This window comes from Anabrus simplex, chromosome 3, assembly GCF_040414725.1.
Source record: "Anabrus simplex isolate iqAnaSimp1 chromosome 3, ASM4041472v1, whole genome shotgun sequence".
Classification (NCBI taxonomy): Eukaryota; Metazoa; Arthropoda; class Insecta; order Orthoptera; family Tettigoniidae; genus Anabrus; species Anabrus simplex.
In genome coordinates, this window is record NC_090267.1 from 176,870,770 (window position 1) to 176,942,858 (window position 72,089).

Genomic DNA, 72,089 nt, shown 5'->3' on the forward strand with positions numbered 1-72,089 from the left:
TTTTCACAGCTGGATCTCTGGGACGCAATCTTAATGGACTCGATATTGACTGCCTGACATTCGCAAACGACCAGGCACTTCTGTGTAATTCAGTACAAACTTCAGTGAAACAGCTCAATGTTCTCAGACAACAAAAAGGACATCACATTTCCCCCATGGAAAGCTGAACCACCACCAATAATATTAGATTTAAGTGAATTAATTAAAGAGATAACAGACAGTGCCGTATTTAAAATGCTATCTGAAAAGTGTGAAAGTATGCCCAGACACATTCCTATATACACTGATGGTTCTAAAACCGAATATAGTAGCGGCTGTGCTGTTGTTCACCCCTATCACACAATGAAGTATGCACTACCAGCTACATGCTCCAAATTCACATGTGAACTGTATGCTATCCTTACCGCTATGGAATCCATAAAGATTTCCCCCCAAAAAAATCCTTTTTTAATCCTTAGTGATACTGTATCAACAGTAAAACTCACTCAAAATGCATCATACTCAAATACCCTCGTTCAAGACATACTGCAGACTTACAATACTGTGACAAAGGACAGCAAGTTAGCATAATATTTATTTCATCATATGAGGGAATAAAAGGTAATGAACAAGCTGACATATCAACTAAAGAAGCAAGTCGTCTTCCTGTACATGATCCAAATTTTCTAATTCCCCACACAGATGCAGCTCCTTCTCTCACTACAATGATCCGAAAACAATAGTTAACTGACTGGACACGGAAACAACCCACAAGACTCCATGATATCAGACGTGGATCTACAGATAAATTTGATGTTTCATTCCTCCAGCGTCAAGAACAAGTGCTCAATACGTATAGACCATAGCAAACTGACTCATGCACATATCTTCTCGAAGAAACCTCCACCAATATGTGACACCTGTCAGAAAAGAAAAACTGCTGACCACGTTTCACTAGAATGCCATCTATACGATCAACAAAGACAATTGTGTAACTTAAACCAGAATAATAGTGTATCTTGAACAAAGATACTCAGTGTAAAAAGTCATTAAGTGTTATAGACAAACAAATCAATTCACGGGCATATAATCACTATCTGATCAATATGTACAATTGTTATATTTGCAACTGTAACTCTATGTAATCAATGTAAATATTCCTTTATGTATAAATATGAATGTCGCAATATGACTTACTAAGTTAAAGCGACAATAATTAAACTTTAAAAAATGTACGAAGAACATTCTGATGTCAAAATAGCAAAGAGTTTAAAAAATTGACACGTTAGTATAAAATTAAACATTCTAGAGGAGTGATGTCTACTCTGCGCTATAATTACTGCAGTAATATTTAAAATGTTATTGCTGTGAAAATTGGATTTGTGTGTATGCACAAATGATTTTAAGTATTTTTAAATGGATTTTCCGTTGTACCTTGGAAGAATTTTAATTTACGTTTCTTGTCATCCGTACTAAACTAGACTCTGTGTTTGTTACAAGCACTTCCAGACTTTCGCTCCATTGCTTACTGAGTAAGTTACCTTCACCGTATGGTCCATGGTAGCTGTAAATAGCTGTAAACTTGCATTCAGGAGGTGGCTGGTTTCAAGCTAGCAGCCTTAAAGATGTTTTCTTACAGGTTCTCCTCATCACACCAGGTCGTTGTCATCGGCTGATACTCGTATCTGAGTATCTGAGGGGTAGAATACATCCACGGTATTCGCTGCTTCTCGTAGGAGGCAACTAAAAGAGGCCCCATGGGTTGGGCCTTTAACTGAGTTCTGGCATTGCTGCCACTAACTTGTGCCAGGCTCCTCACTTTCTTCTACCCTATGTGACCTCTCTTGGTCAACACTTGTTCTTTTCTAACTCCGAGGCTATTAGGTTCAGAGGGCTAGAGAGTCCATTTCCACGCCCTTCGTGACTCTTATCTTTCTTTGGCCGATACCTTCATTTTTGAAGTGTCAAGTCCCTTCCATTGTTCCTCTCTGATTAGTGTAATATAGAGGATAGTTGCTTAGTTGTATTCCTCTTAAAGTAATAATCACCACCACCCCCATCACCACCTCTTGTGCGTAAACGTTGTGCTTGAGTTACTTTGCATGGTCTAAAACGTGATATGAAATATCAACTCTGCAAATTTCGTTATAGATTTTCTAGGAGATTATCTATTTACTTTCCCCAAGCATTTCGTCTGTTTATACTGCCAACTGTGTTAGATGACTATTAATTTATCAATAAACCCAATTTTTGAAATTTTATAACCATTATTCCAACTTTCGTTGACAATGACGGACTGAAAAATGCTCATGAAATTCATTTCTAAATATTTCAGCAGATTAATACGCTGATATTATTTAAAATTTAAGTTTTACGATTTGCTTTACGTCCACACAGATACGCCTTATGGTGACGATGTAATAGGAAAGGGTTGGGAACGGGAAGGATGCGACCGTGGTTATAATTTAGGTACAGCCTGGTGTGAAAAGGGAAACCACGGAAGTCCGTCTAGAGGGCTGCCGACGTGGGGTCCGAAGCCACTAACTCCCGAATACAAGCTGTTACCTACCTGATCCAAATTGGATAGCTACTTACTCGGTACGCTGTTTTACATTTAACCGATAAGTTATTACTCTTGTACGCACGAAACCAGTCACATAGTACGGTATAAAACACAACTATTTTCGGAATGTTATCTCAGGCCAAGGAATGTGGCTGCTCCGAGATGACATCATCAGGAGAGCTGTATCAGGCATGTAGAGCTTAAATCAGCGCTTCAGTGGAGTAACGAACAGTTATCCCGTCGTATACAAAATAATTTGTTTCCATCGATTTTCAAATCTCGCATTTGAGATAAGATAATGCCCATCCCCCACAATCTTACTTTGTGATACATGCAGTTAACAAAATTTAATATTCTATAGCATAACTAAAAATATTCAGAAAAACTACAGGTAATGCGTAAGGTGTACGGAAAGGATCATTAATCAAAATTTAACATTTGTAAGTGATTTAAAAATTAAACAGAGAAAGAATGTCCTTAAAGGAGTGTTAGAAACATTATTGTAATAAATTAAATTTCTCGGATATATTGTAAAGATCCTGCGGATACTCCGGAAACATGACCCCTAAAGAGGTCATCACAGTAGTCATTCTCAGTCCCTCCATACCATGCCCGATTCCTGTAATGAAGATGAATATTGACTCCCGAAAGTAAAACAAAAAAGTGCAGACTAATAATACTACAACGATAGATTATATGTTATAACTACAGTATAATCTACGTACCCAACTGCTCTAGATTTCAACGGAGTTATATTGTATATGTTGCCTTAAGCACAATTCTTTTTCTGACTAGTACCTATCACTTCGCTTCCTTCCCCCAAATTTACCTCCTCACATTCCCCTAATAATGATGAATAGTTTCACGATTCTTCCCGGGTACATCCACTCTCTGTTCAATAACTTTACAAACGTATACAGCTGATATTCATTACAAATTTTTCTCATATTCTCCTCATCTCTTAAATTTTTATCCTATTTGGTCTGTAAACAGTCTTTTATAAAGTGTGCCCATCTCATTTCTTAAGAACACAGTAAACATTTATTATCATCTCTATTTTGTGTGTATGCTTTAAAATCTGGCATTTATATCCAAACTAAAGTCACTGCTTAGGAGGACTGTTTTGTTTATGGCCGATACCTCGTACTTAATGCACTACAATGACTTCGAATCCACCGTGGCAGTATTTGCTAGTTATCTGCCACCGGTGTCCTGCAAAAATAGATGGGTATTCCAACACAGTGACTTAGGTTCCAATGACTATCAGTACAATGATAAATTTTTCCGACTTTTCATAGACAGGGAAGTTTGACGTTCTCAAAGTATTCACTCTCTATGAAAAGCTCGAAAGAAGTTGTTCGTCGAACGTCCAACTTTTCGAATCCACTGAACCTCGATCAATAAGTCCAGAAGATCCCCTTCATAGAGACTATTCAAAGCTCCTTATCTGAAGTCCATCACTGATGTGAATGGATTATATTATTGGTCTTGCCTGTGACTATACCTCATGTGGGTAATAATCTCACGCTTGGAACTGGCAGGATCACTCCGATGAAGCATTCCAGCCCCTATGTACGTAGCCGATATGTAGCCTCAACAGAGCGATGGGACGTGGTTACTACGTGAACGCCCGGCTACTGTTATGATTCGCAAATACAGGCTACCGAAGTGATGCGAGTGCGTATGTGTGTATGATAAGCTAAACCAACATAAAACGATTGTTTCAGCATGTTCTCAGGTTGATGCACTAAATTCCTATGAATTACGGCGTGAAATCAAAACAACAATTTCAGCTATATCTGGTGAGAAACAGTGTTAAGAGTGAACTGTATCTTCTAGTGTAAGTTCAATATACTTTCACAAATACGTATGTTTCAGTTTCATTCTTGGACCTGAGAACAAAAAAGTTAAAAAGTATGTGTGAAGTTTTACTCATACGGATGGTTGGCAGCATGGCGAATAGAAAGAGGAAGTGAGAGCCCTTCGACTCGCTTCCCATTACACCAATGGAGAAACTAGTGTCTACAGTGCGTAGATTTCCCACTGCAGCGCAACGATCACTTTGGGTGAACAGATGGCATTGTTTATCTACTTGTAGCGGGAGTGATTTTCTTGAGTGTAATAACTATATTTTGGAATATAGATAGTTCGAAAATGCCGTCGTGCTTTGTGCCGGAGTGTCGATCTGCTCACAGGTCAGGTGAAGTGAAGGTAATCATTTTTTCTCTCCACCTGAAAATGCAGATTATTTCACTCAGTGGTTTAGAGCGATCCCTAGAAAAGACATGTAGCTTACGTGTAAGACTAGGATTTGTGAGTGTCATTTATCGGAGATCTTATTATAAAGGTAGATTCGTTTATTATTGATGGGGAAAAAGTTGAAATTCCGAGAATAAGGTGGAGCTTAAAGCCAGGAGCTGTCCCTCACATTTTTCCTAACTTATCGTCCTATTTAAGCAAGTCACTGAAAATACGAAAACCCCCATTAAAACGAGAGTTACTCAACGGACATGTTGGGAAATGACTGTATTAAGAGTAGTAGTTTACAATTTTTTTTTTTTTTTTTTTGCTATTTGCTTAACGTTGCACCGACACAGATATGTCTTATGGCGACGATGGGATAGGAAAGACCTAGGAATTAGAAGGAAACGGCCGTGGCCTTAATTAAGGTACAGCCCCGGCATTTGCCTGGTGTGAAAATGGGAAACCACGGAAAACCATCTTCAGGGCTGGCTCGAACCCACTATCTCCCGATTACCGGATACTGGCCGCACTTAAGCGACTGCAGCTATCGAGCTCGGTAGCTTAGAATGTAATGAACTAAATTTTCCCTCGACATCTAAAATAATAGTGACGATAATGTTAAAATAAAAGAACCTGGTCACAGTTTGCCCTGTAAAGTATCAGATAGTGACGTTGATGTTCTAGAACTATTCTAAATTTGAGAAGACAAGCTAAAAACCTTGGCAGGAATTTAATTAGAACCAAAAAGAAATTAGTTGCATGCAGAGCTAAATTAAAGCAGATTGCAAATAAAGTCACCGTGTCAAGTGAAGCTGACGACAGTCTTAAGTTTCTTAGCAAGAAACAAAAGATAATTGTGAACAATGATCAAAAATGTAGCACCAGCCGAAAATATATGCGCTATTCTAATTAATTTATATTAGATATTTTGCTTTTGAAAATCAAATCCCCTAAGCGTTACAGACATTGTTTGAAACATGAGTTACTTCCTCTCCCTGCCAAAGCTCATTTGAGGCGACTGTGCAAAGGATTCAAATGTAATTATGGTATTAATGGAAATGCCGTGAATGCAATTAAAGATTTTTATTTAAACGAGCAAGACGAAAACAAGCGACTAGGTATAATGATTTTTGATGAAGTGAAATTGAGAGAAGACATTAGATTTAATACAACTACACTGACAGTTGACGGATTTGTTGATTTAGGAGATGAAACTTCCTACGGCAAAAAGAACGTCTTTGCCAATCACGCGCTTGTATTTATGGTTGTCCCTTTGTTGCACAGCTGGACCCAGCCTGTAGCAGTGTATGCTAGCAAGAATGCAACTCCTGGAGATCAATTGTCAAAAATAATAATTGAGGTCATAATTCAATTGGAACAAGCTGGGGTGAAAGAAGCTGGTTTTACGTGTGATGGAAGTCAGGGTAATAAAAGGGCGTGGATGAATTTGGGAATTGCAGGGAAGAATGGTAAAATAAAATGCTCCATTGAAAACCCGACAGATCATCAAAGGCAAGTGTGGGCGTTTTCTGATCCCGTGCATATTTTGAAGTGCATTCGTTATTATTTCCACGATAAGGTTATTTTGCAGCATAAAGGCAAAGAGGTGATTTACAACTTTTATAAACAGATATATCAAACTGACACTTCTCCTGAGTTCGCTGATCTTCGAAGTTATCCTAAGATAACATCCTCTCACATAGACCCAACCTCATTTCAGAGGATGAACTCCAGGTTAGCTTTTCAGTTATTCAGTAATAGTGTAGCTGACGCAAGCTGTTTAGAGAAATCAAGCCTAATGAATTCATTGATAGTGAGCACATAAAAATTTTCACACCAGGAATCAATAATCTTGCAGATGAACTTAACTCCACATTTCCATTGCCCGTAAAAGGGTTTTATAAAGGTTCTCCGTCAAGCAAAATATTACTTGAATTTTCAGAAAATATCACATCTCAGAAACCACATATTTGCATCTTCAAGAACTTTGTAAGCATTAAGAGTAACCTTGAAAAGTACTCTGGAAATTGCGTACTACTTGTGGAGCAGAGGATTTAGATATGTCCTGACAGCAAAATTTGATCAAGATCCTTTGGAGCTCCGTTTCGGTATTTTGCGTTCCCTTAGTTGTGACGATCACCTTTCCACTGTGGACTTTTTACATTTACACATGCTGCAGTCTGTGTATATACATGCCAAAATCGCCTTAAATTCGACCGCAAATTGCGAGTCAGTGATAGATAGCTATCAATAGCTCAAGAAAGTGAACATAACAATAAAGAAATTAAAGATTCCGTAGAGGTAAAAATTAAAGAAAAAAGTAGTACTCACGGACTGGGAAAATGAAATCATTCTTCCTTATGAGGGAAACCTCACAAAACAGAATTCAGTGCCTCACTTGGCAGGCTACATAGTAAGAAAAAGTGACAAATATGCTGACTGCTTATATTGTGCTCGCCCTCTTCGTAGTGAACAGCTTCCTCTGGCAAGATTATGGCACGAAGAAAGGCTTGCGATGCTTAACATATCCTTCACCGTGATTAGGTTGCTATTGCAATTAGAAGAGGTCGTCTCAGAAACATTGCCTGTTTGGACAGCATAGACTCTAAAGTTGTCCGACCCACAGACTTTGGATGCAGCAGTGATCACAGATATGACCTTGTATGAAAATTAGTATTTCGCTACATTACGTGTCGATTCTTCTTCCGTACGAAGGAAATAAGGAAATAGCTGCTATCGTCCAAATCAGCGAAATCGTCCCGGAAGTTCTCAACGGTTTCGGTCAACTAACGCTTTCGAGGGTGAGTTAAAACTTTTGTATGTCTTAGATAATGTGAAATGCATAATAGTTTCAACTATATCTCAATACTATGTAAGTCATTTCAGAATTACTGGTGTTCAAATCATTTCGGAGGATAACATTAAGCCATTAAATTAGTGTGTTTACTAGCTTCGTCTATTCAAATATTCCTGGACAGCACACACATGGCACATGAAAGGGAATAATTCAAAGGTCATTCTGGGAACCGGAAGTCGTAGAGAAAGTATTTTGTGTACGTTTTGTATAGTGCCGCGCTCGCTTATTGTATTAACGCGAGCAGCGCTGTTTACCCATAGCTGCACTAGCGCAGTCTGCCGCCACCGCCTATTAACTACGAGAGAGCACTCACTTCTTCTTCCAATACGCTATGTTGGCAGTATAGATATCCGTGACCGTGGAACATCAGAACTCTTGGAGGGAGTAATGATTGAGAAATGTGAGTAGGGAAAGTGACTCATGTAAACTAGACATTCTAGGACTGAGTGGAATCAAATAGGAATATTCAAATAACTTATTCAGTCATCCGAATTATATTTGTATGGTTATATACGTGGAGTTAAATAGCAGAGCAAGCTTAAACTTGGCTTGCCTCGCTTCTCCATTGTATATAGTACAGGAAGTCGACGGGTGACTCGCAGACTACACGCGCGCGTTTGCTTTCACAGGACTGTTTACAACACGTCCACTTGTATGTACTGTACGATGTGGCTAAGTTCATTATTTGTTTTCAAACTGCATTTAGTGTATAACGGTCTAAAAAGCTAACTTAGCATCCTTTCACTAGTATTCCCTGAGCTTGCCTTGCAATATTTCACGGACACTTCGGATATATATGCACAGTATCTAGTACGCCAAATCCCTTCTAAATTATAAGGATCTTGCTTGAAGTTTCTAACTGTGTGTTCAACGACACAGACGACAGTTTATGCCGATATACATAGCAAATACACTTTGGGAGGACTGAAGGAAATGACCCATTCAGCGACGAATTGGCATGATTGCGTTATCAAAGCTTATCTCAGAAAATGATGGAGTATTCAATGACGGGAAGACTTGGGAGGAAATACAGAAGCAGATCACAGGCTGAGATTGTTGTGAAATTTTCGTGGATGTCCTGTGCTTGCTTAGAAATGAAAAGAAATAAGTGAACTGTTTTGAGAGATTTTATAGCTCAGTCTGTACAAACTGATTTCTATTTTCTGGCAAATATCACGAAACGTTCAAATAATATAACTTACGGAATGTATTCGACTTTCAAATAGCGACTTAGGTGAAAATATTCAATATTTGTTTTCATGTCATATGAAAGCCTCACGCTTCTACTGTCCAAATATGTAAGTAACATTGAACTGAGACATGTAGAGAGGCCATTAATGTCATTTAATGACTATTGCGCACAAAATTCCTTATTTCCGGGGCGAGGCTCCATTTTCCACAGGGTGAATTTCTCGACAGATATTTAGTTGAAAAATCGTAGTGCCCTCAACTTTTAAGTCATATAATCCTTTGATATCTCAAATTAAAACTTATTAAACGAGGAATGGTGTGAACTAAACACATTAATAAATAAGACTACGATAAAGGGTCCCATAAGAGAAAATATTATATTCAGACTAATTTAAGGATTATTAGGATCAATTCTGTGCAAACATAATTTGAATTGAACTATTTTATATAACATTATGATTTTTGTAAATTAATGCAAAGTGTTGAAATTTTTGTCAATTATTTAAGAAACAATAGACTATTGTGGACATTTTACAGTGCAATGTCTTCCCTAAATGCAAGTGCTTCACTGTAAACATTTCAAAGAAATTGGTTGACTAGTACAGATTTTGGTCCGAAACTTGAAATCCTGTTTAAATCCACTATAGGATTACCAGAAATCTATACATATTTCATGTCTATGACTGTTAACGATCTTAAGAGAGTTGCAAGTACTGACATCACTCTTTAGAGGGACTCACCAATGTTTCAGTTTAACTGTAAAAACAGTTGCCCCTTATTTAAATAAACTTAAATGTCAACTGACAGCGCAGTTATGTCTCTCTAAGTAACGAGCGCAACGAGTGAGTTCCTACTGAACTGTGTAACACAACCGGACTATAGAAAGATTACACATTGGCATAACCACTTATAATCACATCAGCTATTCGAACTGATGAGTAAATACCTGCTGTATCTATCACTAACTGTTCCGGCGAGTGTCCAGAATACGTGGTGATATCTTAACGAAGCCACATGAGACTCCTCCTCAATGGTCCAAGGGAGGTTTGGTAAGGAAGAAGATGAGATGAAGAGAAGGAAGGTCCTCCGTCTCCTCTCCTCATTTCCAGCATTTCTATGCATGCTTCACTGGCACCATAATTTCAGTTTGATTTTCAGGCTACAGTATCTATAGATCTTTCAAGACATATAATTTTTCTTCGGGGGCCTGATTCATGTGTCGTTAAATTATGGACTACTAATACAAACCGTTATGTAGTGCCCCAGATCTACATCCTCCGCCACTCTCACCCAGTTATGGATAGATACGTCACTTTTTGTTTAAACAAACCCAAATATCGTGCAGGAACTCTCACACGATCCCTTCAGTCCTCAATCTTGCCCAGTAGGAGAATTTTTTCTAGGCAATTTCCCCCGACGGTGTAACCATAGGATCTACGTATTCGCAGTGTTACTGTAGGTTGACCTTCAGTTCATTTAATACTGACATTAAATTCCTTGAATGTCCAAAGGATTTTAAGCATGCTCCTCCAACAGAACGTTTCAAAGGCATCGATATGCTGTCGGTCAGATCTTTAGCCTCCAACATTAGGACGCTTAGAGAAATATGGAGAGCACTAAAGTGTTATTGGGGCTAGTTTCGTTTATCACCTCGTTGATAAATATAAAGGAAGCATTTCCGGAATATGTTTACAAAATACTACAGGGAGCAGTTAAAAAAATTGCTTTACGCCAAGAACGTCCCAATAGCTGGTATATGCACCTAAGGAATTTTTTGGGTTTAGGCTGATGAAAGCAAGATGGGAAACCTATATACATCACTATCTCATAAGTATAAAACAAGCCCAGATCAAATACGTACACCTCCATCAATTTCGAGATAAACTGAGAGGCATATTGCTTTATCGGCTTTGAATACTTCACCTAACGATGAGGACAGTCTAACTGGTCGTCAAGTAAGGAAACTTCTCACAAACCGAGAGTTTCAAACCTGGACTTCCCACAAGGTAAGAAGTAGAGGTATTTGATGAACATCCAAAATTTGAGCATATGGACATGTCTTTCATTTTAAGAATGGTCGAACACTCTGAAGATGTCCAGCAATGCAACAGGTGTATGAGCTGTTCCATGTGAAAGCCTCAGCACAAACCACTACCGTTATGAAGTCAGCAGAGAGACTGAAACCCTTGGTCATGTACTGGGGTTTCTACACCAAGGGTGAACGTAATAGAAGCCGTCATCGTGCACGAACAGCGTTAGCCTCTTTACGACGATCTAGAAACTTGCAAGTCTTTGAGGATATACTCTTCGTGTGATCGTGTGGCTCCAACAGGAGAGCTTAAATAACTAGAAGTATTGTGTGGCTTACGTTTTGGATCCAACTGATCGGTTTGAGGTCATCCTAAAGCAAACAAAATAGGTAGATGCAAAGAAAAATTTGATTTACGAGCCACATCTTCCATACCTCAGTGAGCACTACAACATCCTGTTAAAAAGGAAACTGTTCGGTCTACATTTCGGAGCTTGAGGTGGCATGTCGAAGTTCGTGTCTCACACCCAGGTAGAACTGTGTTCCTCAATGAACTTTCGGTACGACATTGCCCTATCCTTTATGAAGGACTCTGTTACCATTTTCGTCATCATTGCCATTATGTTATAAAAGTTTAACATCAAACATTTTTCACAACCAGTTCTTTCTGTAACTTAAAATTATTGAAATAACATGTTCATAATTCTGAATCCATGTGGACAGCTGTATCTACAGTTAGATAAATATAGTATTTCTCTCTCTGAAGGAGGACTAAAATATTAACTAGTTATAAAGAATGAGTAATAAGGATCTGCTTAAATGAACAGAGGGAATGAAGGAGGCTTCTGCAAGCCATTGAATACTCGGTGAGACGAGAATCCTTCGTAGTTGTTGCTCTCGATGTGACGGAATGAGGGAGCTTACAGCCAAGAGAAGGTGGGTTCGAACCACGCTGTCGTTAGCCTTGAATATGGTTTTCCATAGCTTTCAATTTCCATACTAGGCAAATTCTGGCATTGTACCGTAATTAAGCCACGGTTACTTATTTTCCAGTCACATTCTCTCCTGTCCCATCGTCGCCAGAAAATCTGTCTCTGTCGGTTCGATATAAAACAAATAGCAAAAAACGAAGACAGGTAGTAGCTGTTTACAAATGAGCAGAGCATTTATTTATTTATCGTATGACATATATACATGTGCAAATATAAATTATAACAACATAATACAAAATAAAGGTATGACCGGGCGAGTTGGCCGTGCGCGTAGAGGCGCGCGGCTGTGAGCTTGCATCCGGGAGATAGTAGGTTCGAATCCCACTATCGGCAGCTCTGAAAATGGTTTTCCGTGGTTTCCCATTTTCACACCAGGCAAATGCTGAGGCTGTACCTTAATTAAGGCCACGGACGCTTCCTTCCAACTCCTAGGCCTTTCCTATCCCATCGTCGCCATAAGACCTAACTGTGTCGGTGCGACGTAAAGCCCCTAGCAAAAAAAAAATAATAATAAAGGTATGAGTACTACAAAGATAAGTCCATATGGCTTACGTAACGTAGAGCTTCTGGCGGAGCGTTCAGGAAGTCACGGAAATCTCCAATGTAGGCTCTCTTGGTGCACTCCAGCACCATGTGCCGAACAGATTGCGTTTCAGCCCCACAGTCGCATCTTGGGGATTTTATTTTCCCCCATTTGAAGAGGGCATCAGCACGTCTACCATGGCTCGTACGGATGCGATTCAGAGTGGACCAAATCGAGCGTGGCTGACCGAATCTTGTCAAGTATGGTGAAGTTCTGCATTGTGGGGGAAAACTATCTAGCCACTTTTGTTTCCATGAGTTGCTCATGCTGAAGCCATAATCGTGTACTGTGAGAATGGCTGGGTGTCTGGATCTAAGCCTGTTTCGTTCGATGTTCGGAACGTTACTAAGAACAGGCAGTTGTAGGTCAACGATCTTCCGATATTCCCGAACAAGGGCGCTCTTTCTTCTATCTTGTGGAGGTGGTATATGACTCAAAAGAAGCAGCCGATAAGTGGGGGTAGATCGTATTGTTCTACTAACGATGTGCATTGTTTCATTCCAAACAGCATTGACTATTGTTGTATGAGCACTGTTGATCCATACTGGGGTATAGTATTCGGCTGCAGAGTAAACCAGGCCAAGTGCTGACACTCGTAATGTGTCTGCTGATGACCACCAGCTTGTACCACAAAGCTTATGCAAGATGTTATTTCTGCTTCTGCTTCTATAAGACAGTATTATATCTGGTGTGATTCTGAGGTATTTTGGATGCATGTTATGTATGAGTATAGTTCCTTCAAAGTTGACATTCATATTTCAATTGCCTGATCTATTACGAGGTTTGCCCGGAAAATACGTATAAATCCGTCGGGGTGACAGCGAATGTGTTCATCAGTATCCTTTACACACTGACATAAGCGGGAATCGAATCGTGAGTATACGCTGCCACGCTAATCACCATTGCTGGAAATATAATAATAATAATAATAATAATAATAATAATAATAATAATAATAATAATAATAATAATAATAATAATAATAATAATTGTTACCGTGTTTTGGTGGTAGTTATGCATGAAAGAAGGTGCTGGGTGGTGAATAGGTCTCAAGCTACTAAAGTGAAATTAATTTTAAAATTTAACAAGGTTATATTTTCTTTGCAAAATTAGGTAACAACAAATAGAACAGGTACTTAGTAGCCGAAACACGACTGAAAAATACATTTACATAGGTACCCCATTTGGGGCTTCAAAAGTCAGAAACATAATTCTTGAGCAAAGAGCCCAACCTTACAATGAACACCATACAACAAAGGGGCCGAAAACCCCCAAGCATGCCAGAAACATTTGCTTCCAATTACACCCAAAAGCCTCCTTGAGGCAGAGACACAATTTTCAATAAAGGGCAACTTCCCCTTAAAATACAAGCCTATCATAGGCCACTCCGAACTCCACCTTTAAGCTGTCCTCAAAGGCCATATACACAGGGGTAAAATACCCAACCTACTGAGGTCTGTTAAATGACAAGAAAGTTAATACATGACCTCTAAAATACAATTTGAGAGGAGGCGAATTTGCACTCCTAATACACTTTGCTTAAGACCTACTTGGCACTAGGCCATTAATACAAGGGCTAATCCCATACTACAGAGGTGACTTAATAACAATTTACATTACATTACGGAAGAATTGGTTGAGAAAAATAAGTTCACCTCAAGACGATGTGAGTGGGAGCTCGAGAGGGTTAAGCACTCTCTATCCCGATATGTCGTTTGAAAGATAGAATAGATACCAGTAGTTTTTACATTTTAAAGGAAAGTTACATGGTGGAAGGCCTAGAACCCGCCCCGAGAGTTAAACTGCTGATCTAGCAACGAAAGAAGTTATTAATTGGCCATTACCTTGTGTTGAACGGCTGGAGAAGAAAGAGGCGCTTCCCGCCCCCTGCTGTGTACCTTACGCACTGAAAGATGGAACAGAAGTGGCCCGGAGACCCGAAAATCAGCAGTTTATATCCTCTCGCGGAAGGTTCTAGGCGTTAGGGGAAAGAAAACACCCTCCCACAAACTCTTTATTGGGTAGGACCCCGCAACAGATTCAAGTTGGGGGAAGATACACCAGATTGGTCAGAAATTAATAGAAGAAATTCGGGATTGGATACATTCATAACAAGGGGAAGAAAGGGGTAAATATTGCCAACTTAAACAATGACAGAAAGAAATTTAACAAAGAACAAACTCTTGAAATTAAATTTTCTCCAAAAAAATAGTTCTTTGACTCCGCACTAGGTTGCACTATTGTAGATCTTCAGTAGTGTCCTCTAGAAGAGAAAGTTCACACTTCTTACTTCAAGCGAAACAAAAACACATCAAAAGTGACACAGTTCTAAAACTCCAAAATTTACAGGTAGTGACATCTTCTGAGAAGGTAGAAAATTAATACCGTCAATAAAGTTCAGACTTCCTCCAGCAGAGGAGTTTTAACTGGCGCGCATTTAAATTAGCGGCGTGGAGGTGTACCACCCGGTACAATAATAATAATAATAATAATAATAATAATAATAATAATAATAATAATAATAATAATAATAATAATAGTCTTATTTTCTGTCCTTCTTCCAATTACTTGGGCTCGACATTATATCGTGGCTTTAGCCTGGTTCTACGATCGGTGCCGTTACTGATGCCAACCATTTGTGAAGGGATGTAATCACTATTCCAAGTGGTGTGCTGTGTGTAAATGAGTTGTGTTTAAGACGAGTGCAAACACTCAGTTCGCCATGAAGAGAAATTAACCATACGCCCTTAAAAAACCCCAGCTCTCTGAGAAACGAAATGAGGACCCTTTGAGTTGAAGGTCGCCAAGTTGACCATTCACCTAAGAAGCCAAGAAATAACAATATTAATAATAATAATATAACCAAAAGCCCATTATGATGCCAGGTTCTGGTGAAAATTCCAGCTTGAGAATCCATCCAGATTCGAACGTCAGTCATCCAAGACGATGCAGTTAAGTTTCTGCAATGATGACGAATTAACTAATGACATTTTCCTTAGGTTATCTTATGAATTTCTGGGGTCGCCAGAGAGATCTCGGTTTATTTTATATTTGGCTGTTGATTTAAGACTAAAATAACCTTCTGGCTTCACGTGATTTCTCAAGTAAAAATCAACCTTTTACTCCACCGACATTCGAAACTTTTGTCTTCTACTTCTAAAATCAGCAACTGATCCACAGCGATAATCACAAATAATAAATGGGGGATGAACGTGTGATTTGTGCGGGAAGCAGTATGATCGCTATCACGTACTAAGGTGTGCAGGAAGGAAAATTCCTCTAATTAGGTTCTGCATTGAATTACTTTTTTTATTCTTTGTATATGACAACTAGCTGCAATAAATATATTATTATTATTAATAATAGTAAAGGAAATAAATAAAAGTACAAAAAACCTATAGAATCACCTGGAACTGATGTAAAAAAGTGAACGCCCCGAAACGTAGAAGATACTACAACGCAATAATCAAACCTCACTCTTTGGAGATAGATATAAGATACAGAAAAGCATAAAAATGAATGTATTAAGGATAACATTCTGCCAGTCTGCATAGACGAAATCTTAACGAAAAGGAGTTTTCATCAGCTATATCGGTATTCTAAAAATATCTCAGATAATTTCGGAAAAAATATTATTGAAATTCTAGTCACATTCTCAGAATTAATAACGATATACTAACCGAAATAATTCTCAACCTTGCCCCGTCACTGAAAGTCTTCTTCATTTATCATCCTCTCTATCGAGGATATCTTCACTATTCTCCCTCAGCACCACATCTCAAAAACCTCACGTTTTACCTATCTAATTATTTTGATATTCAGGTCTCTGGAGCATAAGTTCTAAGAGGAATAATAATATTATCATGAAACGCATATTTATTTCGGCATACGTTATTTGTAATTGTGAAGAATTGTCATCCCCTGTATCTCACTCCACTATCGTCATTCAGACACCCTTATAAACATATTTACTGTCAAAGCAGATAATAACTGTTATTAGTGTTCTGCGCTATAACGACATAAACTTTAGGGGTAGCTCAAATTTCCGTGCATCATACGCTCGTAACAAGTCAACCCCTCGTAAGCTAGCCGCGGTTGGCGTCGGTCTGAGAATAGCCTTCGTTGTTCATCTGACAGGAGATGGTGTGAGGCGTCCTAATAGGCTCCCATAATTGGAGATTTCGTTCCAAGAACTATGACAGTTCGATGAAGTCCTAATGAACGGTCAGTTGAGTTATATTTAGAATCATGTTCGCCAGTAATTTGGTCTTGATTTACAGGTCCACTGCAGTCTAATTACGATACATTTCTCTTCATCGACACAATTAATTCAATGGTTAGGGCCTGAAAATCTTTCTAGAAGCTGCATTATTACATGGAGAAGCACGTAGTACCACACTGCAGGGAACTTCTTATTAACACACACAGTATTGAAAAAAAATTATAATATATCTGCAAAATGCAAGTATTTAACTCATACTGATAGGACATAGAAAAACAGAAAGTTTGTTCATTCATTTTTGTCTGTGTCGACTTCACGGGAACAGTTTAAATAATATCGCGAAGCTCAGTATTTACGTTCAGGGATATATTTTATATATATTGACTGGCTATTGTTGTTAGTTATGGTGTGCTTTGTCTCTTCTGCACCCACTCATCTCCGTTAAATCTTATAACTGGTCCGATACAAAAACTAATAACGATATAAATCATCATCATCATCATCTGTTTACCCTCCAGGTTCGGTTTTTCCCTCGGACTCAGCGAGGGATCCCACCTCTACCGCCTCAAGGGCAGTGTCCTGGAGCTTCAGACTCTTGTTCGGGGTATACAACTGGGGAGTATGACCAGTACCTCGCCCAGGCGGCCTCACCTGCTATGCTGAACAGGGGCCTTGTGGAGGGATGGGAAGATTGGAAGGGGTAGGCAAGGAAGAGGGAAGGAAGCGGCCGTGGCCTTTAGTTAGGTACCATCCCGGCATTTGCCTGGAGGAGAAGTGGGAAACCATGGAAAACCACTTCCAGGATGGCTGAAATGGGAATAGTACCCACCTCTACTCAGTTGACCTCCTGAGGCTGAGTGGACCCCGTTCCAGCCCTCGTACCACTTTTCAAATTTCGTGGCAGAGCCTGGAATCGAACCCGGGCCTCCGGGGGTGGCAGCTAATCACGCTAACCACTACACCACAGAGGCAGACAACGATATAAATAATGATGGAAAGTTTAATTTGGTTATTTTAACTTTCTTGATTAATACCTACCGTGAAGATCAAAAGGCGTCGAATCAGGTTTTAAAAAGTTTACAATGTGAATATGAAGGGATGTTTAACACATTGAACTGCTATCAGATTGACTTTGCAGTAAGGGAGTGGACAATGGGTGGACTTGGAGTATCTTAATCGTATGCTGGAAGTAGCTGATATGAAAGCATATTATCAAGCCTGGAGTTCTTTACGAGGAGCTGCCTGGCCGAGGCGGTAAAGGCGTACTCGGTTCGCCCGGAAGGACGTGGGTTCGAATCCCCGTCAGGAAGTCGTCGAATTTAAGAAACGAGATTTTCACTTATGGAGGTGCATATGGCCCTGAGGTTCACTCAGCCTACACCAAAAGTGAGTACCGGGTTAATTCCTGGGGACAAAGGCGGCCTGGAGTAGAGCTAACCACTCTGCTCCATCATGTGCCGAGGTTAACAATGGTGGAAGCTTTTACCTTCCACTCCTCCAAGGGCCTTCATGGCCTGAACGGAGGTAACTTTGCTTTGCTTTGCTTTTCTTGGAGTTCTTTACGTTGTAAGCTTGCATCCGGGAGATACTGGGTTCGAACGCCTCTGTAGGCAGCTCTGAAGATGATTTTCCGTAGTTTCCAATTTTCACACCAGGAAAATGCTGGGGTTGTACCTTAATTAAGGCCACGGCCACTTCCTTCCCACTCCTAGGCCTTTCCTATCCCATCGTCGCCATAAGACATATCTGTGTCAGTGCGATTTAGAACAAATTCTAAAAAAAAGAAAAAGTTATTTACGTGCCTATTAATATCGTGATGATAGCCACGGGGCCTCCTGAATTACCTGGATTCTTAAACTCAAGGATAGAACTTATTACTTCATGGATCTCTCATACTTTGGCCGGGTTAGTGGCTCTAACAAATAGGAGAAAATTATGACAGGAGGCTACTTGCAATGGGGAGGTTGAGGCTAAGCTGGGAATGGACTTGTTGAATGAAACTGTGAGTATGAACCAGCTTCGGTAAAGGGATTAATTTAAATTAATGGAATAGAATAATTTACTTATGAAAATAATAGATTAGGTTACAAGTTAGCTTCAAAAATATAAGGGAACAAGATCTCGAGCGGAGAAACTTTATTTTACAGGTACATACAAGCATGCACAGTGATAGGGTATTGATACGCATTACTACTCAACATAGTCACTACGTCCAACCACTTATTCCAACGGTACACTAAGGCGTCGATGTCGGCATGGAAGAAATATGTGTCCAGTCCTTGAAGTAATGTCATGGTGGCATACCGAATAGCCGTACCGACACTGAATCGCTTACCGCCGAGACGCTTCTTAAACGGTTAGACGAGATGGAAATCAATGGATTCCAGGACGGGGAATTAAAGAGGATGGTCGAGTACCTGCCACCGGAAGCGCCGTAATATTTCACGCGTGCTGCTGACTGCGCAGGGTCTGGCATTGTCATGCAACAACACCTCAACAAGTTGCCGATGATGTTCCGCTGATGAGGTGGCCTTCAGACGCAAAAACAGGATCTCACTATGTACTTTGACATTTGACCATGTTTCCGTGCGCGCAGGCATCGTTCAACTGATATTGAGACACATGCAGCACACTCACCATCTATCGGCTGTATGATAAAACTGTCGTCTCCCACTTCGGCCCTGGTGGAATATAAATGTCATCCATGATTTAGATATATATATTTTTTTACAATTTGTTTTACGTCGCACCGACACAGGTAGGTATTATGGCGACGATGGGATCGGCCTAGGAACGGGAAGGAAGCGGCAGTGGCCTTAATTAAGGTGCAGCTCCAGCATTTCCCTGGTGTGAAAATGGGAAACCACTGAAAACCATCTTCAGGGCTGCCGAGCGTGGGGATCGAACCGACTATATCCCGGAGGCAAGTTCACAGCTGCGCGCCCCTAACCGCACGTCCAACTCACCAGTTTTTCGATCTTTAACATTGCATCGACACAGATCTTATAGCTGGGAAGGAAGTGAGGTAAGGTAAGGGTTATTCTGCCCGAAGGCAGGTCCGAACCTCCGCAGAGGTGTGCCTGAGCCGGAGTTTACGTACGGTAGGGTGGCCAGTTCCTTTCCGCTCCTCCATTCCCTTACCCCCCACCAACAGCGCGTGGCAACCCATCCAAATCTCGACCACGTCCAATGTTGCTTAACTTCGGAGATCTCACGGGATCCGGTGTTTCAACACGGCTACGGCCGTTGGCGGAAGAAAGTGACCGTGGCCTTAATTATGGTACTGCCTCCGCATTTGCCTGGTGTGAAAATGGTAAACCATGGAAAACCATATTCGGGGCTGACGAGAGTGAGGTTCAAACACACTATCTCCCGAATGCAAGTTGACACCTACGTAACCCGAAATTCATAGCCACTTTCTCAGTCCACGTATAATTGTAAAGTGGAAGAACATTGATTTAATGTATTGATTACGTCATCGAATTTATTCGTATCTTGGATACCACTACACGTTCATGTTTCCTATTTCTGGACGAAGTAGTCAATGCATCAATGGATACTGCTTCACGCTGCTAGTTCAATGTTAGAAAAAGATTAATATCATTTTCATATGACATTTAAATCAAATATTTCTTTTATAAGTTGCTTTACGTCTCACCGACACGGGTAGGTCTTATGGCGACGATAATTAGACTTACCTGCCCAGTTGACCGAGTGAATTGGCTGCATGCTACATGTCACATGCTACGTTCGCGAGATCGTGAGCTCAGCAGCCCTGAATATGGTATTCCTTGGTTTTCAATGCTAGCCGCTTAATGCTTGATGACGGTTATGATCGCTGTCTTCCCAGTCATCGGTCTGTTCTATCCCATCGCCCCCATGAGAACTGTCTTAGCCGGTGCGAAGTAAAAGCAATAACCAGCGGAAGAATAAGCAATCAAGACCTTTAAATAAGTCTGATATAAACAAAATAAATTCACCGCAGTAGGATTTGTCTCACTCTTTACTATTGGAGGATTAACACGTGTAGTACACGTCAACTAACCACTCCATACTTTAGGAAGGAATGTATTTTGATCAATTCCCCCTTATTATTTGAGCAGTAACTACGTGCAGATTTAGCAACACCGCCTCTCAAAGCCCACCTGAAGTCGCCCGCGAAGCGATCTGATTAGATAATTTCAGCAGCTGGTAAAATAACGGCGCGAGGTATCTAAATATTTTTAAAAAAATTATGTATCACGTAGAGCCCGGATTTTGATGCATTAATAGTTTAGAATGCAAACTTACTGATGCGAGTAGCAAGTATAGTCTACCTTCACAACGATTAAGCTATGGGGATTGCATAAACACTAGGGGTACGGCCCATCATGACCGCTAAAATTTATGTTACTCTTACTACATTGTAGAAGACCGGGTGGCTGAAACTTTTTACTAACCAAATTAGTTTGCAATCTAACCTGTTACTGCATAAAAATCCGGGCTGTATGTATCAGTATGACTTACAGTCCAACGCCCATAAACACGGTTCACATTGTTCGGATCACCCTATATATATATTTAATTCACCCATCAACGTTAAAAGTTCATCAGAAACCTAATAAATAGACCTACTCATTACCTTCTCCTTTAAATATCTGACACCCGCAGTGCAGTATTCTTTAACCTCCTTACGTTAATAAGAGTCTATCCTTCATTACACTCTATGGCTAAAAATGAAGACATTTCGCGGACCTGAAACTTACCTAGTAACCACAAACTGCTAACTTTCAAGTTCGAAGTTACTGGAAGTTCATCGGGCAGCGACCTCCTAAGAGGAAATATGATGACCTCTCCCGCACGTCCATCAAGTAGTGTAACGATCCACGTCTAGCCTAGAACCCTGTTGATTAGAGTGCACGTCTGGCGGAGTTGGAGTGTAATATAACACTTCCCTCTCTCAAGTGGGCTATGATGCCAGTATTTATCTTATATTACAGGCAGATCCCACTGTATATCAAGAAAGGTATTTTATATTATTATTATTAGTAGTAGTAATAGTAGTAGCAAGAAATAATAATAACATAATTCTTTAGCTAGTGGCCTATCATCACACTAACACATCAAATATTTTCGGTGACGTGAGGATGGGAAAGGGATAGGAATGGGAAGGTACTGGTCATAACCTTAAATAAAGTTCAGCCTAGTGTGAAAATAGGAAACCACGGAAACCATATCCAAGGCTTCCGATGGTAGGATTTGAACCCACCATCTCCCGAATGCAAGCTCACAGCAATGCGATCCTAACTGCACACTTGGTAATAATAGTAGTAATAATAATAAAATACATAGTATGAGTAAATATTGAATCGTTAGGCAGAAGAATGGTTCGATCCTCAACAATTCCATCATCAGTTGACGTAGATAGCTAAGCGTCACCGAAGAGGAGTGCCGTACAAGGGAAAAGATGAGAGGTAGTTTCCCGTTGCTTTCACCTCTAAAATAAATAAATAAATAAATAAAATAAAATAAAAAAATAAATAAATAAATAAATAAATATACCAGCCCACCTTAGGAGCGACACATTCACACCACATACCGTAACGACTGCATGCAGTACAGATGGTGTTTTCAGCATCGGTCACACCTCAGTCACTTCCGTATTTTAAAAACCGAGAATGAGACTGAAACAGATAAAGGAAAGTAATACATTTATTATAGGTCGTGCCATAAAAGATAGTATTTGTAAATACTGTATCTCACCAGAAATGTATCTCGGCATAATAATAATAATAATAATAATAATAATAATAATAATAATAATAATATAATGACCTTCTAATCACTAAAATTTTATTGGAGGTGCTGCCCAACTGAGACAGTAAAAGCAAATTTGGTTCACCCAGATGGATATGAATTCGATACCCCGTGAGGAAGTTGAAAAACATAGAAACGACACACTCATAATTCTAGAGAGGTGCGCGGTCCTGGGGTTCAATCAACCTATGCCATAAATGAATACCCAGTTAATTCTGGGGAAAAGGAGAAGCCAAGGCACAGCGATCTTGGTACTGTGGTAGTAGTCATGGTAGTCGTAGTGATGTTTATTTTAAGAAGTGCAATTAGCAACCATTCCCACTTAATTTCAATAGGAGGAAAGAAAAAAACGTTTCATGCAAACGGAAGGGAAAGACCACGAATGTTGTGACATTAAAAGACTCCCTAGATCTCAGTAATTTCACACTATCGTTGTAAGAAGAGAACAAAAGATGACCAAGGGAGATCAGGTAGGAAAAGTGGCATGAGGATCCCAGAACAAGTAAATGTGAGCAATATCACACTCAGCTAGGGGCCTCGTGATCACCAGCCTATGCTGGCAAATAGGACACTCCTTGCAACTACCCTTTCTGGTCGCCTCTTACGGCAGCTATGATATACCGTGGATGTATTCTGTACCCCTATCCACAGGATGAGTCTTCGTCTTCAGTACATGCCAACTTTTGACAGCTGGAATAGTTGACGAAATCTGGTCATCCTACTACTTATAAATGTTACTGGGCGATTATCTCTCACGTAGTGATGGGGATGCTTATTAATTTCAGCTATGCCCATGGAGGAGACCTCTGTCCTCAGTGGTTCAGTCGATTAGTCGTTGTCCTTGCGATGTGTCAATATAGGATTCGATCTGAGCTGAGGCTGGTGGAATCTGTGGGTATTTAAATGCGACAAATCCATATGTGGCCTTAATGCAATTTAATGAACTTCTGTAGTAGAAAATTTTGACATTGCGGTGTCTCCTAAACGCTATAGTAATTTTCTATAGTTTGTTTTAGGTCGCACCGACAAGTCAGATCATATGGCGACCATGAAATAGAAAAGGGCTATAAGTGAGAAGGAAGCAGTCATGGCTTTAATTAAAGTATATCCCCCAGCATTTTCCGGTGTAAAAATTGGAAACAACGGAAAACCATCTTCTGGGGTGCCGACAATGGGGATAGAACTCACTATCTCCCGAGTGCAAGCACAAGCTCACAGCTGCGCGACCCTAACCAACTCGCTCCGTAAAACGCTATGGCAATGTAAGGTCTGTCTATTATTATTATTATTATTATTATTATTATTATTATTATTATTATTATTATTATTATTATTATTATTATTATTATTATTATTATTATTACAATTTGCTCTACGTCGCATTGACACAGAAAGGTCTTATGCTGACGTTCAGATTCCACTGGCCGCAGCTGGGATCGAATCCTGTATGTGTGGGGAGATCACAAGGACAACGATTAATCACTGAACCACTGACGACTGAGTGTCCTCCATGGGCATTGATGAACTTGTTAATAAGCATCGGGACAGGAGATGGCTAGGAATGGGAAGGAATCGACCGAGGCTTTCATTAACGTACATTTGCCTGGTGTGAAAACAGGAAATCACAATAGACCATCTTCAGAGCTGCCGACAGTGGGGTCCGAACCCACTATCTCCCGAATGCAAGCTGGCAGCCACTCACTTTGTATTCTTCTTCTTCTTCTTCTTCTTCTTCTTCTTATTATTATTATTATTATTGTTGTTGTTGTTGTTGTTGTTGTTGTTGTTGTTGTTGTTGTTGTTGTTGTTGTTGTTGTTGTTGTAGAAGAATGAACTTGAATAAGATTTTGGAGCCGCCGTTCTCACCATCACTTTAATACGATCATGATCAACCACGGGATAGCCAAGCTGGTCTACTTCTAATATGAATGGACTCAAAATTATTTATCTTGTGCCAGAGAGAATTCCATGAATATTAGCCATGTGATTACGTATTTGGTTGTTATGATGTGGAGCACGTGGAATACACCAAGTTACTCCCTCCACGCTACCTCTGCTTTCGCCGTAAATATTGCTTTGTTTATTCTGATTTTCAGAAGTCCATCATGTTAGTACGTGTTTATACCCTTCTGATATGCGTTCTCGACGTTTAAGGTATAGCCCCAGCATTTGTCCGGTGTGAAAATTGGAAACCACGGAAAACCATCTTCGGGAGTGCCGATAGTGGGGATCGAACCCACTATCTCCCGACTGGCAGTTCGCAGCTGTCATAACTATCATTCTTTCAAGTGGAAGTTGGATAGTCTATAAGAAAACCCATACTCTGAGATTACCAAAGCTTAGCTGAAAATGCTGAGTAATCCGGGCCCCATTTCCAGTGAGAGGTAGAATTTTCTGGAAGCACTGGCTGTTGATTTGTCAACTAAACGTTAGTTAGCTTTTAACAGTCGTTACCTCATGGGAACGTTCCCCACTATTCATTCTTTTTTTTTTTCTTTCCATTACATTATGAAGTAAATCGGAAATGCTCGACCAGTTAGAGAAAACATTCATATTAGAATAAAGTTCATTAGAATAAAGTTGTATATGTACAATCAAACGAACGAATACCCCTTGTAATTACTTACGGGCTGCGGGTGGGCGTGGAGAAGGGTTAATGCTGCATACCACAAGATGTTCTTATCCTTATCCTAAACATTTTTGTAGCTACTGTGAAAAAATTCAAGTTTGGCCAGAAGGACTAGGCTCAGTGTCCTTCAAGACACCACTGAAATTTTTCCAAGGCAAATTCTAACCACCAACTATGGATAAGATAACCGAGACCATCCGGAAAAGACGTACTTTTCATGGACAGGTGACACAAATGAACCCACCAGAACTTGCCAATAGTATCAGTATCTACTTTCAGAAGAAGAATAGCAAACGGTCCTAGTTCACTGAGGAAAGAAATCTCGCAGAAATGGAATGCAGACATAATGAAATCCTTGAGTGTGTCCTGCTCAAGAAGAAACTTTAAGCATTCTGAGATTTCCTAGAAAAACTGATCAAAAAACAGGAATGACATGGACACAGGCGATAAAGGAAAATTACCAGCGACGAATGCGGGTGTACTGGGAAAATACCAAAGCCCGCAAGAGACAGTTGACTCGTCGTGGTTCATAGTTGACCGAAAAGAAAACCTACAACCTACAACCTGCTTTCTAGTCAATGACCGGGTCAGAGCGAGGATAGGAATTTTGCCGGCTGCCGAAGCCTGTCGCATTCCTCTGGGGCAATGATTAATGACTGACAGATGAAATGAAATGATAGTGGAGAGTGTTGCTGGAATGAAAGATGACAGGGAAAACCGGAGTACGGTATCCGGAGGAAAACCTGCCCCGCCTCCGCTTTGTCCAGCACAAATCACACATGGAGTGACCGGAATTTGAACCACGGAACCCAGCGCTGAGAGGCCGACGTACTGCCGTCTGATTCACGCAGGCTACAGCCGAAAAGACATAAGTTTATTATTATTATTATTATTATTATTATTATTATTATTATTATTATTATTATTATTATTATTATTATTATTATTATTATTATTATTATTATTATTATTATTATTATTATTTACGACATGGTGGGTTACTGGGTGTGAACTATTCAATACACGTGGACTTGGGCCTATTTTACGACTAGATGCCCTTCCTAACGTTAACTTGAGTGAAGGGATGCATTCACTACAGCGTATCACTGCGGTGGTTAATAGTGTAGCATGTTGTGTGTTTCATGAAGGTGAGTGTGTTGGGATATACACGAACATCCAGTACACAAATAAGGGAAATCCAGAACGTAGGATCCTATGAATTGAAGGCCTCTACGCTGATCATTCAGCCAAGAAGCCAAATAATATTAACAGTAATTTAATAATTTTAATGCTGGAATTTTGTCCAGTAGGAGAATTTTTCGTATTCATAAATCTATCGACTCGGGGCATTTGAACATTTTCAAATACCATCGGACAGAGTCGGGATCCAACGCGCAAGTTTAATTTTTGCAAACGTTTTCACGTGGTGCTTTCTCATGTAGGTCTATGTTTGCAGAGATGACAGAGCATAAAAGGGCTAGGATGGGGAAGGGAAGCGATCGTGTCCTTAATTAAGGAGCAGCCTGGTGTTAAAATGGTGAGACAACGCAAAATAGTGCATAGCTACCGATGGTGGGGATCGAACCCACCATCTCTTACGTGGCTTGTACCGTAACAACCCGCTAGCTTAAACTCAGAAGGCCAGCGCTTTATCGTCTTAGACATTCATCTCAATGACACGTAATTCATAAAGTGCAGAAGAGGAAGAAGGAGAAGTTTTTCTCACTTTCATAAGAGACGTTTGACCTTGTGGAGTTAGAAGTCAGAAGGATCGCATTTCCATATTCGTTCACATGAACGCGTAAACATAAATCTTCAGTGCGTATTTCCTGTGTACGCACTTCGTCAATGTCAGTAATTCATAAAGCAATGCTGAAGAAAGCATTAAGAAGTGGGGTGACCTCGTTTGTAGAAGCCCAGTAATTATGTGTTACAGCCTGGCTTCTTCTCGCCTCCTTTAGATTAGCTCTATTATTTATGGCTCCTCGTGTTCGTCGCTGTCTTGTAAGCTTATTTGCCGGCGGAACCTCTCACTGCGCCTTGCTTCTGGTCACAAGTCAGCTTCTCTCAGTTACAAGTGGTTCACGTCTTACTGGTCTCATGCAGCGAATGATAGTGGTGATTATTGCGTCACGAGAAAGTACAAAAGGATAAACACTCCCCTGAATTCTAATCAGAGGAAAAGAAGGTCGAGAGCCCGGTCAACTGTAAAGTTGCATTTGGTAGCTGTTGGGTTTGAGCCCCACCATCGGAATCCTGAAGATCCGCGAAAATTATGGGGCTATACCTTAATTAATACCACGGACGCTTCCTTCCCAGTCCTAGCACACATCTGTCGCAGAAAACCTGAGTTGCACCAATTGTTTTCATGAAATATAGTGAGTAGAATGCAGTTTTAATAACAACGAAACGACACCAACACGAATGTTTTTATTTATTGCTGGGCTGAGTGGCTCAGGAGGTTGAGGCACTGCCCTTCTGACCCCAACTTGGCAGGTTCGATCCAGGCTCAGTCCGGCGGTATTTGTAGCTGCTCAAATACGTCAGCCTCGTGTTGATAGATTTACTGGCATGTGAAAGAACTCTTGAGGGACAAAATTCTGGCACCTCAGCGTCTCTCCGAAAACCGTACAAGTAGTTAGTGGGACGTTAAACAAATATATATATATATATATTTATTTATTTATTTATTTATTTATTTATTTATTTATTTATTTATTTATTTATTTATTTATTTATTTATTTATTTATTTATTTATTTATTTATTTATTTATTTATTTATTTTTGCTCACTTCTTTTAAGAGAATCTTTCACTTATCCCAGGCATCTAATTAAATGGGATTAAGCTCAAAATGGGTATTTGCCATTGAAAACTGGAAAAATGTTTGCCAGGAATTTGACTGAAAGATCTTTTCGAAACACTGAAATCAGGTGCGAGATCCCACAACGGTGTTAGCACAACTTGCGATCGCAATTGCAAAAACTTTCTGGTTTGTATTTAAGTGTTTTACATGTAGATTACAAATATGCGCACAATATTTGCCATCGACACTTACACTGCACTTTACAATCATGCGCATGTTCAGGCATCGAGTTCAAGATATGCTTTGTTGGTAGCTCTTGGCAAAAGATTACGAGGACGAGCATGTCCACAGAGTATAAAGTGCCAAAAACAGAGTTGCTTATTACAGTAGGAGCACTTCATGAATTATTGCAATAAGCATTCTTCCGAGTCACAAGACTTTTGAACATCATAAATACGTTCGGGTGGTGATTGAAACCTCTCTGGTCTGAAGTCATCATATCCAGCTACAGTCCAGGAGTACCAAACAAAGTCAGCGAAGACTGGAGAACAGAACTTATTGTGTAGAATGCACAGCAGCAATGAAATAGAATCCCTCGACGATGGTGTGAACTGATAGTCGTTAAGGACAATGTGATCTTCAATCCGCTTCAGCACCGCCTTGAACTGTCGGAAGACCGGGCGAGTTGGCCGTGCGCGTAGAGGCGCGCGGCTGTGAGCTTGCATCCGGGAGATAGTAGGTTCGAATCCCATTATCGGCAGCCCTGAAAATGGTTTTCCGTGTTTTCCCATTTTCACACCAGGCAAATGCTGGGGCTGTACCTTAATGAAGGCCACGGCCGCTTCCTTCCAACTCCTAGGCCTTTCCTATCCCATCGTCGCCATAAGACCTATCTGTGTCGGCGCGACGTAAAGCCCCTAGCAAAAAAAAAACTGTCGGAAGAATAGCACATCAAGCGGCTGAATGTATGGTGTGCACCCGGGAGGGATGGTCTTGACTGTATACACCATATTTTGAGGTCAGGTAGGAGACTCCTGTGCAGCATATGGAAAGTAGACATCTTGAAAGAATTGCGTCATGATTTGTTTCGTGATTAGGCCAGACTTTGAAGCAACTTGAACCAGATTTTGTGGTTTCAGCATGTGTTGCGCTACTCGCACTCCAGACTGACCATTAGGTTCCTGATAAATAACCAGCAACGTGGGAAACACGTATCCACTTTCCGAAGTAACGGGTTGGATGGTGTAAGAATGAGTTGTTGCGTGATCACTCCGCACCGAACTTCTTACCGATTTCTTTCCCTTGTAATGCAGAGTTCGCGACGAGTGAAATTCTTTTCGTATACCACATTGATCGGTATTATAAATCTGTATACATTCCATGGTATGCATTAAGGAAACTCGTCACATTGTTCCTTCACGTCACCATCTGTATTCCAGGCTTTAGTGGTTACACATTTTGTTATTGCCCGTGAACCAAGATGGTGTGTCTGTTTAAACCGCGCAAGCCATCCATGGATAGATCCAGTGAGTCGAGTCAGTCCTATTTCTCAAGCCTTTCCTAAACCCCAAGCACGAATATCCCTGTCGTGAACATTAGCGCCTAGAACAGTTCTCGCCACCCTGCATTTTTCAGCTACATAATCGTCAAGCAGGGGAAGTTTTGACTGCTGGCCTAGCTCCCCTTTTTCTACTACGTGACGTAAATATCGTAGATAATGTACTTCTTGCACCTTACGATATCGTTTCTGTACTGTATTGAAGCTCAATCGTTTGGTTTTCCAAGAATCTTAGAATGAAATTATCTCCTTTCCCTTTTCAAAAGATACAGCGCCCCACCTCTTCCTCTCCGGTAGGCTTGGCAGATACGCAGACGACTGGCTTCCATCACTTTTTATTAACGACTCTTCCTCACAGTCAGGTTCTGGATCGTCCATAATGTTTTCACAGTCAGATACGTCTTCCTCTGGGTATTCATATTCTCCAATATAGTCTATTGTATTTTCTTGATGTATATTATTACCATTGTTTGCCACTGTTTCGCCTATCACATTGATTATGAATGCAGCTGCATTTCTCTCACTTACTGTAATTTCTCTGGATCTTCGTTTGTGTTTGTAATGGCTAACGCACTATATTGACAGGATTCATTATCACACGACTACGGTGACAGTGACTCGCTACGAAATTGGAAACACCACAAACAGCAGGAACCTTATGAACGGTCGAAGCAGATACAACACAGTTTCCTTGCTCTTATGCGGAATGTCTGTCTGGTTCCCCTAGATGTCGCATCGGCAACTGTGTCGGGTGACCTTGGACACGGCGCGGCGTGTGTTGACTATATCATACACGTAAAATAGCTAAAGTAGCTAGAGAAAACGTTTACGGTGTCTAAAGTTATTAAAACCACGCTATCATGTTAGATATGGTCTACTTTAAGCGGAATAGTGAATCTTCGTAACTTACAGTGTAATTGGCGATGGCACTTATGTTATACAGTTTTGTAATCAGCACCTCAAACATATTCATACAAACCACAAATCACCTGCAATTGCGATCGCAAGTTGTGCTAACTCCCTTGTCAGCAAAGAATGTTGGAAGAAAAATCTGGACTCAAGGGTGGATTTGGGCAGGTAATCTAGTGAAACTGGATCCCATGAAGTAGACAGGGGTGATAACTGAATGGTACCCCGGAGATGGACAATGAGGCAGGGGACGCCCTTCAACCAAAATAATGAACTGATATCCTGAAGAGTTGCGGGGTCAATTTGGATGGGGACTGTACGTGAGAGAGGAATTTAGATGAAGTTTGGGGGGGGGGGGAGCCTTTGTCCCAGGAGGAAATTGAATGGTCTAGAACAGTACAGAACAGTAAATATTACAAATCTATTTACAATGATTTTATTATTATTATTTTATTCCAATAGAGAATTCTTATTTGGTTCGATTCCTTGGCTGAGGCTTTCAGTTGAGACGGTCCAGGGTTCGATTCCCGGCCGGGTCGGGGATTTTAATCGCTTGTGATAAATTTTTCTGGTTCGGGGACTTGGTTTGTCTGTTTGTCCCAACACTTTCCTCTTCATATTCAGACAACAAACCACACTACCAACCACCACAGATGACATTGCTCTGTAATGGGTTGGCGTCAGGAAGGGCACCCGACCGTGAAATAGGGCCAAATCCACATGTGTGACACAGTTCTCACCCGCGACCCCGCAGATGTGGGAAAATCTGTAGATGATGATGATGATGATGATGATGAGATTTATTATTTGCTCAAACAGGTAAACGGAACACGAAATGTATGAATAGGCTCATTTTTCACACTCTGAAGCTGTACTTAACAATGATTATTGCAGCTATGACCTCGGCAGAGTACCCGATATACGGCTGTTTGTAACTCTGTCCGTGTATCGCTCCAAGAAGGTTCTCCGAAGAAACATATTCTATGTTAAAAGGAAGAGGCTCACCATGGTGGCGGTGATAAGTTCAAATGAGCAACTGTCCTCATTTAATATAAATCATAGGGAAATATGAAAAAGATCCGTCGCTTCGAAGAATGAGGTTATTGGCAGAAGACAGGAATGGGCCACGAAGCAACCCACCTCCTTTTTAATTTTAATCAGAAGATAAAGGGAAGCATGAAGGTGGTGTAACTGAAAAATAATTTAGACCCCACAAACCTAACATCATCATTGACCAAGGAAGGGCGAATTGGAAGGATAAAATTGAGAAACCTAGCAAAAGTAAGTAGGAGCAATAACTAACTCAGCTACCGGTCCTGTGGGCACCAACCCACGCTCTCAAGGCGAAATCCCCCGGGGGTCCCATTTTAATCCCCTCCTGGGGAGGTAAAAGTTACCGTGGATGTATTCTATACCCCTCCCCACCCTCACTCACAGGGTGGGAAGTCATGAGCATGGCGGTGGTGAGGTGATTATTGCTTTAAGATGAAGTGCAACTGTGTAATCATCCTCCCTTAAACCTCAATCTGGTTGTCATTTATGATATGGTGGCAAGCATATTTTACCGGCTTGCAGACACCTGGTATGCATTCTTTCAAAAATCACTGACAAGCTATATTTGAAAATTTCTATTAGATGCTGCATTTAAAATTCAAATTTTGTAATTTTCATTTCTTTCAAATGCACTTTATCCATCGTTTCCAATCAGAAGGTACATTATCCATTTTATAATAATTTTTTCGTTAAGCTCTTATGATTTCTGTAACTGGAAATCGCAGACTTAACCTTCGTCATCAAATGTTAGTGAATAGAAATCAAGAGTTGCACAACTATATGAGTAACTAGCTGATGTACCCGTGCTTCGCTACGGAATTTTACATTGTTTACAGAATTCTGGATTAGGTATTGTACACGTTGTGAGCAAAATTGTATTAAATTGCATAGTACGCGACGGGGTAGTCACCAATAGTCTTTTCTCATATGAAGACTGGGTTAGGGAATTTTCATTGGTATGGTAAGCCCCCTTGCCTACATCAGTCACAATCAGGTTGGGGAGTTTTCATTATAATGGCAGACTTTCACGGTCCACCTGCCTTTTTACATCCTCAGAAAGACTGCCTTAGTAGTTTTCCCAACTGAAATGAACACAGGTCATTACTCATTACAATGACGTCAGTAGGAATGGTGCAATTAAAAGCAATGCTTTCATATGAAATACTCAATCAAATGAAAAACCACACATTTTCTTACTTTTAACGAAGAGTACTACGCTGCCGATCTGACAGTCCAAAGTTCCAGAGCTGGAATGACCAAGCCGCAGACAGCCGTGATCCGTGAACACACTTCGTCTTATTTCGGCCGGGTGGGGGTGTCAAATAGTGGAAACTCCCAGGACAAAAACTATGCCCTTTTACTAATATGTTTCCTAGGAGTACCCGATGAGTCGGGAAATCTCAGTTCACTACATAGGCAGGGGAAAAATCTATCTGACTTGGAGGCAAATTGTTCCTCCAAGCCAGAGGAGAAACCCCGTCTTCACTGCTAATTTGGAATAAAAAGAAAGTGGAATTAAATAATAAAAGTGAAGGGGAAGAAGCTTTTCTTAAGAAACGCCTCTTTTTAGGGTTGAATTTTGAGTTATTTCGTGAATTGTGGTGCTCTAATTTGGATTAGGCACCGGCCGAGTTAGCCGTGCGGTTAGGAACGCGCAGCTGTGAGCTCGCATCTGGAAGATACTGGGTTCGAATCCCACTGTCGCTAGCCCTGAAGATGGTTTTCCATGGTTTCCCATTTTCACGCCAGGCAAATGCTGGGGCTGTACCTTAATTAAGGCCACGGCAGCTTCCTTCCTACTCCTAGGCCTTTCCTGTTCCATCGTCGCCATAAGACCTATCCTTTGTCGGTGCGAGGTGGAGCAAATATTTTTAAAAAATTGGAATAGGCCTAAATTGTAATTCTAGACCAGGTCATACTACTACTACTACTACTACTACTACTACTACTACTACTACTACTACTACTACTAAGTGAGCATCTGCCTTATGTTTGCACACTGCTCATTCAAAACAGCGCGTCAGAGTAGGGATCGAATAGCCGGAATACTATGATGAACCAATCTGTTACGTACCGCCAGTATCAGAAAATGTATGAACCAGAGGAATGGCATGCTAAAGAAGAAAGTTCTCAAACTCCCCAGCTATTTCCCGCCAGTATTCAGTCAGGCTGAAATACTCGGTACGTAGCAGTAATCTCATCCATCGGAGTTGAGCGGCAGCATAAGAGACAAAGAACATCACCTCAAACAATGGTCAATGTAATGTTATTGTTGATCAATGTTAAGCGCTTTCAATACTGTAGGCCTTTCGTCTATCTCTGAAATACCACTCTTATCATAGTAGGTACGACAAAACTGAATAAAATATAAATGGTCGGAAATTGTATTCTCTATAACTCTTGTTTTGTAGTACTTTTCGATAGCAACAAGACATTGGTATTTTAAAATTAAATTTTAGGCGCCTTCCCCTAAACTACAATTTCATACAGGGCGAATAAAATTGTTTATAACTTAGACTGTGGTTTCTTATTCCCCGACTGTATATACCGACTTTCATGCAGTTCTGTTAACTCACTTTCTCGTGGCTTGGCGTTGATATGGACTTGGCAACAAAAATACAAATTCATGAATATCTGTGTTATCAAAGCCGGTACGGTAACAATGTATGGCATAAATGATCGGAAATTTAATTCTATATAACTTTCGTTATGTAGTATTTATCTTTAGGACCACTAATAATATTATTTGAGAATTAAATGTTAGGCCTTCCGTAAACTACCATTTCACTCAGCGTGAGTAAAATGATTTATAGCCTAGATTGTAGCGGCTCATCCCTCGACATCACACACCGATTTTCATTAAATTCTCTTTATCCGTTTTCTCGTGATGCGTGTACATACATACATACGGACAGACGGACAGACAGACAGAAATTACGGAAAAGTAAAAATTGCATTTCCGTGTTACTATGGACATGACCGATACAGAAATACCATTATTTTCAAATTCTGAGCAATGTACAGACAAAACTCTTATTTTATATATATATATATATATATAGATTATAAGTTTTTCTTTCTGTAATATTTAAAAAAAGGATAATGTCTCTTTTGCATCTATACGCCTCATGTATCCACAAAATAGTACATCATCTTATCCACGAAAGTTCAAGTATTAAGTAGATTGTATTTCTAAAAACCTTAAGACCAAAGGTGTATTGAATTTGTTTCTAGTGTATTGTTTAATTTTCAAAATTTTACTATATATAATATGTTTATATTTAAGTAAGAGTCGGACAATGAGTTACACAAAAGGAGAACCATTTTATAGTAAATAATTATATAGTACTCGTCTGAACTGTGAAGATTGTACGTCAATTTAACAAATGTACATCACAATGTATATACTTCACTTAAGAGTTCTTGGGTGGGTCTTTCTTCTCACTTCACGACTGCCAGGCCTCCACAAATGTACTAATTTATGATGACACTCCTGGTGAATCGCAGCTTAACACTCTAGAAACCATTATGTAGACTTCTTCTTCTTCTTCTACTACTACTTCTTCTGCTCTTCCAAGCAGACAGCACACAGGTGATTGTAATTCTGTGGCGATTGTTCTAGGGAATGAGGGCTGATGGCTCCACAACTGTTATAGAAACTGGGATGGGTTCATTTACCAATCCTAGATCTGAACTGATCATAAAGTCTGATCCTCATAAAGGATTATCAGAATCCCTCAGGTGCACTCAATAATGCCATAGGCCCACCAAGAATATTTTTTTTAAATGGCTTGCAGTACATTCTGGTCGGTTTAAAACAGGTTTCATGGTAAATCCCGTATCTTTATTATCCATACTTCCCACAAGGGTTTAGTACTCGTGGATCAATAGTGGTTTTCAACTCTTGATTTCCCTTTAGGCTCCTAACAATAATATCTTCCGCATGACACCCAATTGTGAAGCAATAAATCAGTTTTCAGATTTTAAGCTCTTTATAGGCAACCAGCAGGAAGACATCTTGCCTAAAGTAAACAGCATGTCTAGGTTCAAATTAGGTATCTGAAACAACCTGAGATAATCTATTTGAGAAAATATTGTGGTGTGGGGAAGTAAGAAAAATGTCCTTTCGTAAAATGTCGCGACATATAAGCAAAAATTGTCTTCAAAATTATCGAAAACCATTTGAAAGAAAAGGGTGACTTACTAATGTCGAGCGTCGAAAGGTTTATCGGGAGCGCCTCAACATTAAGGCGACCAAGCGATCCCCGCTGCTGGAGCCCCAGTTTTGCACATCTACTGTCTCAGTGGTGGAAAATGATATGGAATTCATTGTCAAGAAGACGTGAAAGTTTGTTTAGAAATATAATATACCATTTCAAACCCATACTGATCAGACACTTTATTTCAACAATGCCTTTCACGTGATAGGACAGAAAACCAAGGTCATGATTGTTGGTCTAAGAACTGATTGGAGGATGTGAAACTGTAAATCAGTACGTATATTGTCCAATTCTGGTGGTTCGGAATATGAAACAAAACGAAGGATAAAAACAGCACAGGTAGTAATGATCCATCTGTAAAAATTTGGAAAGATTATGTCACCATCAATGCGGAAAAAGAAACTAATTGAATTAGTCCTCTCAATCTTCTTGTATGGCGCAGAGATGTGGACTGTCCTAGAACGCGATCGTGCACAAATAGGTTTCGAAATGTGGTGCTGGAGGAAAATGCTGAGGATACCTTGGACAGCTTGTTGGACGAATATGTCGATTCTGAACCAGCTTGAGTTAAAAGTTTGCCTGTCGTACAAAGTATCTCATACGCTACTTTGGTTATGCAATGCTCCAAAAAGATAATTTTCAATAGTCGCTTTTTGAGTGTAAAGTTCTCGAAATCGGACCACAAGGGCGAGTACTCACACGATGGATTGACATGGTGAACCACACTTAAGGCCTTGGATAGAGAAGAATGATGGTATGTAGTTCATTAGCTAGATGGTTGAATATAAGCATGACGCCTCAACCATGACGCAAGACATATACGGAAAGAAGGAATGTATGTAATTTTCGTCAAAACTTGCGGTCCTGACTCCGAAACAGCCCCGTTCGATTCGTTTTTTTTTTAGAGAACAGCATTGATTAAATCCAAGATAATCCAAACGTATCAAAATCCAACCCAGCCCCTATACTAATCATTCCGTAGTGCGGTGGCAGTATTCACTACAAACTGGAGAAGGATAGCATATGAAATCATTTGATAACGCTGGGTAATTTCCATCTTTATAAAAGAATTTAACTGCATCCGAAAATGGTTAAGGAAGCATTGTATTGGGTCATTTGTGTATTGAAATACACCCCAGAGTCTTTATTCCAATATTAGACTAAATTCTCCAAGCAGACCTGTTACCAACCATGTTCATAACAAAATGCCTTGCCTGACGCTAATCAGGAAGTTTTAATAGTTGTACTTCTTGGAAAGTTAGTGTTAAAATTCTGGCACTCACAGTAGTCTCCAGAGTGTGTTTCATCACCCAGCTTTGACAGAATTCTTGTAATAAAACACTGGAGCAATTTACACATCCATTGTAATTACATTCATTATATACCTTAAGATACAGGTTTTCAGTCATCCTGTTACTGACCAGTCGTACATATAGGTGTCTGCAAAACTTTCTCTTCATACTGTGTGTATCATTTGATGATCAAAGGTATCAGCCAACTTATTCGAAAGTATAATACGGAAAAAATACGTTCTTTAGTTCCTGATTATTAAGAATTCCATTCAATTACATTTTCCCGTAGTCTTGAAGTACAGAATCCACTGCTCGCTTCACATCTGACCTTTCACTCTTCTCGCACACCATTTATCTCAATTCCTTTCTTTCCTGTCACTACTGTTTGCTCCTTGTCCTCCTTTTAGTTCACCGTCTCTTAAGAGAGTAAATATAAGAGAAATCAATCACAGACTTTCTTCACCTAATGTATTAGTTATTTCTTTGTAACTACTCCGTGTTTGCTTAACGCTCTTGTCGTTTTCCTTTCCTCTCCTACCTCCGAACTCCCCACATACGTTTTCGATTCCCGTCAAAATGTATTTTAGTTTCCTACTGCCACAAGAGAGAATCTATGGAATGAGGAAGATTCTGCCCCTTGTTGTCAGAAAAGCATTGGGCTATTAGGCAGACCAGGCAGAAATCTCGGTTGCAAGGGAAATTAAACGCGTAGATTTGTAGTTGAAGAGATAAATGAATTACATTAGACCAAAAAAAGATTATGTTACAACGCCATACCCTTAAAAATTGACCATTGTTCATATGGTATCGCCGACATGTTTTGTCACACCAGAAAGGGGAATGGACACACTCATGCTTGCGCAAAACCACGATGCCAATTAACAGAGCGGGGGACAGAAGACGGTAACTGTAACTCAGTCGACATTCACATGTCTGTCAGGATATAATGCTTATTTTTAGAAACTGTTGTAATTAAGGGAAAACATGTACTAAATGTAGATCATCTATAGACTGTTTAAAAGTCAAAAACTGAATATTTTTTTTATATACGAAGTATTTCACCTGTATAGGTTGAAACCAAATAATGGTTATTAACATCAACAGATAAAGTAGTCATCATCATCATCATCTGTTTACCCTCCAGGTTCGGCTTTTCCCTCGGACTCGGCGAGGGATCCCACCTCTACCGCCTCAAGGGCAGTGTCCTGGAGCTTCAGACTCTTGGTCGGGGGATACAACTGGGGAGTATGACCAGTACCTCGCCCAGGCGGCCTCACCTGCTATGCTGAACAGGGGCCTTGTGGGGGATGGGAAGATTGGAAGGGATAGGCAAGGAAGAGGGAAGGAAGCGGCCGTGGCCTTAAGTTAGGTACCATCCCGGCATTCGCCTGGAGGAGAAGTGGGAAACCACGGAAAACCACTTCCAGGATGGCTGAGGTGGGAATCGAACCCACCTCTACTCAGTTGACCTCCCGAGGCTGAGTGGACCCCGTTCCAGCCCTCATACCACTTTTCAAATTTCGTGGCAGAGCCGGGAATCGAACCCGGGCCTCCGGGGGTGGCAGCTAATCACACTAACCACTACACCACAGAGGCGGACAGATAAAGTAGTAATCAACTAAAGACGGATAACTGTCAAAGAATCATGGGTTCTTACCAGTAAAATTTGCAACCAGATACACATTTATTGTGGACTGTTCTTAGTAAGACGTTGCGTAGTGATTTGATAAAACCATTTTTAGTACTACATTACATTGAGCAAAAAAATTTCTTCCTAAAATGTTATGTTGTAATCTAACAAAGGGTAGTTCTTAGTAGAAGTTACGTTGTGTTCTAACAAAATATGTCATTAGCAACACATTAAGTGGCGATCAAGCAAAAAGTGTTATAATTAGATGTTACTTTGTGATCTACAAGAAAGTGTTCTTCGTAAGAGGTTACATTGCGAAATACATTCAAGTTTATACAAGTCGCAATCAATCGTCGTAAGCATTTAACATTAAAATGTATACAGAAGTTCACATCACGCAAGAGGGAAGAATGCTTAGACTGCAATTGGGAACATGCATCATTTTCAAAAATATTTTTTTTGAAAAGTACACCAATGAAATAGTACGTAAACGTATTACATTGTGGTATGTTGCCTTGTTTTCTACCATTAAAAAAATATTTAATAGTGCCTTTCCGCAAGGCGAGTGAAACGGCCTCTGACGTAAGCGGCGCGCTGTGACGTCACGATCCCGTATCGCATGGAGCTCTACCAGCCGTTGTGCATCAGCCGTTGCTAAAGCCGATTGTTTATTATTCATGATCGCGAATAACTTCAGAATGACAGAAGAAAGGTTCAAAACAGCACAATCAGACAATCTATCATGTGTAGATGTCATCATTCTTGAAAAATAGTGACTTTTGTGGCCGCAGAATTTCGCGGATAAAAAGCAAGTTTGTAAGTGGCATCTTTTATATACGTGCAATGTACTGTAACCCATAGTATTCGGATAACAACTGAACCTGGATAGATATCACATCACTTTCAACATTTCCTTCTAGACTGATTCCCCTATTAAAGAATAACATTACATTTTCGGGCTTTCAGCATTAGTAAAGTAAGAAATCGGATTTCAGCACTAACATAAACATATAGGTAGCATTATAGTACTAGTCCGCTTCTGTGGTGTAGTGGTTAATGTGTGCCATTCCCGGAGGCCCGGTTTCGATTCCCGGCTCTGCCATGAAAGTTGAAAACAAATAGTACGAGGGCTGGAACGGGGTCTACTCAGCCTCGGGAGGTCAACTGAGTAGAAGGGTTTCGAATCCCACCTCAGCCATCCTCGAAGTGGTTTTTCGTATTTTCCTACTTCTCCTCCAGGCACCTAAGGCCACGGCCGTTTCCTTCCCTCTTCCTTGTCTATCCCTTCCGATCCTCCCATCCTCCAACAAGGCCCCTGTTGAGCATAACAGGTGAGGCCTCCTGGGCAAGGTAATGGCCCTCCTCACCAGCTGCATCACCATACTCAAAGTCTCACGTTCCAGGACACTGCCCTTGAAGTGGTAGAGGTGAAATCCCTCGCTGAGTCCGAGAGAAAACCAACCCTGAAGGATAAACTGATTAAGAAAGAAAGAAAGAAGGAAAGAAAGAAAGATCATAGTACTATAGGGCTATAATCTATCATTCCCAAAAAATATATATATTTATGGTTGGGACAACTGGCCTACTCACTTCCGGGGCCCATGAAAGAGAATTAAATATCTTTGTGGAGGGAAAAAGTTAAACATGATAAAGGTAAATATGACTTCATCTAGTTTTCACAAGTCGGGCTGAGTGGTTCAGACTGTTGAGGTGCTGGCCTTCTGACCCCAACTTGGCAGGTTCGATCCTGGTTCAGTCCGGTGGTAGTTGAAGGTGCTCAAATACGTCAGCCTCGTGTCGGTAGATTTACTGGCACGTAAAATAACTCCTGCAGGACTAAATTCCTGCACATCGGCGTCTCCGAAAATCGTAGAAGTAGCTAGCGGGGCGTGAAGCCAATAACATTAATTACATTTGGCTTTTAACAAGCTGAGCATATCAGGAAAGAAAAGTGTCCTGGTGACATTTTAGTCGTTCAATACAGGAATGTCTTTGGGTGCTGTGACTTTAATTTTTTTTCTGTTTGCTTTACGTCACACCGTCACATAATGGCGACGATGGGACAGGAAAGGCCTAGGAATGGGAACAAAGCGGCCGTGGCCTTAGGTACAGCCTCAACATTTGCCTGGTGTGAAAATGGGAAACCACGGAAAACCATCTTCAGGGCTGCCGGCAGTGGGGTTCAAAACCCACTATCTCCCGGATGCGAGCTCACAGCTGCGCGCTCCTAACCGCACGGCCAACTCGCGCGGTATTTTTACCCTTCGGTTTATTGACTTGGCTTGTATAACCTAAAACTTAGGCTAAGTTGGATTATATTTTAAACACCTACATCACTATTTTCACCTGTGTGCAATTATGTTATTTATTTCATTAATATTATGATAATTATTATAATTGAGCATTGTTAACTTATAAGACTCCAACAGACAAGCATTGGTTTTGTGTAGAGTTATACATTTGTTAAATTCACGTCGTTTCCTTTCATGATGTACACGCCTATTCTTTGCTACATTATAGGGTATTTAGATATAGCCTAAATTTCTTTACCAATTAAGCTCTTCAATAAAGACATACATAACTGTCCCATGCCAAGATATATTGGTAGAATTAGAGCTGTCAAAATGGTTCATAACCCCTTTGATTTATTATCTTGACATGGATCACCCAAAACATAGGTTAGGTTTGGAGAATACTTTAATAATTAGCATTATTTAATGCACCGTTTATTACTTTCATATTCCAAGATGTAATTGAAGCATTTAAATAAAGCATCATACATTAAAATTTAAAGTTTTACCACTAGAAACAGCTGACATGGAAAAGTGATTTGAAAATTCAAACAAATTCATCTTACGTTAAAATTTTCAAAAAAATAAACTGTAGACTTTTCCGATATATCACCAGCATTTCTCCAGCTCGCCAAAATCCATTTCTCCCTAGTTTTAGCGTCTTTGGAACGTTTATAAACAATTTGTTTGGGATGGTATGCGATGTGCTATTGCACATCGGAACTCTACACCATTTATAAGTTTTCTGCCTCACTGTCTGCACAGGATTCATTTTGTCTAAAATATACCACTCAGATTATTATCCAATGTATAGACCTCGAATTTAACCATACTAGACACCAACGTAAAGTAGAAATACGCGAAGTGTATCCTGCTTCTCACAGCACACTGCGTGTTATTTCGTCTGCTAATTCAGTCAACCTGTACGATGACGTCAGGCCAATGAGATCGCGTACTTGCGTGACGTGACATTTTCGTAGATTTTTATCATGTTTGGAGTTAATATTTGTACATTCTGATCACATTTTTGAATTCTGCATGCAATTTTGTATCAGATTAGCATATTTTTAATTAAAACCCCGGATCATGCATGTTCCCTATTATAAACTCTTGCACGAATTCGGTTGCAAGGAAAATTCAACGCGTATATTTGTAGGTGACTACGTAAATGAATTACATTAGACAAAGAATCAGATTATGTTACATAGCCATACCATTGAAAACTGACCAATGTTCAAGCTTATGGTATTGCCGACATATTTTCTCACACCAGAAATAGGAACGGGAACATCCATGCTTGCGCAAAACCACGATGCCAATTAACAGATTAAATACCATTGTTCAATGACGACTGATATTTAACTATACATACACACACACGCACACACGTACGTACATACATACATACATATATATACGAGGGTTGCGACAAAAGTCCTTGCAACTATTCTTTTTCTTGCAGATATGTGAGCGGATCACAATGTGCTATTTGTCGCGTGGAAGCTATGCAGGCTTAGTGTGTATTCACAACAACACATGGCTCTCTGATTGCTGGTAGTAGCACAGAGATCACTCTAATATCATTTGTGAGGCGGGTATCGTGAGAGATGAAAGTAACCCGTGTTGAGCAGCGAAAGTGTCAGCAAGGACATGTGGCAACCGGTGATCAGCTACGCTTGGGACGACCTGTCAGCGTGCGGACCAACGTGGCACATGCCGTCATCGAGCAGTTCCTGGAGGAAAACAGACGATGAAGGCTACAGGAGTTGGAGAGGTCAAGTGGCATCGAGAAACGCACCATCAACAGCATATCGCGTACGGAGCTGCAACTGCACAAAATCACATCGCGGTGGGTACCGCTTGCACTGATAGAAGGTCAACATATGCAACATGCTCCGACCACCTAGCTCGCTGGTAACAGGACGGCGACCACTTCCTGTCACATGTCTTCCCAAGCGTAGCTGGTCACCGGTTGCCACACGTCCTTACTGAAACTCTCCTACCCACCATGCCGCTGTACCGGTACGGTATGGCAGGGGATTATTCCCAATGGCTTCCACCAACTCACTGTAATATTCTCTCGTAATTCACCCCCGTAGAATGGCTATGTTGATGAATGGGCGCTGCTCAACACGGGTTACTTCCATCTCGCACGACGCTCACCACACAACAGTTTCAAAGCGCTCTCTGTGCTGCTACCAGGAATCACAGAGCCATCTGTTGTTGAGAATGCACACTATGCCTGCATAGCTTCCGAGTAACAAGTATCAGTTTGCGATCTGCTCATATATCTGCGAGAAAAAAAATATAGTTGCTTTGACTCTTGCTCCAACCCTCGTACGTAAGTACATTAGACCATATTTCTTCAAAATGAACTACTATATTCGCGGTAGAACGTGCCACTGCTCGACTGGCTACGAATGTGATTTCAACAGGACAGTTTCCCATCTCACGATCAGTAGTCGTTTGGAGCCATATTCATTCTTCCTACCCTAATAAACGAATGTGAAACGGTGGACCTGTTCACCCGAACTTACGCCACTTGACTTCTTCCTGAGAGGTATGCACAGGACCTTGAAAATCCTGGTTACCTTCGGCATCTGATCAGCGAGACATGCCAAGTTTTTGCACCTCACATGTTACAATGAGCAAGAATGTCCTTACGTCGTGCTAAAATCTGTATAAACCATGGTCGTCCACTTTTCGGAATTCATCATCATCATCATCATCTGTTTACCCTCCAGGTTCGGCTTTTCCCTCGGACTCAGCGAGGGATCCAACCTCTACCCCCTCAGGGGCAGTGTCCTGGAGCTTCAGACTTTGGGTCGGGGGATACAACTGGTGAGAATGACCAGTACCTCGCCCAGGCGGCCTCACTTGCTATGCTGAACAGGGGCCTTGTAGAGGGATGGGGAGATTGGATGGGACAGGCAAGAAAGAGGGAAGGAAGCGGCCGTGGCCTTAAGTGAGGTACCATCCCGGCATTTTCCTGGAGGAGAAGTGGGAAACCACGGAAAACCACTTCCAGGATGGCTGAGGTGGGAATCGAACCCACCTCTACTCAGTTGACCTCCCGAGGCTGAGTGGACCCCGTTCCAGCCCTCGTACCACTTTTCAAATTTCGTGGCAGAGCCGGGAATCGAACCCGGACCTCCAGGGGTGGCAGCTAATCACGCTAACCACTACACCACAGAGGCGACATGGAATACATTCGCAATCCTAATAGACACTTTCTATCCAAACGTACGGTAGTGTATTTGCAACTGCGATCGTTTTAAACATTCTTTATCATGTAAGTTATTGAAATAACATTGGTGCTAACGACTTCGTATTTATCTTCAAGCATCATCTCAACGGTATAGTTGTATCAGAACGAATATAAATGTATGGTGTGGCGACTTGCGCTGCTCCAAATGTTCCTTCACTACGCGGCGCTGTTGTGGCTGTATAGGCATCAGCTGACCTGAACACGTGTTTCTAAATCGGATTTGATATGACTTAATTCGGAATTTCTTGATTAAATGCATGAAAGAAAACAGTGTATTCATTATTGTGGTGTTTCAGGAATGTGCATTCTTTTTTCCTGACGGATAGCTGTGTTTGTGTGCGATATTTTTTTAATGCCGTGGTGTAGGGGTAGCGTGCCTGCCTCTCACCCGGAGGCCGCGGGTTCGATTCCCGGCCAGGTCAGGGATTTATACCTGGACCTGAGGGCTGGTTCGAGGTCCACTCAGCCTACGTGATTAGAATTGAGGAGCTATCCGACGGTGAGATAGCGGCCCCGGTCTAGAAAGCCAAGAATAACGGCTGAGAGGATTCGTCGTGCTGACCACACGACACCTCGTAATCTGCAGGCCTTCGGGCTGAGCAGCGGTCGCTTGGTAGGCCAAGGCCCTTCAAGGGCTCTAGTGTCATGGGGTTTGGTTTGGTTTGGTTTTATTTTTGTAATGAAAAGTAAGATATAATGTTCCTTGTTTTGAAAGAAATCTTTGTAAAATACGTAGAAAATATTTTACAGTTAGTAATGACATCAGGACAGTACTTTAGAAATTGATTCGTCAATGCAAAAGCAAAGTCATCTCCGTACAGGCCATGAAGGTCTTTGGAGGGGTGGAAGGTAAAGGCTTCCACTATCCGCAACCTCGGCACTTGATAGGGTACAGTGGTTAGCTCTACGCCCGGCCGCCTTTGCCCCCAGGAATTAACCTAGTACTCATTTTGGTGTAGGCTGAGTGAACCTGAGGGCCATATGAACCTCCGGAAGTGGAAGTCTCGTTTCATAAATTTAACGACTTCCTGACGGGGATTCGAACCCACGTCCTTCCGGGCGAACCGAGCACGCCTTTACCACCTCGGCCAGGCAGCCCCTGATTCGTCAATGACTTAATAAAAATCCCAAACGTTTATGTGCTTAGTTGAGCTAAGTGTTATTTCAGTAATTCACCACGAAATCGAACTGAGTTTCAATTATCAGTTATAACCTTAACGAAAACCAAGGTGTTAACTGTTTAGTGTGCAAGATAAGTAATGTGAACATATTAAACCTCTGCAAACACCCACGTTATTGTTATGTATGTCATACATACGTAATTCCTACTTAACTACGAGTACTTAATTTACATGTTAAGATGCTCAACTTAATCCAAAATCTGACTAGCACTACATCCCAGCAGTAAGTTAACTTGATACCTTGGACATTTTCTGGGTATGTTTTGCGGTCATACAATCTTGAATTTCTTTCGTAATCGGTGTTTCTTTTATTCAAAAATAGAATCGAAAACTTATACAGTAGAAATTAATTTCGGAAACAATTCCTGAGCATGTTAAATACAGCAACCTGGTCCATGAGAAACAATAATTACATGTAAACTATCCAGGCTTCCTTGAAATATTTCTCCTGATAATACTCGTAGTACATTAAAATTTCTCACAACTTCCTCTACACGAAAAGACATCAACAAAATTCATTTGATGGGTAAAAGCGTTAGTTGTATGATTTTCTATGTTCTTATAGACTTGAGGTGGGAAACCACCTCTAAAGAAGACGGAAGAACCATATATGGTCAACGGCCTAGAAAGTCCTCAACAGCGGACCAGGCGTAGAGGCAACTGAAACTTCCCTGGCGGTTGGGAAGGCGGACGAATACTGCAGCAGTCTCATAGCCTCTAGTCGTCGTAACTTTTATGCCACTGGGGACAGGTTCTGAGCCTGTCAAGAAATGTGTGATCGTTGATGTGCAGCACCATTCCCACACTAAAAGATGTCACGCCAGGCGTCTTCTGAAGAACTCAGCACATACACTACAAGTCCTGCGGCGATCGTGGAGTTGTGACGGGAGGAGGATTGTGTAGTCTGGGAGCTCATAGGGACAAACCAGCACGTAGGCGACGAATGTGTGATCGCCGTTTTGCTTGAGGAAAGTCTGTAAAGCAACTCGTGTGCTGCGTTCGTGACTGAGCAGGCCTATTCAGAAACCACTCTGCTCACCCTGAATGGGGAGGGGGATATAAAATATGCCCTAAACATAGTCAGCATCAACACAACTCGACTGGAAAACCACACTGAGAAGGTACACCATAAGCGGTTTTGTTTTACTATGCACATTTGTGCGCACTTCCAATAATAAAATAAGCGGTCGGAAAAAAAAGAATTTTGCAACCTGGAACATCCGTACCCCAATGGACAATGGTGCAGCTAATCGGCCAGGAAGGAGAACAGCTATCGTGGCTCCAGAACTAAGGAGATTTAACATCGATATTGCAGTACTGAGTGAAAACAAAGACCCGATGAAGGTCAAATTAAAGAACAGGGAAGCGGATACAAGTTCTTTTGGAAGGGTAAAAACATTCATGAGCCTCGCATTCATGGTGTGGGTTTTGCAATTGCAAACAATCTTGTTCCTCACCTTGATGAACTTCTTTCTGGCAAAAATGAAGGACTCATGAGCTTACGCCTCAAGCTCACCAACAATCAACGAGTTACAGGTATTAGTGCATATGCGCCGACCCTCACTTGTGATGAAGATGAAAAGAAAGCATTCTATTTCCAACTCGACATATGTACTTCTAACAAGAATACCTCAAGCTGACGAAATCATTCCCTTGGGCGACATCAATGCACGCGAAAAAAAATACAATCATACTCGTCAACGAGGGATAGCCCATCATTATAGACTTGCTACGGCTGAAAATGAACTGCCTTTTGCCTCTCAATTGTTTTGCAGAGAGCTGACTCATCCTGCACAGTCGATCACTTTCTTTGTATGTTTAATAACATATTAACTGAAGTGATGAATTACACTTATTTTTGAATTTCTGAAAGAAGCTATTGGTTCATCTTACTGTAACGGTTCAAATCCCGTTACAAGGTAATATCTGTATTGTATTATTATTATTATTATTATTATTATTATTATTATTATTATTATTATTATGATTATTATTATTATTATTATTATTATTATTATTATTATTATTATTATTATTATTATTATTATTATTATTATGTCCGTATTATTATTATTATTTTATCTGTGAGATTACTATTATTTTGTTATAATTATTATTCAATTCCATTATGCAATGCTTTCCATTTCCATTTCCATTTTAAATGCAGAATTTCCTAATTTCCATTTTAAATGCAGATATTCACATTTTTCAAGTTAAAAGCAGTTTAATGTTTGTAAAATTAGTAAGAGACGATAGGAACTTCTCATTACCTACTGGATAATAATGGCTGATCGAAGGTAAGCTTGCTGCGAATATTTTTCTTGAGCTGAACCATTACTAATGATTTTGGTATTTTGTAGAATAGGGAGGGATCCTTGGACTTAAAAAGAAGAGTCGTGTTTCATTCGACTTTTTATAGCAACCCGACTTGAAACCCGGGACGTAGTATGTAGTAAACATACTCACATGCGGCAATAATTTGAAGTATATTGTCCATATCCTAAAATACTTAATATTTTTCACTATTCGGTTCACAAAATGTTAATGTCACCTGTTTCGCGCATTGGCGACTACTGAAATAGATTGGAAACGTTTTCGCACTTCCGCTGAAAGCCAACAAAACGCGCGCCTACTTGCCTTTAAATCGACAGCAGCGCTACAGGCGGTGGAGAACATTCACGCCGTGCCTGTTAACATGTGATTCAGAGGGAGTCCTCACACTAGTCAGTTGTTCGTCCTGGTTATACAAAGGCAATATAGCATCAGGTACCAATGTTTTTAGGTCGTCAGCAATATAGGAGTTTGTATGGTTGCGTATCTCCAAAATGATAAGGGGCAGCCAGTGATCTGATAGTGATCTGATAGAATCTGAGGATGCTCTCATAGGACGCAACATGGTATTCTGTAATCAAGATGTGTCAGATAATGCACGAACAAGTGATTTTATAAATTGATATCTTGTGTTCCCCATTTTAAAAATTAAACATTTAAATTCACTTATTAGATTAAGTCGACACCGAAAAGCATTACTTCCATTAAAATGCTTAAATGCTGTTTTTTTATATACGAGCACAAAGATTTAGAGAATGCGAGGAACAGTATTCTTGCTGATAGCTTAGATATGCCTTAACCAACTAAAATATTTACGAAAAATTACTCCCAGATAACCAGTGCTACTCACTCTCCCAAACGTCTTCGGTGGCCTTTCACCACATCTCGTTGGGTTCTCAGTTGCGAATTGTGCCGCTCTTGTGGATTTGTCCCACAAGGTACTCCTCCTATCCTTATACCCTTCATGGTTTGCATTGAAACTATTAGAAATATCATTCGCCCAGGCACATTAGCTATTCGCTTAGCTGCCAATATAATTGCAGGTCATCTCCTTTTAACTCTTTTAGGAAATACTGGGCCCTCCTTAATTCTTTCTACACTATCCATTCTACTTATAACCCAATTCAGTGTGGAAGGATGAATTTACCACTGCGTGAGTCTAAGGTGGTTGGTACTATGTTGTGTGTATAATATTAAGTTTTAGAGTCAAAGGAATTAACCAGATACGACCAAAATTCCCAAATCTGCCGAGAATCGAACCAGGGACACTCTGAACTGAATGTCTTGACACTAATCATTCAGACAAGAAGTCGGAACGAATACGTGAACTATTTAGATTCAATGTCTGTAAAATGATAATACTTGTCAAAGAAGTAGCCTATGTTCATATACGAGTATGAGGCATATTTTCACTATCAAGACTGCGGTAATTTTGTGAGGGAGCTTCACGTGCCGGACTGACACTTTTTTGTTCTCCGGCAGGGACGTCGCTTCAAATGACGTGACGCAGCAGGATGTCTGACATGAAGACACTTGGCTCGCGCTCAACCAATTATTGGCCTGCGTCATCCTGCCACTCGGTCACGTGACCTCTGAGTCATGGGGATCCCCCGGAGGGGCACGGCTTGGACCCGGGGGCCTCATTACAGCCGTGAAAGGGATGACTGTCAAGCGGCAATCAGTTCGTGGAGCGGATCAGCTTCACATATCACATTGTCCTGATGATACTAGAGTTAGTCGGCCATGCATAACCGAAATGTCCACGCTCACTGCGCGTTCCACCATATTTAATCCCTGAACCAGGGTGACCAACTTCGTTATCATGTAGCTAGATGCAGATGTAATAATTTGTTACTTTAATGCATATGGTGTTTCATATATTTATTAACGACAAATCTAGGGCTGGATAGAGGTTATAAAACTACAGTATGAATAATATGTGTCCGCCTCTGTGGTGTAGTGGTTAGTGTGATTAGCTGCCTCCCCCGGAGCCCACGAAATTTGGAAAGTGGTATGAGGGCTGGAACGGGGTCCATTCAGCCTCTGGAGGTCAACTGAGTAGAGGTGGGTTCGATTCCCACCTCAGCCATCCTGGAAGTGGTTTTCCGTGGTTTCCCACTTCTCCTCCAGGAAAATGCCTGGATGGTACCTAACTACTCAGACTCGGGAGGTCAGCTGAGTAGAGGTGGTTCGATTCCCACCTCAGCCATCCTGGAAGTGGTTTTCCGTGGTTTTCCACTTCACCTCCAGGCAAATGCGGGATGGCACCTAACTTCAGGCCACGGCCGCTTCCTTTCTTCCTTCATCCTTGCCTGTCCCACCCAATTTTACCATCCCTCCACAAGGCCCCGGTTCAGCATAGGCCGCCTGGCGAGGTACTGGTCATTCTCCCCAGTTGTATCCCCGAACCAAAGTCTGAAGCTCCAGGACAATGCCCTTGAGGCGGTAGAGGTGGGATCCCTCGCTGAGTCTGAGGGAAAACCGACCCTGGATGGTAAACAGATTAAGAAGATGATGTATGAGCAAACCGTATCCCGTTTCGGTAAGGGGCCGAGTATGAAGTAAGATGAATCTTCGTAGCGAGATTTTATGACTGGATGCCCTTCCTGACGTCAACTTCATAAGAAGTTAATGAGAAGATGATGGCGATGATGATGATTATCATATATGCGAATAAGCCCATTAAGACTTACAGGCGTGTATTTGCCTTCCTCTGTGTCCATATTTCTTTCATTCTTTTACTGTGGGATTCGTTTCTGTCTTCAGACCAGGTTGTTCCAGTCTTCTTCTTTGGTCTGGGTCAACTTGCCATCTGTGAACTTTGGATCTGAGGATTACCCTGTTTTGGACATCTGCTGGTGTAATTCCTGCCTGTTTCAAATCGGTTTTAATTTCGCCAATCCATTTCATTGTGTCTGTTTTAGCTTTACTCATGTTTTCATGGAATTCAACTATTTATTTGGTAAGTCTGTCTGGGTCCACCTCTGTGGTGTAGTGGTTCGGGTTCGATTCCCGGCTCTGCCACGAAATTTGAAAAGTGGTACGAGGGCTGGAACGGGGTCCACTCAGCCTCTGGAGGTCAACTGAGTAGAGGTGGGTTCGATTCCCACCTTAGCCATCCTGGAAGTGGTTTTCTGTGGTTTCCCACTTTTCCTCCAGGCAAATGCCGGGATGGTGCCTAACTTTAGGCCACGGCTGCTTCCTTCCCTCTTCCTTGTCTCTCCCTTCCAATCTTCCCATCCCCCGACACAGCCCCTGTTCAGCATAGCAGGTGAGGCCGCCTGGGCGAGGTACTGGACATACTCCCCAGTTGTATCCCCCGACCAAGGGTCTGAAGCTCCAGAACACTGCCTTTGAGGCGGTAGAGGTGGGATCCCTCGCTGAGTCCGAGGGAAAACCGACCCTGGAGGGTAAACAGAAAAAGAGGAAGAAGATGAAGAAGAATCGAGAAGGTTCCGAAAACTCATTGCCCCTTGCAGCTTGTCCGCGTATTACTCGCGAAACTTTGAGCGATACCTGGATTCCCAATTGCTGAATCGGTAGACCTCGGCGATCTTCGAGATTCGTATTGGCAACCTTTGACACAAAAACTATGAATCGCCATGGGACATTTGGCGTACGCTTTACGTACAAGTACTGTTATTGTTTACACAGCAAAGCCTAAATATAAAACTCATGCTAGGAACAAAATTCGCATCGAGAAATGTTAGGGAGAGAGAGAGAGAGAGATTCCACGAGGGATAGCTGCCCTAGAACAAGGGGTACCGTACGGTAACAGCATCAAATTATTATCTATTTTCGCACTATTTATCCTAGGATAAAATGAGCTTATATATATTTAATTTTGAATTTCCCCTGTTGAAGATCTACAGCTATCCGCGATCAGGAAAACTTTATTTTTCTTTACACATACCGTACAAATGTTGATTTACCATTGCCAAGGAATCTCGTAAAACATCTAAAGAAATATCTTTTAGATACGAAACGGGAATACCAAAACGAAGGAAGAAATTCATTGAAAATTTTGTGACGGATCCTCGCGCACCGAAGAGTAACCCAGTCACTTCCCAGCAACTGGCGGGTATGTGATACTTTTCTTCAAAGCACTTAAAACAGGATTCGCAGTGTCTCTTCTTTTCAGAATAAACTACTTCGGCCTGTGAACTGTTACTCTCAAACCTTATTGTTGGATCAATAACTACACCGATGTTTCTCTTCCTGTCAATCGCGTGAATATCTGCACGATTACTGGATCCATCACTAGAGATACAGTGCACTTCTTCAAAGACTTCATAACCTCCAGATTTTTTGAGAAGTTCTGCAATACTGCTCCTGACCCTATGGTGCCTGTTATTTCTCAATAGTTCCCCTTTCGAGCAGATACCAAGAACATGAGAGAGGATTTCTATCCCGTTTCAGTGACGGCAACGGTTTTCTTAGCTTCTACCGCGAACGCTTCGGACTGCTATCACATTGCAGTTCATTTTAATAGCATTAGTCCATTGGGAAGTTGAAAATCCTTTCTTCGTTGTAATCCAGGTGTTTGATTGTGTCCATTCTGAAAAATGCGAGACACCTTTTCCACGGTGTGGTAGTTTTTGCCATGTTTCAAACTGCTGATCTCTCGGTTTCTTCCGAAGAGTCTGTACCTTAGGTTGTTCGTAGGGAGCGAAGCCAAGGCTTCTCAGACTACCCATTATTTCTTGTTGAAAATTTCTTATTTGTACCAGAAATGGGTCATCAACAGAGTCCGGTCTGTTACAGATGTTAATGTGTTGAAGGAAAGCTTCCCATGACGCTCTCATAATGCCCAATCCACGAACTTTTTTTGAGCTGTAGAGCATACAATCTGGACAATCCGTTAGTAAAACAATTATTTCCTTTACTGTACTTCTGATTAATTTACCGACATCGTCTAAAATCCCGCGTCTGAGTTTCGATAAAGGTGCACACTATAAAGGATAAATCAAACTCTGCCAAATGTATTGATTTATGATGTTAACTTTCTGATCTAGTTTAAGAAAAATTGAGTTCACATGTCTCGATAAATTATCGCTTAGTTTAGTTATAATGTTCCTTTCATCTAATATTATTTCTTTGTTGTATGTAACACCCAAATATTTAAGGTTTTCCTGCATATCAATAGATGACACCTGAAGTCCACTGATAGTCCTAATAACAACGTTTATCAGTTGCCCATTCTCAATAAATATAGCTTTTGATTTAGAAGTATTCAGTGTGAGCCTTACTTTGGAAACATCAAATTTTCATAATCGGAATTCGCGTCCCAGTTATAAGTTTTGACAGGATGGGGTATCAGATCATCCTGCACCCCATCTCGCTGGGTAATATTTTGCCTGTGTGTATCGGGATGAGCACGAACTATATGAATATTGACACAAGGAAATGTTTTACCACAATACGGACAAGTATCAGGATTACTCTGTTCCCATTTAAGGTTATGGTGTTCCTCATCGTTGCTGATAGTTTCAAATATATTATTGACAGAAGAATTTAAACTATCATCTGATTCTGAATCAGATTCTCTATTATTAGGACGATGATATCTACCCAGGTTAGAATTGACTCCTGTGTCCAAAGATGATGTTGATGGTGGGTCTAAAGGCGCGTCCAGACTTGCAACAGAACATCGTAACGCAACCGCGTCGCGCTCCTGTCTGGACGGTACTGCGTAACTTCGTCGCGCAACCTTAGCCCGCAACATGAACGATACGGAACGAGGTTCGCTGCGTTCCACTGCTTGTCGGTTTTCCCGCGTCACATCAAAGAGCTGCGCGCGCGAAAGTTACAGCAAGCTTGGATGTACACAGGACCTCGGCGCGTAACGCCTCTGTCTGCTTGATCAGTAAACATGGAGTGGACCGAGCAAAACACACTGCATTTTATTGAAATGTACAGGGCTAAGGACATTTTGTGGCTAGCTATCCAAGGCATTTCAACAAAATTTTAACGAATGATGCATGGAAGCAGCTGGCGACAGAACTTGATTAGACTTTACAAAGCAGTGTTTCTGTGTTGAATAAACAATTAAAATAGATAATGTTTGATGTATGTAACATAGAATATCCCAGCAATAAATTCCTTACTTAAATTCCTATTTTCTTTCAGTGCTTCAATCAGAGCTTGACACCGGTACGATAACACTAATCGACTGTTGGATATTTTGAAAAGATACTGCAGACTAGTGTATGAATCACCGGTTACTAGAAATCGTACTGTCACTGCCAGTCTCTCTTGCACCGAGATAGCCTCTCTGAATGTGGTATCCTTCTTAGCAACTTTAGGCCCTATCAAATTGATGAGGTATTCAAAGTCTGTAGGTGACATTCCAGTAAAATTTTTATAATGCCCACTAACTGTGAAACTTCGTGTCAGCCAGCAAATTCGAACCACCATGTGTAGTTCTACGTGAATATATATATATATATATAGGGTGTTAGGTGTATACGTGCAGATATTTCTTGTAGCAACAGAGAACGATGTGACGAACCACTATATATCAAACTTTTAGTAATCCGCGGAAGTTATTTTCGAGAGCAAAGGGATACGATGTTTTTAGAATAGGTAGTGTGCCTTGTTCTGTGAATGAATAGCTTTCCGTTGATAACAGGCAAGTCACGCGCCATCCGTGCCAAACCGGTTTCTGTTTATGTTTCAGAGCAAATATACTACTGTAACAGCTGACCGATAATGCAATGCCACGAGATGTTACGTAATATACTTGCCAAACTGGTTTTATGTTTACGAGCAACTGAACTACGATAACAGCTGAAGGCTGCTACCGGTGTACGTACCTACATTTCGTGCTTCCTGCCGGGTTGTATGGCTCAGACGGTTGAGGTGCTGGCCTTTTGACTCCAACCTCGCAGGTTCGAACCTGGCCCAGTCCGGTGGTATTTAAATGTGCTCAAATACGTCACACTCATGCCGGTAGATTTAGTGACACGTAAATAGAACCCCTGCGGGGCTAAATTTCGGCACCTCATCGTCTCCGAAAACCGTAAACGTAACGCAAATACCATTATTATCATTATTATTATTATTATTGACTACTCGCCAATAATGTCTGCCCAGAAAATACTTCTCATCGTTTATAACTATGGATCTCGTCAGTTGTATAATGTCCTAAATATGACGATTTTCAAAATTGGCTTTACGTCGCACCGTCACAGATAGGTCTTATGGTGACGATGGGACAGAAAAGGTGTAGACGTGAGAAGGAAGCGTTCGTGGCCTTAACCCTAGAATGGTAGACTACGTAAAAATGACGTGTCTATTATGAACAGGCGCTTCCCTCCTTTCCCCCACTCAACGTTATCGCTTGTCCGGCCGGAAGTGCATCCGCTAATCAGTTGTGAAACAGAAGTGGCTACGAATGGCACCCGTGCTCCTCTCAGTTTGTCTATAGCTCTCGTCCATTGAAACTCTACACGTAAGTATGACGTACTCTACCAATGCACGTAAATTTTTTGCACGTCTGTTTGACGTATGTCTACCAATAATGGATCTTCTCTTCACCTACACAACGTATATGATATATATAATAAACACATATAATATAAAAGTACACACACACATTTATGTACAATAAGTGTTTAATTAATAATAATTATTTCTAATTGCAGAATGGCGAAGTATCTGGATAATGACGAGGCGATAGCAGCGTTTTAGGAGAGCTGTCAGATGAGTCGGAAGGTGAAGAAGACAATGTGGAAGTGTGCTCTGATTCTGAGGAATATAATTCTGACATTGATGAAGACTATGTGCCAATTGAAGATGATATCATATATGAAGAACTGAGTGAAGTAATACGTGACGTAGAGGTGGAAGAACATAGCAACTCCGGAAAGAAGGATCCCGTCTCAAGTGGAGGTAAAAGGAAGAAAATATTACAGAATATTGGAAATAGCAGCAAGAAACGGCAAAAGGAGACCTCCAGAACATCTACTCAGCGTGGAGCTCCCAGTGGAAGTGTTTCTAATCCTCTAGTTCAGAGTGATAAACTCATAATGACTGGACGAAATGAATTTCAGTGGACAACAAAGTGAAATTATTTGTTTTTGTAAATATAGATAACTTGCACGTGGATTTACTTGCTCATTTACCAAAAATTCCTTTGACACGTCATTTTTACGTATGTCTACTAATAATAGGTGGGTGATTATGTCTACCATTCTAGGGTTAATAAGGGTTCAGCTCCAGCATTTTCCTGATGTGAAAATGGGAAACCACGGAGAATCATCTTCAGGGCTCTCGACAGTGGAGTTCGAACCCAGTATCTCCCCAATGATAGTTCACAATTTCGCGCCCCTAAACGCACGACCAACGTATTCCAAGCTCTAATGCCGGGCTGAGTACCTCGGACGATAGGGCGCTGGTATTCTGATCCCATCTTAGCAGGTTCGATGGAGGCTCAATTCGGGGGTATTTGAAGGTGCTAAAATACGCCAGTGTCGTGTCTGTAGATTTACTTGCATTAAAAAAGGGTTCAGCTCCAGCATTTTCCTGATGTGAAAATGGGAAACCACGGAGAATCATCTTCAGGGCTCTCGACAGTGGAGTTCGAACCCAGTATCTCCCCAATGATAGTTCACAATTTCGCGCCCCTAAATCAATTACAGCGCCTTCTCTTTAGCCCAGCAAGTTCAAGGCCAACTACTTCTCTCTGTTTGTTTGTTTATTTACCCATGTATGTATGTCAACATTGTACTATGTCAACATCGTACCATGAAAATTTACTCAATAACCAGTCAAAGTAGTTACTAGGACGTAAAAAATTACATTATTATTTCGTGCTTACAAAAGAAAAGCATATGTGTAATGGTAAAATAAAGCATAACTTACTGCTTCCTTTGCAGTGCTTAATAAATTTATCAAAATAAAAGTGGCCAGTCTGAGTTGCTCAGACGGTTAGAGCGCTGGTTTCTTGGTTCCAACTTAGCAGGCTCGATCTTGGTTCAATCCGGTGGTATTCGAAGGTGCTCAAATACGTCAGCCTCGTGTTGGTAGAGTTACAGGCACGTAAAAAGAACTCGTGCGGGACTAAATTACAGCGCCTCCAAAAACAGTACGAGTAGTTAGTGGGACGTAAAGCAAATAGCATTACCGGTATTATTATTAATTTTCAGTCTTATTTTCATTGCTACTACTCATATTGAACTTCTTCTTATTACTCTCTTTCCTCGTCTGATTATTATTATTATTATTATTATTATTATTATTATTATTATTATTATTATTATTCACCTGTTCATATTTTCGTCTTATTCCTCTTTTTACTCTCCTTTTAAGTCGTATACTTGTTATTCATATTTGATATTTTGTTATTAATATTATTGTTATTTGTATATTATTATTGTTATTTTACTATTTAGATTTAGTTTATTTCGTTCATTTATAACTTCTCTTTAGCTTCAAGTGACACAATACTTTTTCCGTCTTTAATTCACCTGTTGTGTCGTGTGCAGGTGTACATCTACGTTTCTGTCCTGTGCTTCAAGACAGTGCTGCAAGGTCTGTGTTTGTTTCCCCAGCCCGGGTTGCGTTTCGTTTCTCATCTGTCACAGTTACATCTTACGTTCTATTACATGTTTTGACCTTGTGATACATCGCCTTTAATCTGCTCTGTAGCCTTTTAGCATGGTCAGTGACCTCAGTGCTTATTTTGTTCACATATCTGGACTAAGAACTCGTCTCACTCGGCCCAGCAAGTTCAAGGCCAACTACTTCTCTCTGTTTGTTTGTTTATTTACCCATGTATGTATGTCAACATTGTACTATGTCAACATCGTACCATGAAAATTTACTCAATAAACGGAGTGTTTGGGGGGATCTCTGTCCTGGGTGGGGTGCTCTGCGGGCCTCCTCTGGGGTCCGTGTTGTTGCTGCGGTTATCTCTCTGCGCGGTCAGGTATTTACTAACAAGGCCGATGACCTCGATGTTAGGCCCCTTTAAACAACAAGCATATTTACTAACATATTCAACTCAATTTATTGTATGTACAAGACATACGTCCAACTTGAATTATTTCATACCCACAACTATACTTCCTTACTACATGGCCCAAGAGCTACACGTATAGCTGACGGCCCACCCACCCCTCTACGAGTGTGGGAATGAAATAACTAATTTGATTGAATTGTTTTCATATTTCAGTAGTGATTAATATAAAACAAGCATTTTTTGAATTTTTATACGTGTTAATGATGATGATTGCTGTTTTAAGGTCATCGGCCCTTAAAAACACAAAGTGTCTTCTGTTTTAACTCGTAGTGAATAAGAAACAAAATATAAATTTCTCGAACACACGTAAAGAATCATAAAACCGAGCTCGATAGCTGCAGTCACTTAAGTGCGGCCAGTATCCAGTATTCGGGAGATAGTAGGTTCGAACCCCACTGTCGGCAGCCCTGAATATGGTTTTCCGTGGATTCCCATTTTCACACCAAGCAAATGGTGGGGCTGTACCTTAATTAAGGCATGGCCGCTTCCTTCCCACACCTAGCCATTTCCTGTCCCATCGTCGCCATAAGACGTATCTGTGTCGGTGCGACGTAAAGCAAGTAGCAAAAAAAAAAAAAAAAAAAACACATGCAGTGTAGGATTGAGCAACTGCCGAAATGCGTTCAAGGTCAATGTCTAGCGTTTTAACAAGCACGTCTTCCGCACTCGCGCACTGAAACTCTCTATTTATAATTTTTGTTACCGGTACATCAATTTCCCTGCTCGGATTTATGAGAATATCGACCTATCGAGACTCAAAATACTAAGGCGATACTGTACTGTACTCCCAAGCTATTACGTTGCAAAAATGGCGTAACATCTGACATACCAAAGTAAAACTCGTAGCAATTGTTCAAAGTGATCACCCTGGGCTTCCCTGCAGGCTTCACTTCTCCGAATCCAGTTGCGACGGATTCGAGCCAAGACACCAGGGTTGTGACCGACTCGTTGGCTGAACGGTCAGCGTACTGGCCTTCCGTTCAGAGGGTCCCGGGTTCGATTCCCGGCCGGGTCGGGGATTTTAACCTTAACTGGTTAATTCCAATGGCACGGGGGCTGAGTGTATGTGTTGTCTTCATCATCATTTCATCCTCATCACGACGCGCAGGTCGCCTACGAGAGTCAAATGGAAAGACCTGCACCTGGCGAGCCGAACTCGTCCTGGAATATCCCGGCACTAATAGCCATACGACATTTCATTTCATTTCATTTCATTTCACCAGGGTTGTTCAGAATATCCTCTGCTGCTTAAACAATACGTTCACGGAAGTCGTCCGAAGTGGTTACTTCAGTTCGATATACTTTGTGTTTCATGTTCCCCCAGACATTAAAGTCCATTGGAATAACGTCTGGAGATCTGGCTGGCCAATTGATAGTTCCACATCGTCCTGTCCACCGTTGAGGAAATGTCTGCACCATCGTGTAAAATCCACGTGGTTCTGCGTAGTCGAAGCGACACGTCCTCTGAAAGCTCAAGTAACGTACTGTATCTACAGGAGCAAGGTAACATTAATAAAAAGATGATTAGTCCACGTAACCGACTTCCTACTACACCCATCCAGGTATTAATTCATAACCGGTGCTGGAAATTGCCTTCTCCTACTGAATGGGGACGTTCCACAGCCCATGAGTGGGATATAGTGGGTTCGAACTCCTCTGTCGGCAGCCCTAAAGACGGTTTTCCGTGGTTTGCCATGTTCACACCAGGCAAATGCTGGTGCTGTTCCTTAATTAAGGCCACGGTTGCTTCTTCACGATCCTAGCCCTTTCCTGTCCCGTCGTCGCCGTAATATCTATCTGTGTCGTGGCGACGTACATCAACTCGTAAGAAAATGGTAATCAGCTGTCAAAGACACTGCACCCGTTGAATATGGTCAGGATGCACTCGTTCTTCATGCAGTGCCCTACGTATGGTCCAAGTTGGTACACCAACGGCACGTGTTATACTACGCGTACGGCGCCCGGGATCATCGTTTACTATTGTTAGGATGCCCGGCTCCATGGCAAAACGGTTAGCGTGCTGGCCTTTGGTTACAGGGGTCCCGGGTTCGATTCCCGGCACGGTCGGTATTTGAACCATCATGGTTATTTTCCCTGGCATGGGGCTGGGTGTATGTGTTGTCTTTATCCTCATTTGATTATCATCAAGATGCGCAGGTCACCTACGGGGGTCAAACCAAAAGACATGCACCTAGCGAGCCGAACCCGTCCTGGGATCTCCCGGCACTAATATCCATACGCCATTTCATTTCCATTGTCAGGATGTCTTCTTCCGCGTCTAGAATTACACGTGGCCGTTTAGGCCATCGCTTCTGAAAGCGTGATGTAACACAACCTGCATCGCGAATACGCTGCAGTACAGCAAGTATCGTTGCTGGATTCGGCACCCGTCTGTTGGAAAGCCTTTTCCGATCTTCCGATACATTCATTGAGGGCGACCCGTGTTCTGTTCTGCCACACGATACACTAGCAGCATATCATGGTATTCGTGGTATTCATACACTGGCATTATTCAAATACTACTACTACTACTACTACTACGAAGTAACTCGCGTACTAGTACGGACGATAATTCGCCTCTCTGACAGCTGTTATTCAGGTCAAGGTCAGACAGGCAGCTCATACCTCTAGTCCGGTGGTTTCATGTAGGGGCGGGAACCCGTCCCACCACACCCCCGTCGCTAGAAACAGCAGACGACCGACCGGCCCGTGACAGATCTAGTGAATTTGTCAAACTGCTTATGTGAAATATTCTCCCACAGTGTGATTTCAATACCATGGATTCTTGGGAGACCAACTCGCCGTATGCAGAAACACCCCGTGTTGATGTGTACGTAAATAAAGTTTCTTACGTCAACGAAAGAATGCGTGGGATAGGATTTCCAAGTGAGTAGTATCAGAACTGAATTGTCAAAGCACATCGAACGTTTTGCTTCATATCAATAAGGGACATGTTATAAAAATAAATAAATTAAACGTACTTCCTTTTCGTGCTTCCAAACGAAAAGAACTTGTTTAATGGTAAATTAAAGCATTCTGCTTTTGCAGTACCTATTAAACGTATCAAAATAAACGTTGCCAGGTTGAGTGGCTCAGACGGTTCAAGCTCTGGTTTCATGAACTTAGCAGGCTCGATCCTGGCTCAGTCCGCTGGTATTTGAAGGTGCTCAAATACGTCCGCTTCTGATCGGTAGAATTACAGGCACGTTAAAGAATACCCGTGGGCAAAATTCCGAAACCGCGCGTCTCCATTGGCACGTAAACATTTATTATTATTATTATTATTATTATTATTATTACTGAGCGAGTTGGCCGTGTGATTAGGAGCGCGCGGCTGTCAGCTTGCATTCGTCGTAAAGCCACCTACCAATATTATAATAAAAACTGTGTTAGTCCATTATTACTAACTATTACGAAAATAAAAGTTAAACGCCCCACTCAAACTTCGTAGCTGGTAATCTGTCAGAAAACACTAAAGAAAATAGTGAACTTTTAACAAGTCCGAATTATTATTAATCTTATAATTGCGGACATGTCTCCGGAATTACCGAAACATGTACTTACAAATTGTTTTACGTCGCACCGACACAAGTAGGTCTTACGGCGACGATGGGAGAGAAAAGGGATACAAGTGGGAAGGAAGCGTTCGAGGCCTTAATAAAGGTACAGTCCCAGTATTTCCCTGATGTGAAAATGGGAAATTACGGAAAACCATCTTCCCGGCTGCCGACAGCGGAGTTCGAATCCACTATCACCAAAATGCAAGCTCACAGCTGCGCGCCCCTAACCACACGACCAACTTAATCCAATCTCTAATGCCGGACTGAGTAGCTTGGACGATAGAGCGCTGGTCTTCTGATCCCACCTTGGCAGGTTCGATGGCGGCTCAGTTCGGTGGTATTTCAAGGTGCTCAAATAAGCCAGTCTCGTGTCTGTAGATTTACTTGCATTAAAAAACACTGCGGTAAAAAATTCTGGCATTTCAGCGTCTCCGAAAACCGTGAAAATTAGTTAGTGAAACGTAAAGACATTATTATTATTATTATTAGTAGTAGTAGTAGTAATATTATTATGATTACGGAAGTTCTAATTAAGCGGGTCCATTACAGTCATCACTTTACCTATCGGCACTTACTGTCCAGTAATAAGCCTTCTGTCCGCCTCTGTGGTATAGTGGTTAGTGTGATTAGCTGCCACCCCCCGAAGGCCCGGGTTCGATTTCGAGCTCTGACACGAAATTTGAAAAGGGGTACGAAAGTTGGAACGGGGCCCATTATACCTGGGGAGGTCAAATGAGTAGAGGTGGTTCGATTCGCACCTCAGCCATCCTGAAAGTGGTTTCCCGTAGTTTTCCACTTCTCCAGGCAAATGCTGCGATGGTACCTAGCTTAAGGCCACGGCCGCTTCCTTCCCTCTTCCTTTTCTATCACTTCCCAACCCCCCGCAAGCCCCTTGTTCATCCTAGCAGGTGGGGCCGCTTGGGCGATGTACTGGTCATTCTCCCCAGTTGTATCCCCGACCCAATGTCTCACGCTCGAGGACACTGCCCTTGAGGCGGTAGAGGTGGGATCTCTTGCTGAGTCCCAGCGAAAACCAACCCTGGAGGGTAAAAATATTAGGAAAAGGAAGAATAAGCCTTATATTACAAATGCCCGGCGGCAATTCCACAGTACCGGTAGCTCTTTTTCCTTCGAGCAATGTTCACGATGGATGAAACTACGGTTTTTTAAATTTGTCTCATTAATAACAATTTCACTGAATACTTATAGCCTTTTCTTTCAGTGTCCACCGTCTTTTCATTGACCTGAAAAGTTTATGAATAAGCATGGACAACTCGCATTGTCTATTGTCAGAAGTTCATCGTAGACTGTCGCAATAACAGCACAGAAATGTTGCGCCCATTTTTCATTACTTATTAACTATTTCCTTTAATTTTGTCAGCTTGGATCACTGAGTAATGCCAATGACGTCTTATAAATCGCACACAACTACACAACACTTGATTCGCATGCATGTGCTGGTACGGATCTTCGACGTCACTGCAAGAATTCCGTGTACTTTTCAAACAGACTACCCTAGACCGGTTTTCGAGTACGGCAAATGGCCAGGCACGTGAGTCAACCTCTCCTACTTGCCAAGCCTTTAGGGGAAGTGCACAACAACATGTGTTGGCCTGCGATAAGAAACAGGTTCAACAAGCCCTATACTCTGCTACTGTACTTCCACTACGCGTGGACAGAATGACGTAACCGGCGCATCCTGCTACGGCCGTTCAAAACATATTAGGTCCTGAAATATTTGGCTCTGTTATGGGCAAACTAATAGGACAAGGTAAAAAGTACATAGCATATATTGTGAGATGTATTTTTCTTTGCCGACTAGCTTAATATCTGCACGTATACCCCTAACACGCTGTATATATATATTTGCTAGTTGTTTACGTCGCACCGACACAGATAGGTCTTACGGCGACGATGGGACAGGAAAGGGCTAGGAGTGGGAAGGAAGCGGCCGTGGCCTTAATCAAGGTACAGCCCCAGCATTTGCCTGGTGTGAAAATGGGAAACCACGGAAAACCATTTTCAGGGCTGCCGACAGTGGGGTTCGAACCTACTATCTCCCGAATACTGGATACTGGCCGCACTTAAGTGACTGCAGCTATCGAGCTCGGTCTACGTGAATATATCTGAGTTTGCCACCATCGCCTATGTTTCCGTTTCTGTTTGGTTGCATTATGCAAATAAATATAGGTTGATGCAGCTGTGTCCATCTTTCAAAGCTGCACTGTCTCAACTGGCGGAACGCTGGTAGGTTACGTGTTACGACCTGCGGCGCGGGATAGAAAAGTTTACCTCGCAACCGCGGTGCGTAACATTGCCCCGTTTAACCTTGGCGCGCGACGTGGTTACGTTACAGAGTTAGGAGCGCATGTCTGCACCCGCCTTAACGTCAATGATTGTAGTAATGAATCAGTGTGGCTAGCATGATAAACTATATTTTCAGAGGTTAATTTGTCTCGATGCGACTTTGATAAGTGTACACGCAGACCAGTAATATTCTTAAAATTCCTTTTACACAGTGTACAATTAGCTGGCGACAGCTCAGTATCTCTTCTGTCCATCCTTGGTGTAAGGTTATGTACCAAACATTCATGTAGATAAGATTCAAAATTTAAACGGAGTCAATAAAAACCACGAACTTTCAAAAAGAAACGGAATTAAAACCTCGAAACGGAGCAATAAAAAAACAATAAGGGGAACCAAGTAACTTATAAAATAGTAATTTTAAGAACCTCAACTTCGTTGTTTTGTAGCAACGATGTGTGTGACAGAGTTGTTCACATACGATAATAAAGGTTTCGAAAAATTCCTATCGATTGATCATACTATCGATTAAATTCAAATTTCATTTCCATTCAGTTGGCAGTATTACCGGAACTGGACGAGCTCCCTCCTTACTCCTCACCACCGTACAAAGGGGTATCACTGTAACTTTCGTGAGTAATACATCTAACATGCCTAATTCCGCGCAGCTACTTCCTGCTTGAAATCTCGCCTTTACAACTCTGTATTCACGAGGAGGGCGAAAGTTCTCGCTTCGTAATGTTACTGATGTGTTACAGCCTTATGGTTTAGTTTTATGTCTTTATTGAACGCTGTGACGGTAGTAATTACATGGTGTAAGCTATCACATCTGCTGTACACCATTTGCGTGCCATAGTTTACAAAATACTACGAAAAACGTGTTTCTATCAATTTCGATGTGATGAGACTATACAAATCCGCCTTTGTAGTATAGTGGTTAGTGTTATTAGCTGCCACCCCCGGAAGGCCGGGTTCGATTGCCGGCTCTGCCACGAAATTTGAAAAAGAAGTGGTACGAGGGCTGGAACGGAGTTTAATCAGCCTCGGGAGGTCAACTGAGTAGAGGTGGGTTCTATTCCCATTTCAGCCATCCTGGAACTGGTTTTCCGTGGTTTTGCCACTTCTCCTCCAGGCAAATGCCGGGATGGTACCTAACTTAAGGCCACACCCGCTTCCTTTCCTCTTCCTTGTCTAACCCTTCCAATCTTCCCATCTCCCCCGCAAGGCCCCTGTTCAGCAAAACAGGCTAGACCGCCTGGGCGAGGTATTGGTCATCCTCCCCAGTTGTATCCCCCGACCCAAACTCTGAAGCTCCAGGGCACTGCCCTTGAGGCGGTAGAGTTGGGATCCCTTGCTGAGTCCGAGGGAAAAACCGACCCTGGATGGTAAACAGATAAAGAAGAAGAAGAGACTATACAAAACGCGATGAATGGATATGTCTGTAATTGGTCCTAACATATCACGTTTTCCATGATACCGTGACCACCCTTTTCTGTCAAAAGAAAATGGCCTCTTGAACCAATCAGGAGTGTAATTCTCTGCCGAAATCTAAAGTAGTGGCTATGGTTTGTACAGTACAGTAACATTTCGTAAAAATGACTGGAGTGTTGGACTCCGCTCTACATAAAATGGTACAGTGTTTTTGAGATGGGCCTCAAGGCGTAGGAACGTGGCGCATCCATCGCCCAGTGGGAAACCACTGCAGTCAGCCACCCGAGTACCGGCGGGAAAACCGAAGCGTGAGGTTTGGAGGAAATGCCAGCCTGAGCTGAACATCAAGCTCTTATTTCATCTTCTGGGGCTAACAACCTCAGTCGTATAATTGGACAGTCCCGAGCTGTCCCAACAAACATTCCTTTTAGCTCATGGAATGGATCGCACTGTAGAATTGAGATTACCCCAGGGGGACAATCCCCCGTCAACCAAAGTTGACGCAAGCAGGCATTCGGATTCTGGGGGACCTGCCAGAATGTGCGAATGGGAAGAGTCGGAGCTCCCAAGAACCTCCAAAAGGATCAAAACGAAAAAGATTTTCAGGATGGGGACCATAAATGTACAGACAATGACAAAGACTGGTAAACTTAAACAGGTAATAGATGAGATGAGAGAAAGAAACATTGGGATACTAGCCATGCAAGAAACAAGATATAGTGATGAAGACACAGTGGAGTCAGAAGGCTTCATAGTGCTGAAAGGGAAACCAGGAATCAGAGTGGGAAAAGGAAGACACACACCTACATGCTTTGGTACAGGATTCATAATAGACAAGAGGTATGAGGATGGCGTAATTGAAATGAAGAGTAGGTCTGAAAGGATTTCCACGTTATCAATTCGAGCAGGGAACAAAAAATATACCATAGTAAATGGACATGCGCCTACCAATGACAAGAACAGAAAAGACAAGAAAGCTGTAGACAGTTTCTGGGAAGAACTGGATGATACACTGAAAAGCATACCACACAGACAAGTAAAGATACTTGTAGGTGATTATAATGCACAGGTAGGGAGGGAGAAGCAACATAAGGGGATAGTAGGCGAGTACCCAGCACACAAGAGGACGAACAAAAACGGAGAAAGGTTAATTGAACTATGTCGAGAACACAGAATGAGACTTATGACAACTCACTTCAGGGCCAAACCGAATAAGAAAAAGACATGGGCAAGCCCATCTACCCACATTGGGGAATTCCAGATTGACCATGTGGCAATCAATCGGACAAACACTAAAGAGATTATGAACACAAAGGTCAGAAAGAACACAAGAATAGAATCAGATCACTATCTTACAGAAATCAAGTGCCTTTGAATTCCGCACAGGGGTAGACTGCCACAGACAAGTAGACCAACTGGAAAAATAAATATAGACAGAGACAAATTACGGCACAATCGATCCAAATACGAGGAAGGAATAGAAAATGGCAATGGATGGGATGACATGAAGCTGAATATGAGGAAACAGGCTGAAATATGGGGAAAGGAAGAAAAGAAAAAGAAACACTGGTGGTGGAATACGGACTGTGAGGAAGCGGTTGAGAATCGCAGGAAAGCCTGGAGAGACTGGAGCATTAAGAAGAACCTGGGAAAATGGGAAGTTTTCCTACGAGTAAGGAAGGAAACAGCCAGAACCATAAGATGGACCAAAAGACAGAGGATGAAGCAGGAATTGGATGAAATTGAAAACAACTTCAGGAAAAACAATAGTAGAGACTTTTTTGGGAAATTCAAAAAGAGCCTGAGTGGATATAAAGGCAGAGAACTCTTTATAATAGATAAGAATGGGGATCTGGCAGTTAGTGCGAAGGAGAACTGTAGGATACTTGCAGAATACTTTCATGACCTGTTAAACTGTGAACCACCTGAAGAAGAGCTGGAGCTGGGGACAAACACAGAAGAGAGAGAGTCATGTCCTCCAACTAGAGATGAGGTCGCACAGGCCATAAGCGATCTAAAGAATAACAAAGCAACCGGAGAAGATGGAATATCAGCTGAGATGATTAAGTGGGGAGGTGACAAGGCAGTAGACAACATGACCAACATCATCGGCCAGATTTGGAGAACAAAGAAGTTACCAGAAGGATGGAAGAATGCGATCATAATACCAATACATAAGAAGGGGGACAAGAGGGATGCAAACAACTATAGAGGAATTTCGCTACTAGAGATTGGCTATAAGGTGTTGTCGAAAGTCCTGCTCAATAGACTGGAAGAACAGTTAGAAAGTACAATTGGAGACTACCAAGCAGGATTTAGGAAGGGAAGAGGATGCATAGAACAGATATTTATACTGAAACAACTGATAGAACATAGGGCCTTAAAGAACAAAAAAACGGTGGTAACCTTTGTAGATTTCACTAAGGCATATGACTCCATCGACAGACAAACTCTTGGAAGAATCCTGAAGAACAGAGGATTAGATGGCACTACACATGAACTCATAATGGAAATTCTATCAGACACAAAGGCAAGGGTGAGATTCAGAGGAGTACTCTCTGAAGAATTTGATATCAACACTGGTGTCAAACAAGGAGATGGATTATCACCAATGTTGTTCAACATAGCTCTGGATGAAGTCATCAGACAGTGGAGAACAATGAATGAGACAATGGGAATACCAAAGACGCATGTTGGGGACAAAAAGGACAATAGGGCCCAAGTAGATTGTCTAGCCTTTGCGGACGGCATAGCTATAGTAAGTGAGACAGAAGAAGATGCAAAGACACAACTCAACAACTTAAGCAATATAGCCGGAAGGGTAGGACTGAGGATCGCCTACAACAAGACAAAGACATTGAATACCACTGAGGATTGGACAACACCGGAAGGCACCGTGCAAAAGGTGGACAAATTGAAGTACCTAGGAGAATTTATAACAGGAAGGAATAGGAGTAATGAGGGAATAACAGAGAGGATAAAGAAGATGCGATCAGCCTTCTGTATGACCAGACATATATACAATAAAAAGAATATATCTACAGACGCAAAGATCAGACATTACAAGGCAACGGTGAGAAATGCTGTATTATATGCTGCTGAGACAATAGCACTAGGAAGAAATGGTGCAGAACAACTAGAGAAAGAAGAGAGAAAAATATTGAGGAAAATACTAGGCCCTAAGAGAGGAGGTGAGAGATGGATGAGGAGACCCAGGGAAGAACTATACCGGAACATGAGGACAATCTCAGAAGAAATCAGACTGAAGAGAGCACGGTTTGCGGGACATGTAATCAGGATGAATATGGATAGAATGACGAAAAGAGTATGGGAAACAACAGCGAGGACACGAGGAAAGACAGGAACCAAGTGGGTAGTTGAACTCCGGAAAGATTGGTCAGAATTGGGGATCAAGGTGGAAGAAAAGGAAAATTGGAAAAGCAAGTACATACCGACTAATATGCCAGAGATCAATGATAGGGATGGATACAGGAAAAGGATTGAGAGTCACCAGTGGAGTAGACAAGAGAAGAGGATACTGAATATCTCGGAAGAAGAGCGGGAGAGAAGAAGAGAAAGGATGAAGAGGTTCTGGGAGGAGAAGAAGAAAATGCAATCCGTGAAGGAGCTGCCCGTGGTCCTACAGAGGCCGTAACGCAAGAAGAAGAAGAAGAAGAAGAGATGGGCCTCACTTACTGCTTCTTGTACCGTTTTTGCATTGTTCGGGGAAGTCCATATCGGACTAACTGCACATAAAATTGTTGTAAGATGTTGCGCACGATAGGACTAAGAGACACTTAATTTGTAGCTAGTAGCATATGTTTGGGGAAAAATAGGGGCAGCTGTACCACCCGGTACTTTTTGTTATAAATATTTGATATCATTGGCTACTGTTATTTGTTATTATTATTATTATTATTATTATTATTATTATTATTATCTATAGGCTGAGTTGGAATGAAATCTATATGATAATTTGATGAGATCTTTTCATCAGTGGATCTTATCCTATTTTTACGTCGTGCCGACACAGATAGGTCTTATGGCGACAATGGGATAGGAAAGTCCTAGGAATGGGAAGGAAGCGGCCATGGCCTTAATTAAGGTAACAGTCCCAGCATTTGCCTGGTGTAAAAATGGGAAACCACGGGAAAACAGCTTCAGGGCTGCCGACAGTGGGGTCCGAATCCACTATCCCCCGGATGCAAGCTCACAGCTGCGCGACCCTAACCGCACGGCCAACTCGCCCGTTCTAGTGGAAATTATGAGAAAATGACTGAACTAATTTCAATGAACAACCCCCACATTTTAAAAAGTGTCTTTTGAAAGCCACGGAAAACTAGTAGATTTTATATTAGTGATGATTTTCCTACACAGTTTCCTTATTCTCTTCCAATACATTTGGAAGTCTTGCAGTGGGTACCGTTATGTGCGGCTAGGTACCATGTGGCAGCTGATGTAGCTCCAAGACCTTCCGCTATGTACCTGTTGACTGCTAGTAACATCACTACTAGCGGTATAGTTGGGTAATCGTCCGTTTCTAACAGTAGCGTGTTAGCTTGAAGTGTGGAGCGGGTGGTTATTAGATACATCGGTTGATTTTTTAATAGTGGCAACTATTTTTTATTTAAATACATAGCATACAACTTTAGGCGTTTTACAGGCCTTCGAAGTAATCGCCACCGTTGTGTAGCACTCGTTCCCGACGAAGTGGAAGCCGTTGGATGCTGCTGAGAGCGCCTGGTCTCTGGAGGTCATGGACGGAGCGGTTTGTGGCCTGGAGAATGTCATCTACTGTGCGAAAGCGGGCCCCTCGTAGTGGTGCTTTCATTTTAGGGTTGAGATCGTAGTCGCAGAGGCTGAGATCTGGAGATAAGTAGGGTGGTAAAGCATTTCCCAGCCCAAGAGATTGAACATGCATGCGGCCTTGCAATGTCATGCAGAATGATGGATGGGTTTTCAATCACTACTGATCTGCATTTAGGGCAGTCGCCCAGGTGACAGATTCCCTATCTCTTGTTTTCCTAGCCTTTTCTTAAATGATTGCAAAGAAACTGGAAATTTATTGAACGTCTCCCTTGGTAAGTTATTCCAATCCCTAACTCCCCTTCCTATAAAAGAAAATTGGCCCCAATTTGTCACCTTCAATTCCAACTTTATATAAATAATAATAATAATTTCGTGTGGCTATTACTAGCCGAGTGCAGCCCTTGTAAGGCAGACCCTCCGACGAGGGTGGGCGGCATCTGCCATGTGTAGGTAACTGCGTGTTATTGTGGTGGAGGATAGTGTTATGTGTGGTGTGTGAGTTACAGGGATGTTGGGGACAGCACAAACACCCAGCCCCCGGGCCACTGGAATTAACCAATTAAGGTTAAAATCCCGACCCGGCCGGGAATCGAACCCGGGACCCTCTGAACCGAAGGCCAGTACGCTGACCATTCAGCCAACGAGTCGGACAACTTTATATTCATATTGTGTTATTCGGTTATTCAGGAAGTGTCCTCATTTCATTCTTAGAGCTGCTTCCAGGTTCGTTTGCAAAAATGCACAGTACTACTCTGCATTAACGGTACGTCCTTGGGGAATGGTATTCTTTATGATAACATCATCCCAGTCATAGGCAACGATCAGCATGGCCTTCACATAGATTCCGGTCGGCTGGACTGTTACTTTTCTTGGTGACCCATGATGACGCCACTCGTTTGATTGGCGTTTCAGCTGCGGTTCATAGCTCTGGCCCAAGTCTCGTCAATAGTGATTATCCGCCATAAGAAGGCCTCACATTCGCGTTCATAGCGCTCCAAGTGCGTACGAGCTGCATCATATCGCAGCCATTTTTGATGTTCGGTCAGAACCTATTTGGAGGCGATTTTCTGCATTCCCAGCTCCTTCTTCAGGATTTGCAGCACATTCGAAGGCGCCAGCCCTGTATCGTTGGCCAATTCACGAACTGTGGTGTTCTGATCTGCCAGCACTAACGCACTCACATTCTGCACATTGTCATCACTTACGGCGGGATGACCAGGCTGCGGCATGTCAGTCACATTTTGTCGTCCGATTTTGAAGGCCTTGACCCACTGTGCTACAGTATGGAAAGGTAATGCACTTTCACCGCAAGCCCCTTGCAATCCTTGCATTGCGACTTCTAGCGTTTTCAACTTTCAACCGGCTTCTCTGATCTTGCTTCGAAATCATTACAGCAGTACTCCACGAGCACGCGCTTAAAACTGCATTTTTGTTGTTGTCACTGCACACGTACATGACGTGTGGAGGGCGAGTTAATTCACGCTGAGGGAATGTGGGCATCAATTATCCATTATATCTATTATCCATTATTAAAAAATCAACCCATGTATATGGTTTGTACTTCGTTTTCATAAACCTAAGAATTTAACTTTCACTACCCAAATCAATATACTGCCACATCTAGTGGATGTCCCCACAGACCCAGCTGACCCCAAAGAGACTCGTCTGAGAGAAATAGAACCCAGAGTTCCTAAACACCGACTGCCGTTTTGCCTATCTGTTTTGCCAGAGCTGTTGATGCCGAAAGAAGACAACAAGATACCTCACTGCGCAAGTCTAACTGTTCAAATTTTCGACCGCTGCCATAGCATAGTAATATCGTTAGTACTTAAACTTTGCCAACTGTTCCAGCTTTATATTCTCTACCTGGCATGCAATCATGTTAGGTATATTTGCAGTCTTTAAAATTTTATGTACACGATCTCATATGCATTTTATGTCTAATGGCCACAAATTTTGAAACAATCACACGTTTTTAAACGATTGATGTGGCATTTCTATGGGGTTGACAGACTGATGCGTGATTAGGGGAGGCTGACTCAGTGAGGAAAGCAACGGGAAACTACCTCACTTCTCACTTTCCTAGTATGCCCCTTCAGTGATCCCTAGGTTGTCTGTAACAATTAATGGTGGATCTGTTGACGTTCCAACCAGTCTTTGCGATGAAAATTCAACAACTCAGGTCTTCTAGAACAGAAAACAATGAGTTCCAATTTCATGAAATGATGCAGTTTTAAGCAAACCCTTGGGTGGAGTATATCCTACCAACGTTAAGATTTATACAATCAATCAATCAATCAATCAATCAATCAATCAATCAATCAATCAATCAATCAAT